The 72,089-nt window shown below is 39.1% G+C and overlaps 2 protein-coding genes across 4 annotated transcripts; both read right to left on the bottom strand.

Moving 5' to 3' along the window:
- Positions 1-39,933: 39,933 nt before the first annotated feature.
- On the bottom strand, positions 39,934-44,059 carry LOC140138387 (uncharacterized). The gene is made up of 2 exons (XM_072160290.1): positions 43,915-44,059; positions 39,934-41,913 (listed from the first exon to the last, which is right to left on the bottom strand). Exon 2 carries the CDS (start codon positions 41,567-41,569, stop codon positions 40,109-40,111), a length of 1,461 nt encoding a protein of 486 aa, XP_072016391.1. The 5' UTR covers positions 41,570-41,913; positions 43,915-44,059; the 3' UTR covers positions 39,934-40,108.
- A 2,643-nt stretch (positions 44,060-46,702) lies between these two features.
- LOC140137588 (uncharacterized) lies at positions 46,703-66,295 on the bottom strand. 3 transcript variants are annotated; one of them, XM_072159314.1, is made up of 2 exons: positions 66,237-66,295; positions 46,703-53,130 (listed from the first exon to the last, which is right to left on the bottom strand). In XM_072159314.1, exon 2 carries the CDS (start codon positions 52,933-52,935, stop codon positions 51,235-51,237), a length of 1,701 nt encoding a protein of 566 aa, XP_072015415.1. In that variant the 5' UTR covers positions 52,936-53,130; positions 66,237-66,295; the 3' UTR covers positions 46,703-51,234. The 3 variants fall into 3 exon arrangements, with proteins under 3 accessions (XP_072015415.1, XP_072015413.1, XP_072015414.1); XM_072159312.1 differs by lacking the exon at positions 66,237-66,295 and adding an exon at positions 60,700-60,765; XM_072159313.1 differs by lacking the exon at positions 66,237-66,295 and adding an exon at positions 55,675-55,892.
- Between the last annotated feature and the right edge of the window lie 5,794 nt (positions 66,296-72,089).

Here is a 72,089-nt window from a genome sequence, read left to right as displayed (position 1 = left end):
TTTTAATGATTTTTAAGTGTGCCCTAGGGGTTAAAAAAAAGCCTGACCAAAGTTACCCCGCATTTGGGGCAACTTTGGTCGGAGTACATTCCATAAAATAAAAATTGATCTTCGCTGTATATGGGCAAGTTGTTGTTTTTGTAACATTTGACCCCTTACAAAATTAATCAAGCACACATTCTCGGACACAAATATCGATTTTATTTTTCTGAAAATATTTTAGAAAATGCTAATTTTTGGTCAAAAATCGCAAATTTTTCGTCAATTTCGAGGAAATTGGACATAAGCGACTATTTATTTCTTCCAAATATATTTCTTAACTGACACCAAATATGACTAAAAACAATATTGCTGTACGAAAATATGACCATTTAAAAAATATATTTGACCGACCAAAGTTACCCCGCTGACCGAAGTTACCCCATTCTACAGTAACAATTGTAGCCCTAGGTCTACATAATTTGCGTGCAAAAAAAAGGGGGCGTCATAGGTCATGAAAAAAGCGGATCATTGGGGAAAAGGAGTCATTGGGTGGCTGATTTGCTGAAAAGGGGGTCTCTTGACCGGCACATGACACGTGCAAGTACAATACATGCAAGTCCCCCCCTCCGCTGGGCATTCAGTGAGAGCAAAACGGTGAAAAATACGGGGTCATTGAATGAGAGACGAACCTTTTAGATCTAAATTAGGGGAATTGAGTGAGAATATTATAATATATATATATTTTTTATTTTTTATTTATTTTTTGTATGTTAGGTTTTGTTTGTCGACTATGTACACAGTGATTTTCATCACTCCAGTGTGGAGAACTGTGGGTTCTGGAATTGGCAATTTTTGGCCATTAAACTTTGGCACTCGGCACCGAAATTTGCCTGTTTTTAGGCCTACATTGGTTGTTACAATCGCAAATTTCCAATTTGCGAGTGTTCTGTTTTTGGTCAGTTCTTCTTTCTTTATGTCAGGCGGATTTATCCGCCTGATATACTGTGAAGCTCCTAAATCTTCTTCTTTCTTTCTTCTTTAGTAGAACCAAAAATTGCTACTAGTGCCAGACGCTTGGACCAATGTTGACCAAACTTGGCCACAAGAAGCACTGACCCAAGCTTAATATAACTTCTACACAGATAGGGGTCAAAGGTCATGTAAGGGTTATTAGGGGTCATTTTGTGAAAATCTTAAAATGCTACTGCTCCTTTAAATGACATGCTATGACCACCAAACATGGTCAGCAAGAACCGCTGGCCCAAGCTTCAAATAAGTTGTACCACAGATTGGGGTCAAAGTTCATGTACCTAAGGCTTAATAGGGTCATTTTGTGAAAATATTTGCGTGAAATGTAATGAAGCAGCTATCATTAGAGGCAGCAACCTTGTGCAGGGAAACAGCTATTTGATAACAAGAGATAAGCATATAGTTTTGTTGCATGCTTGGGCATGTCTACTGGTGTGGTTTTAAGTTTCCAGGAAAATTAACAGTAAATATTGTGCTGCTATTTTGATAATAAGAGGTAAGAGTTGTTAGGTTTGGAAATTATGCTATCCCATGATGCATTTATGAAAATACACACTAAAGGTTTGGAAATGATGCTATCCCATGATGCATTTATGAAAATACACACTAAAGGTATGGGATAAATGCTATATAGGCCTAGTTGCTTGTGCGGTGGGGATGGTGGTCAAATTATATTCCTTCCCATGATGCATTTATGAAAATCAATACATACACACTAAGGCTATATGGTAAATGCTATATAGCAATAATGGTGAATACCAGTAGGGCCTACTCGGGTTTGTGGGGGGGGGGGGCAAATTTTGAAATTTGTCCGATTGGGCTAAAACTTATATATAATAATCATAAGGGGATCATGAATCTATGGTCATCCAAGGTCAAATCTTACAGCTGCTCCGATGGGGCAGTAACTCTGGGGAAATGATCCCTGACACTTGGGGAGTATGTAACCGCAAAGGTCATGTGAGGTCAAAGGTCAGGTCAAATTTAAAGTTGCTCTGATAGTGCTGTAACTTCGGGAAAATGATCCCTGACAATTGGGGAGTATGAAACCACAAAGGTCATGCGAGGTCAAAGGTCAGGTCAAATTTAAAGTTGCTCCGATCAGGCTGTAATTTGGAAAAAATGATCCCTGGCAATTGGGGAGTATGAAACCGCAAAGGTCATGTGAGGTCAAAGGTCAGGTCAAATTTAAAGTTGCTCTGATAGGGCTGTAACTGCTGCCGGAAATGATCCCTGACAATTGGGGAGTATGAAACCACAAAGGTCATGCGAGGTCAAAGGTCAGGTCAAATTTAAAGTTGCTCCGATCGGGCTGTAACTTGGAAAAAATGATCTCTGACAATTGGGGAGTATAAAACTGCAAAGGTCGTGTGAGGTCAAAGGTCAGGTCAAATTTTAAGTTGCTTCGATTGGGCTGTAACTCGGGGTAAATGATCCCTGACACTTGAGGAGTATAAAACCGCAAAGGTCAACTGAGGTCAAAGGTCAGGTCAAATTTAAAGTTGCTCCGATTGGCCTGTAACTCAGGGAAACCAATTTCTGACACTTCATGAGTATAAAACTAAAAAGTTCATGCAAGGTCAAAGGTCAGGTCAAATTTAAAGTTGCTCCGATTGGGCTGTAGTTAGGAAAATGATCCCCGACACTTGGGGAGTATGAAACCATAAAGGTCATCTGAGGTCAAAGGTCAGGTCAAAATAAATATTGCTCCGATCAGGCTGTAACAACTTGCGGAAATGATCCCTGACACTTGGGGAGTATAAAACCGTAAAGGTCATCCAAGGTTACAGGACAGGAAAGGTCAAATGAGGTCAAATGTTAAAATAGGCCCGATTGGGCTTAAATGTGATGCAAATTATCCTTGATTTGAGATAGCATGAGTAGTCAACTCACGTTTACCTGAGGTCAAAGGTCAAATGAGGTCAATCAGAAGTCATCGCCTGACATTCGTGGCTCATGAGCCACAGTAGCTCTAGTTCTTTCTTTCTTTCTTTCTTTCTTCTGTCAAACTTTTAACGAGCCATCGTAGCCATATGCTTTAGGCCAATGTGACCATATTTGGTCACAAGGACCATTGGGTGGGGGCACAAATGTTACATGACCAACTTGAGGTCAAAGGTCATCCAAAGGTCATTATGGCCAAAATGGGATTTTCACTAAAAATGCTTCTTCTTCCATAGATTACATAATACAATGTCGTCACTTGCATACCTGCATCGCCTTTAGCCAGTGTCTAAAAGTTGTACAAAGAATTGGGGTCAAAGGTCATTAAGGGGGTAAAATCTTACAATTGCATTATATCAACATCCGTAAGGGTATGGGGCTCAAACTCGGTGACAACAAATCTCATGATCAGGGGAACATTTTACAGGGGTCAGGTCAAAGGTCATGCAGAGGTCAAATTTAAGAAATGCATTTTCTGTACATCTGTAATTTGGTTTGTGTCTACTTATGTGCACAGTGATTTTCATCGCTTGTTCTAGTACACTGTCTTTTTCTTCTAATGCCTATTTTGTTCCCCCCCCTTCGTACTGTCTAGTCTGTATTTTACTTGTTCTCCCATGTCACGTTGGTGTACCTTGCTTTTTTTCTTTCCAGTTGAGAATATAACCTTTTTCAATTTGGGGTCTTTGGGTGAGAGCCAAAATAATTTTAAATGGGAATGCAGTCATACAGTATTGGTCTATTCCACAAAATAGATGCACACCCCACACCGACATCGCCCGGTTAATAATTACATTATACAGCCAGAGACATTGAAATGAATACCCGGGATCGATACACGTACATGTGCTATGCACGATTGATATTCAGACGATAAATCTTGGATACCGGGGTAGAAAATTATGAATATCTCCCGTAAATGATTTCGTATAAAGAAACCAGATCTGGTTCCTTGCACTTGAACATTTATGTTCAACGGATATGATAGTCGTTAGCTTGCGTCTTGAGAAAGAAGCGTGCGTCTTGAACTCATAAACTGACAAAATATTATGATTTTCTGATGTGAGCACCCCCTCACATGGCGTATACAAGCTCACTTACACACTAGAGAAGTCAATTACCGAGGTATTGAGTAGCCTAGTATAGTCGGGATGTCCCTCGGCTCCAATGCGTCTTAAAGGTCGGAACAAAATGGCCATGCGTGGCTGTGGATTCAACTTACCATGGCGATTTCTGCCATGAAGATATCGGGGCGATGACACTGTGCACCCCCTATAGAGTTCGGATTTCCAGACTTTCTGTCCAGTTCTGACTGTTGGAAATCCAGATTTTTTAAAAGTGTCTAAAAGCAAAAAATCCAACAGAAAAATACTTCAAAGTCAGAAATCCTCAATTTGAAACTTCATTTGGGACATTTCCGTGATTTTTCCTACATTTAATTGGATTTCCAGGATTTTTCAAGTAACCTTGGCAACTGGCTTTTAGAAAGCAGACTTGGAAATCCGGACATTTCTTTGATTGAAAAGTTACTGCTCAAAAGGGGTGTGCACTTATTTTCATGGGATAGCCTCTGGGATAGCCCATTACAATTTACAATGGTCTATGAATTTGGTCTCATTTGAAAGCTTGTTCCTTCAAAATATTACAGCAATAATATTCGAATTTGTCATCACTGTATGTCCGCAGCGCAGAGGTACTACCAGAAGTCATACCGAGTCATCATGGAATTTGCCCATTTTTTAATGGAACCTTTAGGGACCGTTCACAAACACTTGTTAGGGGGGCCTGATGCAAAAGGGGGCCCTGAAAAATTAAGTTTATATGCTTTTCTATGGGGTTGACCCATAATTTTCATGTCAAAAAGGTGGGGGGCCTGAACCTTTTGAGGTCTGTAAAGGGGGGCCCGAAAATTTTTCGCTATGAAATTGTTTTGCATCAGCCCACCCCCCTGCTATGAAATTGTTTTGCATCAGCCCCCCCCCCCTTACAAGTGTTTGTGAACGGTCCTTAGGTGCTTTAAATGGGTAAGAGCTGAAACGTAAACAGCGCCATCGCCACAGAAACCTGAAAAACCAAAAATCAATGAAAGTTGCTGATCAAATTGAACTTGCGTGTCTTTGGGTAACAGATCAAAGGCAGACACATGAACAGTGTGAAAACCCAGAGAAGATGAGAATCTATTCTCATCTTCTCTGAAAACCCAAATGAAATTTAACAATGTACATTATTCACCGGGATTATTCAACAGCAACGACTGGTCTATCGAGTTCAAGGATGGAATGAGCGTCCTTGAAGATCATCCAAGGTCCACTGAAACGTCGTCATGATATGGTAATGATAGCCCCTACATGCTGGAACAACGGCATTGATAATGAATAAAGAACCAAACAAAAAGATGAGAAAACCACAAAATATAACAACTCTGATAAAAGTGTTTTCAACATAAATCCATTAACATTTGGGTAGGTCTATTCCAGGGTGCCTTCTAGATGGAGTCCCAGAAACTATATGTAAAAAATTTATACTAGTTGACATATAATCAAGTTCACACCTCCTACAGTATACACACACTAAGAATGAGGACCGAGACAAGTTTTATCTATATTTGGCTGAAGGTAATCACTGGAATGATGAGTCTATGAAGCACATGGATCTCCAAGAAGATCATCACTCGGTCACCATCGCTTTTTCTGTGATTCAGTGAGAATCTGGATGACATATCATTTGCCAAAATGAAAGTACAATCATCTAGGCATCATACAGTTTTGATAGCAATTGAGGCAAACATTCAAGCCATTTCAACTTGTCAAGCTGCTATTCACGACAGAAGGGGTCAGACAATTAAAGCAACCATAATTGTGGTCCAGGTATGGCCTCCAGTCGAAACCTATTTTAGAATTTTAAATCCTACCTTCATAATATCAAGTTTGACGCCTTGCTGGTGATCAATGCCTTCACTGAAGAGTGCCTCATGGAGCAACAGGAATACTTCCATTTGGTTGACATGGATTTTTCAAGAAAATTTGGGAGGTGCCTTAAGGGCTGGGGTATGAACGTTTGGACAGTATTTATTTTGGGACATTAGAGCACATCAGACATATCGAATTGCATTCTGAATACGAAGAATGTCATTCTGATATCAAATAATTTTGATTTTTTGAAATTCGCAATTTAATACACATTTTATGGCAAATCATTAAAATTGATATTTTTGATATTTAACAGTACTTAAAGTAAACTTTACAAATCTGATGATTTATACTTAAAAGTGTATGTAGGTGGGATGAAAAGCCGACGATCAATTGAAAATTTTGACCTTTCGTATTGAAGATATGGATTTTTTCCCCAAAACACCAAAAAAAATTAGGTCTTTTGGGGAAAAAATCCATATCTTCAATATGAAAGGTGAAAATTTTCAATTGACCGTCGGCTTTTCCTCCCTGCTACATACACTTTAAGAATATGTCATTAGATTTATATAATTTACTTCGAGGACTGTTATATATCAAAATTTGAAAAATATCAAATTTTTATAATTTGTCATAAAATTTGTATTAGGCCTATATTGTGATTTTCAAAAAATGAAAAATATTTGATATCAGAAAGACATGCTTCGTATTCAGAATGCAATTCGATAGGTCTGAGGTGCTCTCATGTCCCACAAAAAATACTGTCGAAACGCAATAAACGCTCATTTTAGATCCCTTAAGGTATATGCAGTGACAATGTTCAAGGGCGAGATAGAATTTGGCTTTTACTTTCAAGTACCTTGTTCTACGAACTTATTGACCGCGCTTCGGAATATTGTCTTTAACTAATGAGGATTCAGATGACAAATGTTGACGAGGTCCCTGCTAAACGCGGTGCAGGGACCTCTATTACGATTTACGAGGGACAGTCAGTATGTTTTAAGAGTTGACTCGTGACGTCATTTGTGGATCGTTTTCATGGCATTTCTCAATTATTACATAAACACTGTACCTTTGTCTTTCAAACAACACAATGTAAAAATTCTATCACACACATGATTACGTAACAGCATTAGCATAACATCAATGGTCTAGAGTCACCTGGTGAAATTGAGGCGTTTTTGTTAAGGGAAATAAGAGGCTGAAATGAGGTATTGTAAGTTAATATTTTAACACATTAACAGTTTAACATGTTTAAAAAGTGTTGCTCAAATAGTGTTAATGTATTAACACTTGTTTTTGCAGTGTGAGAAGTATTTTACGATGAAATAATAGCACATACATTATTTCAATAATGTATCAAGTAGCTGGTAAAGCCAAAGATTTCCAAAGAATATTCTTTTTGACATTCATCATTTTATTTTCATAAAAATATATACATAAATCAAAATTAGATAATATTAAATTAACAAAATACATCAAAATCAGAAAAACAACTTAATTACAACAATTTAATAACAAGACACGTTATGGAGAAGAAGGCTGGAAGGGCAAGAGGCCTGAATATTACCATAATAAACCCTATAATTGACTTGCCATATCAAATCAAACTATGTCCTATTTTAATGACTTCAGATTATAAGTGTGACCAAATAGATTCCTGGTGATATTCCGTTCTGACAAAACCAGGAACAAGTCGCATTTGTAACATTGCATGATTTTGATAAAAATGTAAGCACTAGACAATAAAACTTTAAAATGATGTCAAAATTATATACACAACATCAATACTCTGTTTTGTAAATGATACCTTGATATTTTTGCCAAGTTACTATTCTGAGTAATGGGCTAATTAGTTTCCTGCCTTACACAGGATGAATACTCTGATCAACTTAAGACAAACATTTATTTCTAAAACTGACACTCATCATTCAGACGGGTTTACCGGGCTGGCTAGGCTAGCTCCATGGCTAGGCCTATAGCCTACCGAGAAGAAATTGACCGAAACTGCTATCTTGATCAGTGAATTTAGCGGGATACGTTTAGGCTAATTTAGGCTCCCGGAGGGCCACTTACATTACGTGATGGACACGCTCATGTATAGACTCTCGAAACACCAGACTTGTAGTATTGGGACCCGCCATGAGTACGGGTACGGGTAGGCCTACGGGTCCCGGACCATGAATACGGGTACGGGTCCGAGGCCATGGGTACGGGTACGGGTCCGAAGTCAAAGTAGGGCATGAGTACGGGTACGGGTACGGGTCCGAAGCCACGGGTACGAGTCGAGTACGGGTACGGGTACGGAAATTGGGACTCGCATACGGGTACGGGTACTAGTACAGGTATGGGTACTACAAGTCTGCGAAACACACCCTAAATGAGTATTACTCAGCGCGTGCAAAACATAATCCTATAAACAAGTATTTTACCATTTTTGTAACACTAAGAAAGTAAAAATTCATGTTCAGCTTCTTGTTTAATATAAGTAGTTTGATGTTTCTTAACGTTTTACCCTACGATTTGTTCTGATAGAAGCCAAACATAGCCTATTTCAGCCTTTTTTTAGTTTGCCATTAAACTTTTGGTACCCTAAGCAAGTATTTTGCTTGGAAAAGTATACCCTTTTTCCTGATATTTGGCGTTTTCGACACCCTGAACAGGTACAGCGCTGTACTTTCTTGCCCAATGCTGAAAAACAACCCTTTTACTTGTTTTTCTAAACGAGCATGGTGTCCACCTTGAAAATAAGTGCCCCTCCCTTTCCCGGGTTTAGGCTAAATTAGTGTAGGTTTGATTATTGCAAATTGGGCTGTAGGCCTTCACCAAAAACGTTCACCTTGATTTAGGACTAGACTAAAGATCTGAAATAAAAATCTAATAAAATATCTCGCGTTTCGCGCTCGTTCACAATATTCCTGTAAACCGAATCAAAAATGACCCATTGGAATTGCATTGTTTTCTCTTTGCCCACGGTGACTCGTGTGACACCACTATAATAAGCAGTTGCGTGTCCGGGGGTGATGGGGGACTTTGGGTGCTGAAGACCCCCCGCACTTTGTTAAAAATCATGTCAAATCAGCCGGGTTTTTTTGTTGTTGCGATTTTAGCCATTATCCACCCCCCCTGCATAACTTTGAATGGCCCTCTCAACCCCCGCAGAAAAAGATCCTGGACTCTCCGATGATAAGGTTTCATACCCGTGTATATAACGTGTTTGTTGTTTCAAGAACATTCTAAAATCAAATAATTCTCGTGTGCATCCACTGTGCACTGTCCATTAGGCCTATTTTATTTATCTTAGGAAAGCTGCGTCTTATACCGCGTCATCCCGACGCGACTCTTACTTGCCGCGGATGAAACGCGTAATTTGGTCGTGTCCATGGAGCTAACGCGTTTCGCGTATCACAAAGATACATGCGTCGTGTGCATGACGCAAGCGTAATTAGGCAGATTAACCAATCCGAGCCTTTGTATTGTATTTGCCTTAGAGATATTTTAGTCGCCGTAAGTTGCGCCGCAACTTCTACAAACAAACGTTGGGGTGTGTTCACCCCGGCCGGGTGTTCACAAGTGAATAGCGTTAGCCATCTCGCAAATTTCTTGTCAACATTTCAACAAAATGGGTTGCCATCAGAGTAAAGTCACTCCCGTCGAAGCATTCAAACCAGTTGGTGTCAAGCCAAAGTCTAAGGGCAAACGTCGTGTGGGGTTTCTGAAACGACTGTCAAGAATGCGCAATAATAAAGTCGTACCACTTCTTCCCACGGCACTGAAGATACCGAGACCAAAGACGTCGTCGTCTCCATACCCGATGACACTATGAGTATCACCAGCGTGACATCATCCGTCGATTCTACACCACCAATACCATCATACCAAGTAGTTGCCGGAAGCCGGTACGGTACTCTGAAAATCGTCCCATCCGATGCAGTATCACCAGCATTGTCTACCTCTACCTATGGGGATGAGGTCTTCGCAGAAGGGGACAAAGTCTACGCGGATGAAAGCACCAAGAAGGAGGAGAGTATTCTCGATTGGCGGCCGATGAATAGCGAGCAGGATACCACGATTCATGCTAAGAACGTCTCTGTCTGTGGTCCAATCAGTTGATTTGGAATTAGATAGACCACCAACACCAGATGACCTGACCATCACTGGTATGCAGATTCAACCAGTACTGAGTGAAGAGCTAGTTCAAGCAGTGCCATTTGATGAAGCAGTCTTCATGGAAGCATGCCCCGTCGAGCCAATCCCCAAGGAACCATCCAAGGAAGCAGTCAGGTAATGATGAAGAAATGTTTCAGTCTTGTTTTTAAAACTTTTTGTGTAACGGGCCTGATAGTAGGCTATGTCAAATTGATGATAGCCTGTATGATAGCCTGTATGATTAATAATACTCGTAATTAACGAGTCTTATTCATCGCTAGCATAACCACTAATCTCTCAGCAAATGTTATAATATGGCTTTAACTTCTAACAAATTAAAGGGGGCTCCTTTTGTAACAAAATCAAATAATTAAACTGTTGCCATTTAATATTAAGTTATTTTAATAAATAAGGGCCGTGCAAAAATTATGAGCCCTGGTGGGAAGGTAAAATTGGGGGTGGCAAGAAATTTTTGGCGAGCCGAAAGGGGGGATCAAGCCGCAATTATTGGCAAGCCGAGAGGGAGGGCAAGCGATTTTGGCACATACTCATGGGGCGCCTTAAATAAAATGCTCTAAAAAGGCGTTAGGAAAACAGTACGGAAACGCTCAAATAATGATATTCCTGCTCGCTGCGCTCGTGACATATCTAAACCATTTGAGGTTTTCAAATTAGGATCCCAAGAAATTGGGATGTGCAAGGGGGGGAGGGGGCAAGCAATTTTTGGCAGGCGGGGGGGGTAATTTTGGAACGTAATTTGGACATTTTATCCGGGCGGGGGGCTCATAATTTTGCACAGCCCCTTAGCCCAGGTTTTAACTTGTTTTGTGCATACGGACCTAGAGTGTTCATATACCACCATCCCCGTAAACATCATCAAAGTAAAGACTTATACGTGTTTGTTCATGGTTTCAGAGTGGACTGCCAACGAACCTTATTATCTTAATGGGGAGCTTCTGACTCTTGACAACCAAGTCGACAATCAGGTCGCGGTCGACACCCAGGTCGACAACCACCGCATCAAAGCGTGGGATTTATAATTATGGAACTGAAATAACTTTTGGCGTTTTGTTTTAATTTTTTCATCATTTTAAGGGATTTATGAGCTTTTGGCATTCACAGGAAACATTCTTTTTACATGCAGGTAAGACGTATTGGCCTATTCTGATTTAGAATCCACACTACCCCTAGTGGAACATTTTGAATTGTATTCCACAGGGGAGTATGAATTTCAAATGGAACACTTTAGGCAGCTCCAGTTGAATTTCATACACCCTCTGAGAAAGGTTCAACCTTGAGGAGGACGAGTTTCACTGGAGCTGCTAACATGTTCATTTCATTTGACATTCATACTCCCCTATGGCAGATATTTCCAAACTCTTCCACAGGGGAGTGTGGATTTTAATGGAATAACACATTAGATGTAAATGTTGAACACAGGTTCTGTTGAACTAACTGTGAACAGAGTCTTGATGCACTTCAATAGTTAACGATCACAGGAGATATCGTTGAGCGAGCTACCTCTGATCCCACAGTTCATCAGTTCATGTTGAATATCTCTGATCTCTGATCTGGGATTGGGACTTTTTTTAAATCTGATTACAGTTACTTTTAGAGTATAGCTCAAGTCTGATCATAGTTATACTGTCATAACTACCTCTGATCACAGTTACTGTTGAACTACCTCTGATCACAGTTACGGTTGAACTACCTCTGATCACAGTTAGGGCCTACTGTTGAACTACCTCTGATCACAGTTACTATTGAACTACCTCTGATCACAGTTACTGTTGAACTACCTCTGATCACAGTTACTGTTGAACTACCTATGATCACAGATACTGTTGCGCTACCTTTGATCACAGTTACTAATACTATTGAACTACCTCTGATCACATTTAGGGCCTACTGTTGAACTACCTCTTATCACAGTTACTGTTGAACTACCTCTGATCACAGATACTGTTGCACTACCTTTGATCACAGTTATACTATTGAACTACCTCTGATCACAGTTAGGGCCTACTGTTGAACTACCTCTGATCACAGTTACTGTTGAAATACCTCTGATCACAGTTACTATTGAACTATTTCTAACCACATAATGTTGAACTACCTCTGATCACATTTACTGTACTGTTGGCATGTTGCATTACCTCTGATCACATTTACTGTTGAGCTACCTCTGATCACAGTTACAATATTCTTGAACTACACTGCAAAAACAGCAGAGCAACACAATAATAAACACTTTAACACTTCATAAACACTTGTTTGTACAGTGAAGGTATAGGGGTGTTAATTTATAAACACCAAAACACGTTTAGAAATATGAAGATGTTTATGTTTTTTAACACAAGATAGTGTTTAAAATATGCATTGACACTATCTTGTGGATAAATAAGGCCTACCACTAATTAATTTTGGTTACTAGAAGTTGAATATCGATCTAAAAATGTTCTTTCAATTTATTTGGTGCTGAAATTTTGGCGCCCCCTAAGGGTAGCGCCTGGGGCATGTTGCCCCCTCTGCCCCCCCCCCCCGTAGTTACGCCACTGCTCTGAATATATGCACAGGTACTGTCTAACTACCTTTGATCACATTCTACACATGCAGGGATTTAGTACTCAGCAATCACAAAACGTTTTCGACATCATTCGCAAAAGGTTATAAAAATTGTCAGAAAACGTTTAATTGTTGGGTTATATAAAGGGTATATAAAACGTTTTCTTAACATCCTCCTTCTATCAGTTCCCGACCCAGCTTAGTGAAATCAAGTTCAAGATCTTTTAACGGTTAGCAGTTGTACAAGTGAGTATACCTTTATTCCTCATGTGTTTTATCAAACATTTTGTTTCCTTTTTTTTCTTTCAGATTACCACTTAGCCCTACTCTTACTTTTTTCACGTTCACACGGTTACAACGATAAACTGTTGATTTTTACGAGCAGCAGCCATTTAACAACATGGCAACTTCCGTCCCGAGCTCGGCGGTGCATACAACATCGCAACTTCCGTCCGAGCTCGGCGGGTGCATACAACATCGCAACTTCCGTCCCGAGCTCGGCGGTGCATACACCATCGCAACTTCCGTCCGAGCTCGGCGGTGCATACACCATCGCAACTTCCGTCCGAGCTCGGCGGTGCACACACATCGCAACTTCCGTCCGAGCTCGGCGGTGCATAATGGGAGAAAATCAGCCATTGACGTCTGCCTGCAGTATGGCTCATTGGCGAGAAGCGGAGTCGGAAAATCGCAGACTGATATGGCAAGCGCTTTCACCGTTAAACAATACTTTCACTCAAAGAAAGTTGATCGAGAACGAAGTAGGAGCAAGTAAATCTTGGGCTAACTGGACTCGCTGACGACACAACTGAGAGTACGAGATCCTGGTTCCGGTGGTTTTTAGGAAAGGTATCATAATGTTATGAAGCGACCATCTAGAAAGTGGTTCTCCTTTGTTGTTCCAGCGCATGTTTAAAAAAGAATCGTATTGCACCAGCACCAACTAAACCGTCAAAAAGCTCAATGTTATAATGCATGTCAACTATTTTATCCCAGATGTATAATAGGCCATGTACTTTGATTACCTTCAAAATGTGACCATAACCTTTTCAGTGCCAGTGGGAACGATCAAGACGACCACGAAGTGATTGAAGAATCGGACAGGGTAATGATAATTGAATCGAGCTCAGATTTGAATGTATACCGTCACTATGGCAAAAGATGCCAAAATGCTACCGACGAAGCGAGTGTGGAACTCATGCGACAAGTATGAAAAGAAAGGTCAAATCTCGAAAGGTCTTGTTGAAACGGCAGATCAAGATCAAAAAGTAAGGGTGATCAAAACATTGCTCAAATCTTTGGGATGGATATATGGATTAGGCCTGTTTTCATAATTAATTGCCCCTTGCTAAAAATCGTTTGTCCCCCTCATTTTCGACCTATCAAAAATGCTTCCCAAACCCAACCCGCTTTTGGCCGGCAAATTTTTTTGCCCCCTACAATAATCCACCCCGGGGTATTCGTAATTATTGCACCACCAATATCAAGTTTTGGAACCAAAGGGGTTTTGGGTGAGAGCATGCATCAAAATGGGTTGGGTCTTATCCGCCTTAAAACACGATCTACTGTAAGTATTGAGGTAATTCTTGGTTTTAATGAGGTATAATCTTGGTGGGGTTTTTTTCAGGTATTTCTTTCTTGGTTTACAAGATACAAGATTTTTGAATGATTAGTTGGGATTATGATTATGCGGGCCCAGGACATCTCGGCGTTCCAGTATCTTTCTATCTCTATGCGGGCCCAGGATCGGCGTTCCTGTCTTCCATTCTCTAGGCGGACCTATAGGCCATTTCATCTTTCTATTATTTAGGATAGTTCAGGTACATCTTTGAGTTTTCAGGTATTTCTTGGTTTACAAGATTATTTATTTAGTGATTTATAAGGTAGTTTACTGATGTATTTCTTGTGGTTGATTGAGGCACCAGAATCGTTTCCTTCTCTCTTTGGAATGATTTTGGGATTATATGCGGGCCCAGGACATCTCGGCATCCCTCATCGTAAGTTGAGGTATATCTTGGAGTTTTTCAGGTATTTCTTGGTTTATAAGATTATTCATTTAGTGATTTATGAGGTGGTTTACTGAGGTATTTCTTGGTGGTTGATTGAGGCATCAGAATCGTTTCCTTCTCTTTTTGAATGATTTTGGGATTATAATATGCGGGCCCAGGACATCTCGGCACATCCCTCATCGTACATTCGTACTATCTTTCTATCTCTATGCGGACCCAGGCCATCTCGGCGTCCCTGGTAGTACGATCTTTCTATCTCTATATGCGGAGGACCCAGGGTCCCATTGTGCTTTCTTTCTATCTCTATGCTCTCTGAGCTGTGCTCTTTTTCTCTCTATCTCTATCTCTCTTTCTATTATTTGGGATAGTTGCACTGTGACCTGTTTGTTGTTTTGTTATATTGCTTTTGCTTTTGTTGTCCTGTTAGTGTGTTTCTGTCAGTTTCTTTAAATATTTAGACTTTTGTTCGTTTACTTGTTTCGATACAATTATAATATCTTTTAAAGTTGCAGCAGTTCAGGGTAACGAGGCCACTCGAGTTTCACCACCCTGTTCTGCTGTTTCTTTAGAGATTTATATTTGTATCTTTGTTCATTGTTTTGTTTTATGTTGATACAATTATAATATCTTTTAAAGTTGCAGCAGTTCAGGGTAACGAGGCCACCTGTGTTTCACCCTGTTCTGCTGTTTCTTTAGAGATTTATATTTGCATCTTTGTTCATTGTTTTGTTTTATGTTGATACAATTATAATATCTTTTAAAGTTGCAGCAGTTCAGGGTAACGAGGCCACTTGAGTTTCACCACCCTGTTCTGCTGTTTCTTTAGAGATTTATATTTGCATCTTTGTTCATTGTTTTGTTTTATGTTGATACAATTATAATATCTTTTAAAGTTGCAGCAGTTCAGGGTAACGAGGCCACCTGAGTTTCACCACCCTGTTCTGCTGTTTCTTTAGAGATTTATATTTGCATCTTTGTTCATTGTTTTGTTTCATGTTGATACAATTATAATATCTTTTTGAAGTTGCAGCAGTTCAGGGTAACGAGGCCACCTGAGTTTCACCACCCTGTTCTGCTGTTTCTTTAGAGATTTATATTTGCATCTTTGTTCATTGTTTTGTTTTATGTTGATACAATTATAATATCTTTTAAAGTTGCAGCAGTTCAGGGTAACGAGGCCACCTGAGTTTCACCACCCTGTTCTGCTGTTTCTTTAGAGATTTATATTTGCATCTTTTTGTTCATTGTTTTTGTTTGCTTGTTTGTTTGTTTGTTTGTTTGTTTCTGCATTCTTTATGTTTATTGTTGCTGTTAATGTGAGTTCAAAATTGTCTGTTGTGCAACTATCTACAAAAGTAATTTCTCTCTATTATTTTCTCTCATTTCTCTCTGATCGTACTATCTTTCTATCTCTATGCGGACCCAGGCCATCTCGGCGTCCCAGGTCGTACGATCTTTCTATCTCTATGCGGACCCAGGCCATCTCGGCGTCCCAGGTCGTACGATCTTTCTATCTCTATGCGGACCCAGGCCATCTCGGCGTCCCTGGTCGTACGATCTTTCTATGTACCTCTCTCTATCTATCTTCCCATCTAGCTCATTTCACTCTACTACTTCCTCACTTAATTTCCCATTTCACTCTGTTTTCATACGCTGTCCTCTTACACATAACTATATCACATCCTATGATTTCTGAGGTAAGCAATCCATCTCATTACCTGCCTCTCACCTGGTGATATGTGCTCTTATGGTCCAGTCTGTAAGTTTACGATTCCATCGACTCAGTATCATCTTGTTGTCTCGCTAGGTGACCAGCCAATCTAAGGTAATCAATCCATCTAATTACCTGCCTCTCACCTGGTGATGTGTGATCTTATGGTCCAGTCTGTAAGTTTATGATTCCATCGACTCAGTATCATCTTGTTGTCTCGCTAGGTGACCAGCCAATCTAAGGTAATCAATCCATCTAATTACCTGCCTCTCACCTGGTGATGTGTGATCTTATGGTCCAGTCTGTAAGTTTACGATTCCATCGACTCAGTATCATCTTGTTGTCTCGCTAGGTGACCAGCCAATCTGAGCTAATCAATCCATCTCATTACCTGCCTCTCACCTGGTGATATGTGATCTTATGGTCCAGTCTGTAAGTGTACGATTCCATCGACTCAGTATCATCTTGTTGTCTCGCAAGGTGACCAGCCAATCTGAGGTAATCAATCCATCTCATTACCTGCCTCTCACCTGGTGATGTGTGATCTTATGGTCCAGTCTTTAAGTTAACGATTCTATCGACTCAGTATCATCTTGTTGTCTCGCTAGGTGACCAGCCAATCTGAGGTAATCAATCCATCTCATTACCTGCCTCTCACCTAGTGATGTGTGATCTTATGGTCCAGTCTTTAAGTTAACGATTCTATCGACTCAGTATCATCTTGTTGTCTCGCTATAGTGAGGGAGTGAGAGCCCTAGACAGGGTGTCTGCTGGAATTAATTCCTCAATCGACAATTTTTGTACTGGTAGACGTGGCTTCAATTATTCAATCACATATCCAAAATCGACCAATATCCACCCTGGGCAAAAATATCTACAGGCATTTGAAAATCACTATTTTACAGTAAAAATACACAAATCACGAACGTTTCCGACTATTAAGCCGCATTTACGCAAACATGGTTAACGCGTCCACGCTTACTGTTTTGTATTTGCGTTCGCGCAACAAGTGAGCGTGTTGGCGTTGCATACTGCGTAAACCAGAGCGTCACATCACACAACACACGAAGTCGGTGTCTAATTGATCGCCACCTTGTGCAATAATTTGTCGCTCGGATGACATAGTGGCGTATCAAAAAAATGGCCATTTTGAGATAATCACGTTTAAAGTTTTTGCAACTTTTACCCTTTTGTCATACCTGAATCAAAATGTCCCCATTCGTTGAATGGATACGAAAAATAAATATTTAAGTAATACATTTTATGTATAAAATACATCGATGTCATTCACCAATTAATTGTAATATAGGCCTGGTCATTAAGCCTATGCCTATACGTCATTATAGTATAGGCCTACTAAACGTCTAATCAATTTAGACCTTACATAGGTCTATAAATAAGCCCATAGCCATTAACACTAATACGGCCTAAATAAATACAAACTTATCAGAACGGTCGACAAGAATGTCAAAAAGTATAGGACTTTGTTATGAAAAAGTTATTATAGGTTTACAACTACACGGTAGAGGCCAGACTAGATCGGTAGGCCTATATCAGACATTACAAGAAGCCTACAACGGAAATTAATAGTTATCTAGACCTAAGTATCTCGTGGATTGGCTTTCTCTCATATCCCCTCTTTTTTTGCATTCTTTCCGTGCACCTTTATTCCGTTTTTAACCAGTTGGTTCGATAACCATTTAGCATGTTTAGTTTAATACCTAATAAGTCTAAAACGATTGGTCTAATAAATTATAACCCATTTCGTCTACAAACCACTTGGTCTACAAACCATTTGGTCCAACAAGCATTTAGTCTGCTAACAGTTTGGTCTAGGCCTAGGCCCTACGGTTAGTCTATAAGCCTATATGCAATTTGCTAATGCAGTAGATTTATCGTGTTTTTATTTTGCTAATGTATAATATAACTGACGGCCAAATAGTATAGGACTATAGGCCTACGTATTTACCTGCTGGCACACTACACGCTTATAGCCTACACATGTTATAGGCCTATCGCGTGTGTTTGATACTAATTAGGCCTATACCATAATCTATGATTATACAATAGGCCTAAATGTTGATCTGTTGATTAAAATAATTGTTGGCAATATTATCCGATATCAGTTTAATAGGTCCTATATGGTAATTTAATGTTATTTTGTTTTCGGGAAGAAATGTAAGGGACCGATCGTTATTTACGGCAGGGGGGGTAATGGGCATTTTGGAAAAATATCGACAAAAATTTCGCGTTCCCCCCTCAAGACCCCAACAAAAATTCGGATTCCCCCCTCAAAATGCCCATTACCCCCCCTGTCGTAAATAACGATCACTCCCTAAGCAAGAGTTATTAAACGTGAACACAGGGCCGTCGCTAGACCAATATGATTGGGGGTGTACAGCATGTTTTGCCGACGGAAATATATGTGAATTGTACACCCAATTTTTTTAGTGTGGGGGAGGGGTGTTAGCGGTCCAATTTGTTTCCGACATTTTTTTAATTAGTAGGCCTAACTACTATAACCATGATAACATTAACAATAGGCCTACGTTAACAACAGCACAATTTCGTAACACATTATACACATTAATCTTTTACATGACTCTGCCGACAAACACATAGCTTTGACTACATTTGCAGACAATCGCATGGTTTTGACAGCACAGTCCATTTTTGCCGACAAAAATTGTGTATTGGGAGGGGGATCACACCCGCCCATACCCCTTCTAGCGTCGCCCCTGCGTGAACGTAGCCTAGGCCCTATCATATTGATTTGATTGAAATGTTATCGCTCCATGAAATTGAGTCACTGACAATCGATGGCGGTTAAAACAACCTTGCATGCTCAAATATTATTTCTAAGCGAAAGTTGACGGAACTTAGTTTAACCTATAGCTTTAATAGATTTATTTGTAGGCCTACAAGGACAGATTTGTAGTAGGATTGAAGTAAAAACGATTAGATTTTTATGATTGACAAATCCAGTTTCTACTCTACTTCTTCTAGACTTTAACCATCTTGGCAGTTCATGCTTCACGAGGGAAAAAGTGGTCAACACGCTACCCTGATCCACTTAAAAGAACCAAACATCATGGAAGGTTTTGTGATCAGCCTAATTAGAGGGGCCCTACCCTCCCAGACAGAACAACAAAATAACTAAGCCCTTGTCTTTTTTTCAGACATAAATTATTGTAGGCCTATACGCTAAAACAGCCCTAAGTTTATTTGTATTTGCACCAATTTTGCGATCATTTATAAGAAATAAAAAGCAACTCTTCCTTTTTTTTTTGTTTTTAAAGACCCGGACTAGAGCCGAGGACGAGAGACATGTTTTTTTTTGTTTTTTTGTTTTTTTAATATTAGACCTAGTGGGCTATAGCAGGCAGCGTATAGGTGCATAATATAATATTATTTAGACTAATACTAAATACGACACCTTCGAAATATCTTTTAAGCTATTATGCTAAAATTCCCAATTAATAATCCGCAAATCTAAGCTAATCTATTGGCAAAACAAACGTAAACAGTCCGCCGTCAATGAATAGCAAAAATATGCAATCAATGCTGCGAACCGTGTGTCAGCGGAAGGATAATAAATAAAATGTGAGTCAGCGCGGTAAACGGTGTATGCGCACTATACGCAAAATTTGTCGCTCATGTGTCAGCGCGTAATGCCGTCGCGATAGCCGCGTGCGACCACGCTTCGCAATTGTATTTTGATTTACGTCTTCGGAATTAAACTTGCCCAAAGTTAGAATAAGTGCAACTTTCAAGGGGTTATAAAAAAATTTGCCCAAGGTAGATTTTAGCCGATTTTTGTTATACAATACTACAATATACTCTGCATCCATTGATACAAAAATCGTCGATTGAGGAATTAATTCTACCTAAACTGCCTTCACTCCCTGACTACTAGGTGACCAGCCAATCTGAGGTAATCAATCCATCTCATTACCTGCCTCTCACCTAGTGATATGTGATCTTATGGTCCAGTCTGTAAGTTTACGATTCCATCGACTCAATATCATCTTGTTGTCTCGCTAGGTGACCAGCCAATCTGAGGTAATCAATCCATCTCATTACCTGCCTCTCACCTAGTGATATGTGATCTTATGGTCCAGTCTGTAAGTTTATGATTCCATCGACTCAGTATCATCTTGTTGTCTCGCTAGGTGACCAGCCAATCTGAGGTAATCAATCCATCTCATTACCTGCCTCTCACCTAGTGATGTGTGATCTTATGGTCCAGTCTGTAAGTGTACGATTCCATCGACTCAGTATCATCTTGTTGTCTCGCTAGGTGACCAGCCAATCTGAGGTAATCAATCCATCTCATTACCTGCCTCTCACCTAGTGATGTGTGATCTTATGGTCCAGTCTGTAAGTGTACGATTCCATCGACTCAGTATCATCTTGTTGTCTCGCTAGGTGACCAGCCAATCTGAGGTAATCAATCCATCTCATTACCTGCCTCTCACCTAGTGATGTGTGATCTTATGGTCCAGTCTGTAAGTGTACGATTCCATCGACTCAGTATCATCTTGTTGTCTCGCTAGGTGACCAGCCAATCTGAGGTAATCAATCCATCTAATTACCTGCCTCTCACCTAGTGATGTGTGATCTTATGGTCCAGTCTGTAAGTGTACGATTCCATCGACTCAGTATCATCTTGTTGTCTCGCTAGGTGACCAGCCAATCTGAGGTAATCAATCCATCTAATTACCTGCCTCTCACCTAGTGATATGTGATCTTATGGTCCAGTCTGTAAGTGTACGATTCCATCGACTCAGTATCATCTTGTTGTCTCGCTAGGTGACCAGCCAATCTGAGGTAATCAATCCATCTCATTACCTGCCTCTCACCTGGTGATGTGTGATCTTATGGTCCAGTCTGTAAGTGTACGATTCCATCGACTCAGTATCATCTTGTTGTCTCGCTAGGTGACCAGCCAATCTGAGGTAATCAATCCATCTAATTACCTGCCTCTCACCTAGTGATGTGTGATCTTATGGTCCAGTCTGTAAGTTTATGATTCCATCGACTCAGTATCATCTTGTTGTCTCGCTAGGTGACCAGCCAATCTGAGGTAATCAATCCATCTCATTACCTGCCTCTCACCCGGTGATATGTGCTCTTATGGTCCAGTCTGTAAGTTTATGATTCCACCGACTCAGTATCATCTTGTTGTCTCGCTAGGTGACCAGCCAATCTGAGGTAATCAATCCATCTAATTACCTGCCTCTCACCTAGTGATATGTGATCTTATGGTCCAGTCTGTAAGTGTACGATTCCATCGAATCAGTATCATCTTGTTGTCTCGCTAGGTGACCAGCCAATCTGAGGTAATCAATCCATCTAATTACCTGCCTCTCACCTAGTGATGTGTGATCTTATGGTCCAGTCTGTAAGTGTACGATTCCATCGACTCAGTATCATCTTGTTGTCTCGCTAGGTGACCAGCCAATCTGAGGTTATCAATCCATCTCATTACCTGCCTCTCACCTGGTGATATGTGATCTTATGGTCCAGTCTGTAAGTGTACGAGTCCATCGACTCAGTATCATCTTGTTGTCTCGCTAGGTGACCAGCCAATCTGAGGTAATCAATCCATCTAATTACCTGCCTCTCACCTAGTGATGTGTGATCTTATGGTCCAGTCTGTAAGTGTACGATTCCATCGACTCAGTATCATCTTGTTGTCTCGCTAGGTGACCAGCCAATCTGAGGTAATCAATCCATCTCATTACCTGCCTCTCACCTGGCGATGTGTGATCTTATGGTCCAGTCTGTAAGTTTATGATTCCATCGACTCAGTATCATCTTGTTGTCTCGCTAGGTGACCAGCCAATCTGAGGTAATCAATCCATCTAATTACCTGCCTCTCACCTGGTGATATGTGATCTTATGGTCCAGTCTGTAAGTTTACGATTCCATCGACTCAGTATCATCTTGTTGTCTCGCTAGGTGACCAGCCAATCTGAGGTAATCAACCCATCTCATTACCTGCCTCTCACCTGGTGATGTGTGTTCTTATGGTCCAGTCTGTAAGTTTACGATTCCATCGACTCAGTATCATCTTGTTGTCTCGCTAGGTGACCAGCCAATCTAAGGTAATCAATCCATCTCATTACCTGCCTCTCACCTAGTGATGTGTGATCTTATGGTCCAGTCTGTAAGTGTACGAGTCCATCGACTCAGTATCATCTTGTTGTCTCGCTAGGTGACCAGCCAATCTGAGGTAATCAATCCATCTCATTACCTGCCTCTCACCTAGTGATGTGTGATCTTATGGTCCAGTCTGTAAGTGTACGATTCCATCGACTCAGTATCATCTTGTTGTCTCGCTAGGTGACCAGCCAATCTGAGGTAATCAATCCATCTCATTACCTGCCTCTCACCTAGTGATATGTGATCTTATGGTCCAGTCTGTAAGTTTATGATTCCACCGACTCAGTATCATCTTGTTGTCTCGCTAGGTGACCAGCCAATCTGAGGTAATCAATCCATCTAATTACCTGCCTCTCACCTAGTGATGTGTGATCTTATGGTCCAGTCTGTAAGTGTACGATTCCATCGACTCAGTATCATCTTGTTGTCTCGCTAGGTGACCAGCCAATCTAAGGTAATCAATCCATCTCATTACCTGCCTCTCACCTAGTGATGTGTGATCTTATGGTCCAGTCTGTAAGTGTACGATTCCATCGACTCAGTATCATCTTGTTGTCTCGCTAGGTGACCAGCCAATCTGAGATAATCAATCCATCTCATTACCTGCCTCTCACCTAGTGATATGTGATCTTATGGTCCAGTCTGTAAGTTTATGATTCCATCGACTCAGTATCATCTTGTTGTCTCGCTAGGTGACCAGCCAATCTGAGGTAATCAATCCATCTAATTACCTGCCTCTCACCTAGTGATATGTGATCTTATGGTCCAGTCTGTAAGTTTATGATTCCACCGACTCAGTATCATCTTGTTGTCTCGCTAGGTGACCAGCCAATCTGAGGTAATCAATCCATCTAATTACCTGCCTCTCACCTAGTGATATGTGATCTTATGGTCCAGTCTGTAAGTGTACGATTCCATCGAATCAGTATCATCTTGTTGTCTCGCTAGGTGACCAGCCAATCTGAGGTAATCAATCCATCTAATTACCTGCCTCTCACCTAGTGATGTGTGATCTTATGGTCCAGTCTGTAAGTGTACGATTCCATCGACTCAGTATCATCTTGTTGTCTCGCTAGGTGACCAGCCAATCTGAGATAATCAATCCATCTCATTACCTGCCTCTCACCTAGTGATATGTGATCTTATGGTCCAGTCTGTAAGTTTATGATTCCATCGACTCAGTATCATCTTGTTGTCTCGCTAGGTGACCAGCCAATCTGAGGTAATCAATCCATCTAATTACCTGCCTCTCACCTAGTGATATGTGATCTTATGGTCCAGTCTGTAAGTTTATGATTCCACCGACTCAGTATCATCTTGTTGTCTCGCTAGGTGACCAGCCAATCTGAGGTAATCAATCCATCTAATTACCTGCCTCTCACCTAGTGATATGTGATCTTATGGTCCAGTCTGTAAGTGTACGATTCCATCGAATCAGTATCATCTTGTTGTCTCGCTAGGTGACCAGCCAATCTGAGGTAATCAATCCATCTAATTACCTGCCTCTCACCTAGTGATGTGTGATCTTATGGTCCAGTCTGTAAGTGTACGATTCCATCGACTCAGTATCATCTTGTTGTCTCGCTAGGTGACCAGCCAATCTGAGGTTATCAATCCATCTCATTACCTGCCTCTCACCTGGTGATATGTGATCTTATGGTCCAGTCTGTAAGTGTACGAGTCCATCGACTCAGTATCATCTTGTTGTCTCGCTAGGTGACCAGCCAATCTGAGGTAATCAATCCATCTAATTACCTGCCTCTCACCTAGTGATGTGTGATCTTATGGTCCAGTCTGTAAGTGTACGATTCCATCGACTCAGTATCATCTTGTTGTTGCTCGCTAGGTGACCAGCCAATCTGAGGTTATCAATCCATCTCATTACCTGCCTCTCACCTGGCGATGTGTGATCTTATGGTCCAGTCTGTAAGTTTATGATTCCATCGACTCAGTATCATCTTGTTGTCTCGCTAGGTGACCAGCCAATCTGAGGTAATCAATCCATCTAATTACCTGCCTCTCACCTGGTGATATGTGATCTTATGGTCCAGTCTGTAAGTTTACGATTCCATCGACTCAGTATCATCTTGTTGTCTCGCTAGGTGACCAGCCAATCTGAGGTAATCAACCCATCTCATTACCTGCCTCTCACCTGGTGATGTGTGTTCTTATGGTCCAGTCTGTAAGTTTACGATTCCATCGACTCAGTATCATCTTGTTGTCTCGCTAGGTGACCAGCCAATCTAAGGTAATCAATCCATCTCATTACCTGCCTCTCACCTAGTGATGTGTGATCTTATGGTCCAGTCTGTAAGTGTACGAGTCCATCGACTCAGTATCATCTTGTTGTCTCGCTAGGTGACCAGCCAATCTGAGGTAATCAATCCATCTCATTACCTGCCTCTCACCTAGTGATGTGTGATCTTATGGTCCAGTCTGTAAGTGTACGATTCCATCGACTCAGTATCATCTTGTTGTCTCGCTAGGTGACCAGCCAATCTGAGGTAATCAATCCATCTCATTACCTGCCTCTCACCTAGTGATATGTGATCTTATGGTCCAGTCTGTAAGTTTATGATTCCACCGACTCAGTATCATCTTGTTGTCTCGCTAGGTGACCAGCCAATCTGAGGTAATCAATCCATCTAATTACCTGCCTCTCACCTAGTGATGTGTGATCTTATGGTCCAGTCTGTAAGTGTACGATTCCATCGACTCAGTATCATCTTGTTGTCTCGCTAGGTGACCAGCCAATCTAAGGTAATCAATCCATCTCATTACCTGCCTCTCACCTAGTGATGTGTGATCTTATGGTCCAGTCTGTAAGTGTACGATTCCATCGACTCAGTATCATCTTGTTGTCTCGCTAGGTGACCAGCCAATCTGAGATAATCAATCCATCTCATTACCTGCCTCTCACCTAGTGATATGTGATCTTATGGTCCAGTCTGTAAGTTTATGATTCCATCGACTCAGTATCATCTTGTTGTCTCGCTAGGTGACCAGCCAATCTGAGGTAATCAATCCATCTAATTACCTGCCTCTCACCTAGTGATATGTGATCTTATGGTCCAGTCTGTAAGTTTATGATTCCACCGACTCAGTATCATCTTGTTGTCTCGCTAGGTGACCAGCCAATCTGAGGTAATCAATCCATCTAATTACCTGCCTCTCACCTAGTGATGTGTGATCTTATGGTCCAGTCTGTAAGTGTACGATTCTATCGACTCAGTATCATCTTGTTGTCTCGCTAGGTGACCAGCCAATCTGAGGTAATCAATCCATCTAATTACCTGCCTCTCACCTAGTGATGTGTGATCTTATGGTCCAGTCTGTAAGTTTATGATTCCACCGACTCAGTATCATCTTGTTGTCTCGCTAGGTGACCAGCCAATCTGAGGTAATCAATCCATCTAATTACCTGCCTCTCACCTAGTGATATGTGATCTTATGGTCCAGTCTGTAAGTGTACGATTCCATCGACTCAGTATCATCTTGTTGTCTCGCTAGGTGACCAGCCAATCTGAGGTGATCAATCCATCTCATTACCTGCCTCTCACCTAGTGATATGTGATCTTATGGTCCAGTCTGTAAGTGTACGATTCCATCGACTCAGTATCATCTTGTTGTCTCGCTAGGTGACCAGCCAATCTGAGGTAATCAATCCATCTAATTACCTGCCTCTCACCTAGTGATGTGTGATCTTATGGTCCAGTCTGTAAGTTAACGATTCTATCGACTCAGTATCATCTTGTTGTCTCGCTAGGTGACCAGCCAATCTGAGGTAATCAATCCATCTCATTACCTGCCTCTCACCTGGTGATGTGTGATCTTATGGTCCAGTCTTTAAGTTTACGATTCCATCGACTCAGTATCATCTTGTTGTCTCGCTAGGTGACCAGCCAATCTGAGGTAATCAATCCATCTAATTACCTGCCTCTCACCTAGTGATATGTGATCTTATGGTCCAGTCTGTAAGTGTACGATTCCATCGACTCAGTATCATCTTGTTGTCTCGCTAGGTGACCAGCCAATCTGAGGTAATCAATCCATCTCATTACCTGCCTCTCACCTAGTGATATGTGCTCTTATGGTCCAGTCTGTAAGTTAACGATTCTATCGACTCAGTATCATCTTGTTGTCTCGCTAGGTGACCAGCCAATCTGAGGTAATCAATCCATCTAATTACCTGCCTCTCACCTGGTGATATGTGATCTTATGGTCCAGTCTGTAAGTGTACGATTCCATCGACTCAGTATCATCTTGTTGTCTCGCTAGGTGACCAGCCAATCTGAGGTAATCAATCCATCTCATTACCTGCCTCTCACCTAGTGATATGTGATCTTATGGTCCAGTCTGTAAGTTTATGATTCCATCGACTCATACAGTATCATCTTGTTGTCTCGCTAGGTGACCAGCCAATCTGAGGTAATCAATCCATCTAATTACCTGCCTCTCACCTAGTGATATGTGATCTTATGGTCCAGTCTGTAAGTTTATGATTCCACCGACTCAGTATCATCTTGTTGTCTCGCTAGGTGACCAGCCAATCTGAGGTAATCAATCCATCTAATTACCTGCCTCTCACCTAGTGATGTGTGATCTTATGGTCCAGTCTGTAAGTTTATGATTCCACCGACTCAGTATCATCTTGTTGTCTCGCTAGGTGACCAGCCAATCTGAGGTAATCAATCCATCTAATTACCTGCCTCTCACCTAGTGATATGTGATCTTATGGTCCAGTCTGTAAGTGTACGATTCCATCGACTCAGTATCATCTTGTTGTCTCGCTAGGTGACCAGCCAATCTGAGGTAATCAATCCATCTCATTACCTGCCTCTCACCTAGTGATATGTGATCTTATGGTCCAGTCTGTAAGTGTACGATTCCATCGACTCAGTATCATCTTGTTGTCTCGCTAGGTGACCAGCCAATCTGAGGTAATCAATCCATCTCATTACCTGCCTCTCACCTAGTGATATGTGATCTTATGGTCCAGTCTGTAAGTTTATGATTCCATCGACTCAGTATCATCTTGTTGTCTCGCTAGGTGACCAGCCAATCTGAGGTAATCAATCCATCTAATTACCTGCCTCTCACCTAGTGATATGTGATCTTATGGTCCAGTCTGTAAGTGTACGATTCCATCGACTCAGTATCATCTTGTTGTCTCGCTAGGTGACCAGCCAATCTGAGGTGATCAATCCATCTCATTACCTGCCTCTCACCTAGTGATATGTGATCTTATGGTCCAGTCTGTAAGTGTACGATTCCATCGACTCAGTATCATCTTGTTGTCTCGCAAGGTGACCAGCCAATCTGAGGTAATCAATCCATCTAATTACCTGCCTCTCACCTAGTGATGTGTGATCTTATGGTCCAGTCTGTAAGTTAACGATTCTATCGACTCAGTATCATCTTGTTGTCTCGCTAGGTGACCAGCCAATCTGAGGTAATCAATCCATCTAATTACCTGCCTCTCACCTGGTGATGTGTGATCTTATGGTCCAGTCTTTAAGTTTACGATTCCATCGACTCAGTATCATCTTGTTGTCTCGCTAGGTGACCAGCCAATCTGAGGTAATCAATCCATCTAATTACCTGCCTCTCACCTAGTGATATGTGATCTTATGGTCCAGTCTGTAAGTGTACGATTCCATCGACTCAGTATCATCTTGTTGTCTCGCTAGGTGACCAGCCAATCTGAGGTAATCAATCCATCTAATTACCTGCCTCTCACCCGGTGATATGTGCTCTTATGGTCCAGTCTGTAAGTTTATGATTCCATCGACTCAATATCATCTTGTTGTCTCGCTAGGTGACCAGCCAATCTGAGGTAATCAATCCATCTAATTACCTGCCTCTCACCTAGTGATATGTGATCTTATGGTCCAGTCTGTAAGTGTACGATTCCATCGACTCAGTATCATCTTGTTGTCTCGCTAGGTGACCAGCCAATCTGAGGTAATCAATCCATCTAATTACCTGCCTCTCACCCGGTGATATGTGCTCTTATGGTCCAGTCTGTAAGTTTATGATTCCATCGACTCAGTATCATCTTGTTGTCTCGCTAGGTGACCAGCCAATCTGAGGTAATCAATCCATCTAATTACCTGCCTCTCACCTAGTGATGTGTGATCTTATGGTCCAGTCTGTAAGTGTACGATTCCATCGACTCAATATCATCTTGTTGTCTCGCTAGGTGACCAGCCAATCTGAGGTAATCAATCCATCTCATTACCTGCCTCTCACCTGGTGATATGTGATCTTATGGTCCAGTCTGTAAGTGTACGAGTCCATCGACTCAGTATCATCTTGTTGTCTCGCAAGGTGACCAGCCAATCTGAGGTAATCAATCCATCTAATTACCTGCCTCTCACCTGGTGATGTGTGATCTTATGGTCCAGTCTGTAAGTGTACGATTCCATCGACTCAGTATCATCTTGTTGTCTCGCTAGGTGACCAGCCAATCTGAGGTAATCAATCCATCTAATTACCTGCCTCTCACCTAGTGATGTGTGATCTTATGGTCCAGTCTGTAAGTGTACGATTCCATCGACTCAGTATCATCTTGTTGTCTCGCTAGGTGACCAGCCAATCTGAGATAATCAATCCATCTAATTACCTGCCTCTCACCTAGTGATGTGTGCTCTTATGGTCCAGTCTGTAAGTTTACGATTCTATCGACTCAGTATCATCTTGTTGTCTCGCTAGGTGACCAGCCAATCTGAGGTAATCAATCCATCTCATTACCTGCCTCTCACCTAGTGATATGTGATCTTATGGTCCAGTCTGTAAGTGTACGATTCCATCGACTCAGTATCATCTTGTTGTCTCGCTAGGTGACCAGCCAATCTGAGGTAATCAATCCATCTCATTACCTGCCTCTCACCTAGTGATATGTGATCTTATGGTCCAGTCTGTAAGTTTACGATTCTATCGACTCAGTATCATCTTGTTGTCTCGCTAGGTGACCAGCCAATCTGAGGTAATCAATCCATCTCATTACCTGCCTCTCACCTAGTGATATGTGCTCTTATGGTCCAGTCTGTAAGTTTACGATTCCATCGACTCAGTATCATCTTGTTGTCTCGCTAGGTGACCAGCCAATCTGAGGTAATCAATCCATCTCATTACCTGCCTCTCACCCGGTGATATGTGCTCTTATGGTCCAGTCTGTAAGTTTATGATTCCATCGACTCAGTATCATCTTGTTGTCTCGCTAGGTGACCAGCCAATCTGAGGTAATCAATCCATCTAATTACCTGCCTCTCACCTAGTGATGTGTGATCTTATGGTCCAGTCTGTAAGTGTACGATTCTATCGACTCAGTATCATCTTGTTGTCTCGCTAGGTGACCAGCCAATCTGAGGTAATCAATCCATCTAATTACCTGCCTCTCACCTAGTGATGTGTGATCTTATGGTCCAGTCTTTAAGTTTACGATTCCATCGACTCAGTATCATCTTGTTGTCTCGCTAGGTGACCAGCCAATCTGAGGTAATCAATCCATCTCATTACCTGCCTCTCACCTAGTGATATGTGCTCTTATGGTCCAGTCTGTAAGTTTACGATTCCATCGACTCAGTATCATCTTGTTGTCTCGCTAGGTGACCAGCCAATCTGAGGTAATCAATCCATCTAATTACCTGCCTCTCACCTAGTGATGTGTGATCTTATGGTCCAGTCTGTAAGTTTATGATTCCATCGACTCAGTATCATCTTGTTGTCTCGCAAGGTGACCAGCCAATCTGAGGTAATCAATCCATCTAATTACCTGCCTCTCACCTAGTGATGTGTGCTCTTATGGTCCAGTCTGTAAGTGTACGATTCCATCGACTCAGTATCATCTTGTTGTCTCGCTAGGTGACCAGCCAATCTAAGGTAATCAATCCATCTCATTACCTGCCTCTCACCTAGTGATGTGTGATCTTATGGTCCAGTCTGTAAGTGTACGATTCCATCGACTCAGTATCATCTTGTTGTCTCGCTAGGTGACCAGCCAATCTGAGGTAATCAATCCATCTAATTACCTGCCTCTCACCTGGTGATAATTATGTGATCTTATTGGTTGTATTATAAGGGCCTTCAACTTGCTTAACGGGCTGGGATCAAAGTTCTTAATTTTTAAACATTTCGGTTACATGTAAGTCATATTTTTAAACATCAATATTGTGACTGTTTTAATGCTCATTGCAATTAAGTTGTATTCATCTAAGGGCTTATTGTCAGGGTACACTTACATTTAAGGCGGTAGATCCCACCCATTTCTTTACTTGCTGCTCTCACCCAAAGCTCCTCACATTTTATTCACATTTAAAATTTTCATTTAATGCGCGTCCTCAAGATCCCAAAACACCTCAACTTAAATAAAATGCACAGTAATTGCAGGAACCCTAAATTGTTCAATTTGTTGCACCTCCGGTCACGCCACAACATCAGATGCTATTCCGGGAAACATTACCGAACGCTCCTCCTTGTTTAAACAAAATCGGGCAATTATATCCTTTTCCGTCAAAATTCAAACTACCGTCGTTTTATCATTTCAGTTGAGTTTAGTGGTCGTACCCTGAGTTTCACAAAAAATCACTGAGTCTAAAAGCTTTTAATCTTGAGCTAAATGGCATCGGGCTATGGTCACTGTACAAATATATTTGTTATCATGTTTAATAAATTCGTATTTATCGTAAAATAAAATGTCGCCAAATGTATTATGTGTACATAGTTTGTTGATCACAAGAATAATATCTTCTTCGGGCTTGGCTACTAAGCATGTCGGGAAGGATATGGCCGTATGCTGACCTGGGTCAATATGTTTTGGCCAGATGAGGTCCGACAGATTGCTTACGTCACTGTGTGCGATCATGTGTGACAAGCAATTCCCCGATATCATAATAAATTCTCTGGGTCACTGTACAAATTGAATCACAGCAGCAATATATTATGTAATGCTTTGTTCGTTTGATGCCGATTAGAGATTGCGACAGGCTATTCATAAAAGTGGTACCATTGTTTCGAACAAAGGGGTTCCGCCATTAAATTGGTCACTGATCAGGCATCATATTAACGCTCTACACAGCAGGCGAGTATCAATAAGTGGCCACAATACAGTCATGTGTAAGGGCAGTCATGTGTAAAGTGGTACCATTGTTCTCGTGTATCCCAAATGTGTGCGTGTCTGGGTCTGAAGTCTACAAGGGAGGCTTTAGCTCTCGATGCAATTATTTTTACCACCCACCTGACTTTAGGCGCTTCATTTAAATAAATTGAATGCTTTTGCTGATCGATTACACATCAGAATTAAACAAGGCTGCCATGTCCATATATCTATATTACTCTATAATGGTAATCGCTATACGTATGCATGTAAGTATAAGTATAGGCCTATAAAGGTTGTTTTTAAGAAATTTCATTTCATTTTAACTCTCTTCACGCGGGTGTCGACTGCAGACGACAAGTTTTAAAAAAATTAAAAAGTCAAAAATTTCAGAAAGGTGAATTTCCATGACCATATTTGGAATCAGCATGAAAAATGCATTAAAATGAGTACAAACAAGCCTACTATTGGTTCAGTGGTTCTTAAGTTTGAGAAAATACCTGAAAACTTTGACTTTTTATGTTGAAGCCTATGGCTAGCATGCAGAGCATTAAGAAGGAGATTGGTATAAAAATAGTGGTGTACCCAAAGAGGGGAGGGGCGGGATGGGCTGGGGAGGGCAGATTCACCCCTGTGAGAAGTCTTGGGAGGGGGAGAGGGGAGGAAGGGGATATGGAGGGATTAGGGGTAGTCACAGTCGTTGTACTGATGAACCCTGCGCCATTTGTAGGCAGCAAACGTGATAACAGCGGAATAAATGTAAAGCGCTTTGAGGCTGTTTACGGCATAAAGCGCTATATAAATATCTACATTTTTTATATGGAGAATAAGAGAGGGCTGGAGGAAGGAGAAAGAGGAAGAAATGAAGAGATATAATATAGAAAGTAGGGTTTTAGCTAATAATATACATAATGGAGATAATTCCGCAGGTAATCCCGTCGCATCTATTCATATATACATAGTCCTTTTGTTCGCAAGTACATCAATGCATAGATACCGCGTGTAGTTAATCCGATTATTATGTTACTTCAACAGCGAATAGACCATGCTGTGTGTTTTGTCGAAGGGAACTGTATTGTGTTATTCTTTTGTCTGCCTGTGTTTTCGCGTAAGGTGTAAAACGGGTGATGGGATGCAGTTTAAAATTTCCGCCAAGGCCGAATCATTTCACATTTTGAGTGCATTGTAGCCGACGGCTACCCAGCTAAAGGCTGCTAGTCAGGTGTAGGAATGCGTGAATTTGGATTCCTCTATAGACGAATCTAAAGGGTACATAACACAAAATAGCGTTCCATAGACTTTACGTGCAAAATAGGGGTCACGTTTTAGCCATAAGTCGAGTTACCTCTAGTTTTGAAATATATATTTGATATCATCTTTAATAATCAGAACTTAATTCTGCATAACATATCTGAAAATGACACAACATTTTAGGTCTACTTTTGAGAAAATTAGCGCTATATAAAAAGTCCAATTTTCCCGTGTTTACGTCCGACTGCTAACCGCGTTTTGACCTCGTGTGTTCATGCGCTCATTATCGTAAACATCACTCAAATTTTTGCGTTTTCTTTTCAAATTAGTAGAGATAACATTCACAAGTTCTAGTAAAACACGATTTTCAACACTAAAATTGTTAATATTGCACCAATTTTGCACAATTTGTATGCAAAGTTGGGACTATAGTCGTGATAAACTTTTACCGGAAACCGCTTCACGGGCGGATTTAGTGGTATGAACCCTAAATTCACGCATTCCTACACCTGACTATCAGCCTTTAGTTGGGTAGCCGTCGGCTACAACCCTGGTTAAAAATAAGTACAAATAAAGTATACTTTATGTGTACTTTTAAATACTTTTATTGTACTTTTCGAGTTAAAAGTACAATTAAAGTATACTTTGAATGTACTTTTTCTCCCCTTTGTTAAAATGTTTTGTACTTTTAATATACTTTTCTATACTTTATTTGTACTTTTCTTTGACTCCAAAGATTTTGCCCATCAACAAGTACTTTATTTGTACTTTTCTGTACTTAATTTGTACTTTTCTTGGACTTAAACTTTTTTGGACCTCGTGAAATGTACTTAAAATGTACTTTTTCAGACTCAGACATTTTTTCAAAAGCACCATTGTACTTATTTTGTACTTTTCTGGGACTTAAACATTTAGGAGGTCACCAACTGTACTTTTAATATACTTTTTAGTGTACTTAATTTGTACTTTTCTTGGATTAGCATTTGACCTGATATGCAAATTGTCACATGACAATATTGTTGTGGATTTGAAAAATAACTGTCATTCAGTTTGGAGCTGTTTTTGACATGGCATATTAAGATGGGAGCTCTCATTTTGAGGATTTTACATGGATATAATTATGCTATGACTTGGATTTCTGATTGCATTCAATGGACACAAAAGAAGGTACCATGTATTTGTTATTGTTTAAAATATTTTGTACACCAAGAAATGCCATATAATGCTGATAATTGGGTAAGCTTACACGCTCATTCAGCTTCATTCATGAGTGCCCACGCTGTCAACATACAACACTGCTGAATTCTCCGTACCCATATGGTCAATGGTATAATGTGCTATGTTTGAGGAATTCAATAACCTCAACGATAGACATTGGCAACTCTGTTGCATGGCATCACAAGACTCAACTGCACAGACTATACAGATAACTCGAAACATTGTATTTATAAGTGCTACCAGTGGCATGCATGAACATATAGGTCTACATGTGAAACCACATTACACCTGTTTTTACATGATCTGCATTAGCTACTTTTGAACAAAGAAATTTGTTGTCCACAAGACTTCGTATATATCAGGTCCAGAACTGTATCACCAGCTTGTAATATCCGTTCTGCTACACAAAGACTTCTTCAAGAAACAGCTACGGTACATGTAGTTGCCAGAAACCAGTGGGGCAACAGATCATTTCATGTTTCAGCTGCACAAATTTCGAACAACCTGCGATTTTCAGTTCGCTCCACCAAGAACATAATTGTGTAATTTCAAAGCAAATAACTTGTAAACACATTTGTTCCAAAATGCCTATACCCGGGCTTGATGCATGAACTATTCAACATTGATCTGATTTTGTATTGATTTATATTATAATATTGTTTGTATTATTGTATTTTGTTGTTGATGTGTTGCAATAATGTGCCCCGGAGGGAGGGACAAGGCATTTGAACTTGACATATGTGGTGTTACCTGGACAAGAAAGCAACCATGGTAGTTAAAATATTCTTTTCTAATTTCTTACAACAAGAAAATTTTCAAATTTAATCATATGTTAAGTATAATTTATTAAGCCATATGTAGAGCATGGTATACTTTATTTGGCCATGTGAAAAGTATACTTTATTTGGCCATTTGAAAGTATACTTTATTTGGCCATGTGAAAAGTATACTTTTTACAAGACCAAAAAGTATACTTTTCACATACCAAATAAAGTATACTTTTCCTATCGCTAAATAAAGTATACTGTACTTTTTTGTACTTTTAAAAATGTACTTTTTTGGAACGCGAAATAAGTACATTTAAAGTATTCAAAAGTATACTTTTCACACTGCCAAATAAAGTATACTTTTCCTATGTCTAAAAAGTATACTTTTTATGTACTTTTGGTCTGTTTATACTTTTAGTGTACTTTTCTTTTCTTATACTTTTTTTATACTTTAAATGTACTTATTTCGCGTTCCTAAAAAAAAAAGGTACAGTACTTTTTTGTACTTGTTTTAACCAGGAATGCACTCACAATGTGAAATGATTCGGCCTTGGCGGAAATTTTAAACTGCATTCCATCACCCGTTTTACACCTTAATACATAATAATCGGATTAAACTACACGCGGTATCTATGCACTGATGTACTTGCGAACAAAAGGACTATGTATGAATAGATGCGATGGGATTACCTGCGGAATTAACTCTATTATCATGATTATATATATTATTCTATTAACCCTCCTCGTCCTTGCATCTTCTCTAGGTGTCAGGCAGCTTTTATTTGCACAATTAGACGCTCAAAACACCAGGTTGGTGCTAGCGGCTACCCAAAGATGTCCGACCAAATCCTGACCATGACTTCCGGGCGCGTTGGATTCGTCTATAGACGGCTACCCAACTAAAGGCTGCTAGTCAGGTGTAGGAATGCGTGGATTTGGATTCGTCTATAGGCTCAACCAATAATTATCAGATTAGCTTGCCATTGTTACGATTTAACGATTTAATAGAATAATTATCTTTGCTCCAATGCAATTCTTTTGTATTGCATTTCAATATAAAACATGATTACCAAATCGCCACTTGTACGCGCCTCATTGGAAGATATTTGGCTATTTCAGACGCTCGTTTCATCGCCAATATGAAAGACCTTTGCTTATAACTTGGCAACATGGTTAGTATACATTTCAATGCAAGACTATTTTTACGAGCTACTTCCGCCTAGGCGTAAGTGCATATGCACCAAACACAAGTCAATTGAAGCCGTACAATTTACCGCGAATTTAGGACCGTAAAATTTAGACTCTTCTTTTGTCTAGATTAGCACCCAACCTCTCATCTCAAGGTTTTATGTCAAAAATTAACATAACTTACCAAAACGAAAACTGAAATTCACGAGCTTCAAATTAAAAGTAACTAACAAAAGGCTAGAATAAAAGATTGGTCACACCTGGGAGGCTACCACTTCAGAATAGCAATGACTTACAAAAACAGAAACAGAAACTGAAAAGATAAAACGACGGTATTCACACGTGACCCATGGGCACGACATAGTCAAGACCAGCAAGCGTGACCAATTCCTCGTGGATTTGACCACTATATAGGAAAGGATAGATGTAGATAAATACCATCAAATTTAAGTATTAAATGAATAGCAAAATTATTACACATAGGAGATTCGAATTTGTAATATCATATTATCAAAAACAATATTTTGAAAGTACTTGACGACGGAAACGTTTACAATATAATCACAAAGTTGAACAAAATAGACAATTTTGCTGCACAGTAGTCTCATGTTGTTCCACCTTTGCATTCAAATGTATAGGTTGACCCGCTATCTAGAAGGCCACTTCGAGACTTACTGTCTACAAGCTGTTATGGCCGCGCAGAGGTGGTCGCGTGCGTATTTATAAAAACGTATTTATTAATATACCGTTTCACGCTGTTCAGTGTGATTAAAACTAAGACGCCACTTTTTTGAAAATTCAGCTGCAATATTAAGCATACGTTGTAAGCCAGTTTTATCCTTAGCAAACAACATCGCTGCCCAAAAAAGACATTTTATTTTAACACCCATACTATGAATTACAACATCATGTTTGTCAATCGATAACTCATTTATGTAAATACATAAACGAATTGGAGATTAAACACAGCCTTGTTTAACACCTTCTTCCACATCGAAATAATTTCTGACTATGTCCCCAAATTTAACATTTTTATACAGACTCTCTAAAATATTGAACATTTTTATACAGACCTCTCTAAAATATTCCAAACCCGTCCCTAGGCCCGTATGCACAAAAGAGTTAGACCGGGTCTAAAGTTAGAGCTGGTCTAAGTGGAATTTTGACCCAGGAGAAAGATCATTTTCCTTTACATTTGCTCAAATTATTTTGTATTATTTTTGAACTTTGCATTTAAATCTTTAGAATTTTCTAGCAATATAGGAAGGAAATAAGAGTAAAGGATCATTCCTGATGGAACTAAATTCCACTTAGAACAGGTCTAACTTTAGACCCGGTCTAACTCTTTTGTGCAGACGGACCTAAATGCCAACATTCCAAGCAACTGACAAGAGACCCTTTATCCACACTGTATCAAATGCTTTTTCGGAAATCCAGGAAGGCCATTATGTGTTGATTTATTCTCATCAAATCTTACAGCTGCAATACCTCTTAAAGTCAGAATATGATCTTTCCTAGATCCTCCCTGCACTTCCAAAAGAATGTTATAATACTATCTTCAATGATAAAGGAAATTCTATTTGAAATGCTAATTATTTAAGTCCTTCTTACTATCCTTTTTATATACTACCTTTTTTGAGATTCGCGAACTTTGTGGTAAATTTTTAAAAATTGACATTTTGACATTTAGAAGTCCTCGAAATAAACTTTATCAGTATGTATTGAAGACATAACATATAAATGAAGTGGTAAATTTCATATAAAAGGTCAAAATTTTCATATGGTGGTCGGCTTTTCATCCCAGCTACATACATTCTAAGTACCTAGCATAATGTTAACCTGGTTTACTTCGAGGACTGTTACATGTCAAAATAAATAAATAAACGATTATTTGATATTAGAAGGACATTCCTCGTATTCAGAATGCAATTTGGTGTATCTGATGTGCTCAAATGTCCCACAAAAAAAAATGTGCAAAGGTGGGTGACCGAACCCTTAACTCTCTTCACGCGGGTGTCGACTGCAGACGACATGTTTCAATTTTTTTTAATTCAAAATTTCAGAAATGTAAATTTTCATGACGATATTTGGAATCAGCATGAAAAATGCATTAAAATGAGTACAAACAAGCCTGGTGTTGGTTCAGTAGTTCTTAAGATAGCTCTTGATATTTTGAGAAATATTTCAAAACTTCAACTTTTTCCGTTGAAGCGCATGGCTAGCACGCAGAGCATTAAAGATTGCCAATAAAAAAACATTATACATTATACAAATAATTATGTTTGTTTGATCCTTGTGATTTAATAATATCAGTTTGGTAGTATTTGCAATCTAGTCTTTTGTCATCAATTTCATGAATCCGAAAAGCGCATAAAATGCGTAGATCACATGGTTAATTATACATGTCGACTGCTTAGTGCCAGAAGTGGGTAAGTGCAATAGCTGCCATGTGTAGATTAGTACAATATACTAGTAATTATATAAAGTGTCAAATGTTCACAGGGCAGCTATTGCACTTACCCACTTCTGGCACTGAGCAGTCGATGCATGGTTAATTAAAATCGTGGTAGGTTTCTCATCAGTAAATATCACAAACGCAAAGAGACGCGGATTATCTGCGTATAGGTCTTGAATGATCCAGGTCAATGCGAAGATAGCGATAGTAAAGAGCAAGATCTTTGACATGCGATCCAGTGTTCGCTTGTGGAAGTTTTGCGGACGGCTTCTCGCTAATATGTTGTTATGTTCTTGTGGATGTTCATAAGATGATTGCAACCGACCAGATTTTGTTGCGCCATAGTTTGCAGAAGATTGTTGATGTTGAGGAGATGATTGGTTTTCATTTCTGATGCCGATTTAGTTATCTATGAGACGACGACAACCTTAAGTTTGCCGAAGGACGGGTTGCTGATGTATCTGAACGTACTTGCAGAAGCACAAACAAATTGCAAAAAGCACTCTGATTTGTTAACGCTCTGCTGATCGGTCAGCAATTAGGCATGGCAATTGCTTTATCTATCTATCTTGCGGACGCATCCGAGAAAGAGTTTACAATTCTTTTCCAGGAATCTCTATCAGCCATCAGATTTGGGAGGTCATTAATTTCTTGATTGACGTCCTTGCCACACAGTCGATGTAGTTGAATGGTCTTCTTCCTCTACATGTTCGTGGAAGCCTCATACAGATGACATCTGAAATTATTTGGTCTTTTGCACGGTAGCAGTGGCCTGCAAATCTGGCTCGCCGTTGAGCAACGATGGAGGACACCTGTGGAACACCATCATAGATCTCTGCTTTGGTTTTATGTTCACGCCAGGATTAAAATCGTGGTAGTTTTCATCAGAAAACATCACAAACGCGGATTATCTGCGTATAGGTCTTGATATTTCGAACCCTCATCAACAGCCGGGTGTAGGTACCATCAAGACGGTCCTGAAGATCTTTCTTCATTGTCCAGGTCTCACTTCCATATAAGAGGATACTCTCTATGCAGGCTCTAAAGAAGGCAAGCTTGGTATTTCTTGATATGTTGGACTGCCAGATGGTGTGCAGTTTGTTGCAAGCTTTCCATGCTTGAGCTTTGCGAGTCAGAAAGTCTTTCTTGCTGTCGGCAACAAATGAACCAAGATATTTGCTTTATGATCAGGGTCGTAATATCAGGAATTTTTGATAAAGGGGGCGCCTTTTGGTCGACGACGAAAACAATGTGTTAAAGGGGGTTACCCGCTCGAAAAGCTTCGAAAACTCAACGGTTTTGGCCCATTGTTTGCTATTCATGGCCGAATTGGTTCTTTTTTTAAAATTTTTTACAATTTTTGTATTTTTAAGTTACCGGCGCCCCTTGCTAGTCAAAAATAGAGTGGGCGCGCGCCGGCTGCGCCCCCCCCCTAAATCCGCCCCTGATGATGATATATTTCATTGGAGCAGTTATAATAGATATCCCCGTTTTCTGGTAAGATTCTCCTGTTGCTCAAACACACTGATCGTTTGTATAATCATTATCTCTGGTAGATCCACAACACCTTTAAGTGTTCATATCTTCAAGATTGTTACGAGCAATACACAACCATGTATATTTGACTCTTGTGATTTGATATCATTTTGTTCAAAGTATCTACAATCTAGTCTCTTCTTATCAATTTCATGAATTCCTTCCGAAACTTCGAGCTCATAAATGCGTAAATCACTGGGTTAATTATGTGGTTAAATCGTGGTAGGTCTCTCATAAATATGACGAATGCAATGAGACGCGGGTTGACTTCAGAGCGGTCTTGAATGACACTTTGAGGTATCATTAAGATGACGAAAACTGGTATCCAGGTCAATGCGAAGATAGCGATAGTAAAGAGCAAGATCTTTGACATGCGGTCCAGTGTTCGCTTGTGGAAGTTTTGTGGAAGGTTTCTCGCTAATTTGTTGTCATTTTCTTGTGAATGTTCAACAGTAAAATGCAATGGACCAGATTTTGTTGCGTCGTAATTTGCCGAAGATGGTAGAGGAGATGATTGGATTTTGCTATCGACATGATCGATGCCGTTATTTCCTATGAGACGAAGAGGCGGAACCATTGTTGAGGGACGAGCTGTATCTGCAGACACACGACCATGACGACGTGCATGAACAGATAGCGAATGTTGGCCATGTGGTTGGAGATTTGTTGCCCGGTCAGCAGATGCGCCACGAAGGGATACAGTGGAACAGTAGCAGATAGGTTCTTTTCCATGGTAAGATGCTCCTGTTGCTCTTCCAAACTGCAACTGGCAGTTTCCATCTTCGTGTCTGTTGTAAAATACTCTGGACGAATCTGCAATGCATACCGATATATCGTCATGATGCTGGGGAGTAGTTGAAGATGGTTGTCCCCATGGGCAAGAAGCTGATATGGATTGTGTGTACTTATCGGAACTAACCATGGAATCTTCCTTCTGCTGCCGTTGGACACCATGCATCTCAAAAACGGCATTTTGTTGTTTGCGGACACTCAACACCATCAAGATACCGGAGCAGATTATAAGCAAGAGCACGGTTAGGACGGACACCAACCATAGAATCTTGAATCCGAGCATCCGATGAAGTATCGCACAAGGGTCCGTTGTGCTTTCGTTGGTAAACGTACTCACAAATGTAATTGAAATACCAATGCAGAGACTTAGGGCGAAAATTGCCACAGCTAGTCCTAGTGTTACCCGCCTTGACATTCGACGCGCAGGCGGTCTGGAAACCGCGATGTATCGATTAATAGCGATAAGACCATGGAGTATTACCGTGAAATACTGGGTAGAAAACAAAGTCCCTAATGATGATTTACATAACAAATTGTTAAACGGAGGTACAGGTAATGATGAATCATTGGTGAAGTTTAGATTTGTTGAGTAGATAATAGTTGCTGCGTCGAGCGGGCTGGCAAATACACAAGCTAAAACATCACCTAAAGCGAGGACTAAAACCAAGATGACAGCGGGAGGTTTGGGTACTGACTTTCTGCCGAACGTGAGTATGACGATAGTGTTACCTACTACTCCGAATGTAAATAGCAAAGAATCGTAGACAAGAAACACGGTTTCGTGAGGATTAAGGTGCATTTTGCATTAGGTTACAAAGTTATATACTAATCGATGGCAATAACTCATTTAGTCAAACAGTGCCTAAAGCGTATCCCACGTAATGCAGGCTGTCAACATTTGACAACCAATTTGGCCACGTCCTAGGAACTATATTGCTGCACAATGGTTATTATGTAACCTATCTGGATCATACACTGAAGATAACACTGACGCTCAGCTCTGCTCAGCTTCGTGCTCTGCTCGTCCCCATATCCAACTGGATATAACGGGATATGACTGTTCTGCTCAGCACAACGTTAATTGATACATGAACGTCGTACCCGGGACGTCTTAAAACTCTCGAGATCCTGGAATTCATTCATCTGCAACAATAAAAGTAGAACATCCAAGAATAGTAGTAATTGTATTCATCAATTTCTTCAGGGAGGTAAATCGAAATTCGTCTTTTATTATTAAAAGTGTGAAACGAATTTTTACGTTCAATTTTGTTTAGTGGATATCCATCTTGATCTTTGTACTTTTCATATTTTCAACAAAATCCTGGAATTCATCTGCAACAACCAAATAATATTATTTATAGAATGATAGCATTTATTCATCAATTTCTTCAGGGAGGTAACTTGTAATTCATCTTTTATCATGATAGGTATTTTGAAACGAATTTGACTCGAGAGTCGTTACAACGAACGACTCTAAGGGCAAATTCGTGTAGGGACCGTTCACAAACACTTGTTAGGGGGGCCTGATGCAAAAAGGGGGCCCTTAAAATGTTGACCCTCCTAAGGGGGGGCTGAAAAAATGACCACAAGTTTTCCTGGGAAAATTGAGTTTATATGCTTTTCTATGAGGTTGACCCGTAATTTTCATGTCAAAAAGGGGGGAGGGTGCTGAAATTTTTGAGATCTTGAAAGGGGGGCCCGAAAAATTTTCGCGATGCAATTTTTTGGCATCAACACCCCCGCCCCCCCACAAGTGTTTGTGAACAGTCCATTACGTTCAATTTTGTTTGGTGAACATCTATCTTGATCTTTGTACTTTTCATATTGTCGATGTCAACAAAATTTGCAAAATGTGTCTTTAGAGTATTCCACTCACAGTTTAATGATTACGGATTACGTGTTCGGGATTGTTTATATTATTTCCATCTTATCAATCATGTCAATTGGGTTTTTAGTCGATTTGTACAATACTTTACCATTCTTTTTTTTCTAGATTTAATGAAATATTTGCATAATTTTTGCTTTCTCCTGTTCATTTTGTTTGCACTTTATGATAATAAGACATTTCTAATAGTGATCATATTTATAAGTTAAATTAAAATGTTCGAGTCGTACACTTTCAAAAAAAATCACCAATAAAACTATAAAAAATCAGATCAATAATTCTCTTTTCCAATTCCTACAAATTAATCACCTGCACTTCCCTTTCCGCAAAATCAATGGAAAGCTGACTTGTTCTATTTTTGAGGCCATAGAGTTGTAAATCTGAATTTCAATATATATTTTTCAGTAGCTATTTTGAAATTTGTGTGTATTTCTTTTTGTCCCCACGTGGCATTCTTGGTATTCCATTACTATATTATTCTTTCATTGTCACATCTCGGGTTTGCTATATCTCAGGTATCTTATTACCTGGGTAACATCACAAAATAGATCAAAATGTTTCCCTGTTACCCAGGTAACAAAACACCTGAGATATGGCAAAGTATTCTTTGGTTAAAATTTGTTGCAAGCAGAACAATTTGAGACCACTTTGAGCAAATTCGGAGCAAATCATGGAGACCAAAATAGGGATGTTTATAAAATTTGACAAAATCTCACGGGTATAGGGCCTCACATTTTTGACTTGTGTGGCATTTTGAGGCCCTCTGTTTATACCTTTAGTCCGATAAAGAAACGAATAAAACCCGTCATACGGATCAAAAAAGTATAAGTTACAGAAAGCAAAACGGTTTTTTAACGATCTATATATTATATCTGGTGAATTCAGTAAAAAATACTAAATGTATGAATTTCCTTTTGTATTATAAACCCGCCGTAATATCTTCAGTAGATAACAAAAGCAGAAATCATACCAAAAGAGTTTATTCACAGCTTCTGCTGAAGGTATTATTTTTTTCTTCGTTAGACCCTAAATGCTATCTTCCGAAGATAGCAAAGCAAAAAACATGGAAAATAAAATGGTCAAAAAAAAACATAGCCTAACATGCGTTCAGAAAAAAATAGTCAATAGGCCGAATAAAGAAACGATGCAACGTCGAAGCTGATAAAAACATTAAATACGGACGTATTTAGTAGAGAAGATCAAGAACGCGATGGGAATAAAATAAAGAAACAGAAATGCTGATAAGCTTAAAAAGTTACCTTTTCAGAGTCTGAATAGAGCAGCGACGTAGCTTGCGACGCCATCACGGCGTCTTCATTCAGCGTAGTGATTACTCTCCTCCAATCACCTGCTGATATAATAAAAAGAGATTATTCGCAATGCAATTCGGGGCTGTAATAATTAGCCCATCAAAATGATAAATGTATGAATTACCTTTTTTCCTAAACCCACCTTAATTGCTATCTTCAGTAGATAGCAAAAAATATATATATCAAATGTAAAAATGTAACAAAATAGTTTCTTAACAGCTTCTGCTGAATGTATTAATTATATTTTTCGTTGGCCTTAAATGCGATCATCTGGAGATTACAAAAAAGCAAAACACATGATGAGAAATGAAAATATTCCAAAAAAAAGAAAAAGAAAACCTGGCTAACACGCGTTCAGACAAAAATAGTCAATAGGCCGAATGCAAAGCTATAAGAAATGCTACAACGACGAAGCTGATAAAAAATAAATACGGGATAATATAGATAGGAATAAAACAAAGAAACAAAGGTGCAAAACGTGACTGATGTATTAAAAAGAGATGATGATTCGGAACACTTCGGGCTATAATAATTGGTCAATCAAAATGCTAAATGTTAAATTTTCTTTTGTATTAAAACCAAATGCGTCTTTATAATTGCTATCTTAGATAGAAAATACATATCAAACATAAAAATGTAATAAAATAGTTTTTAGCAGCTTCATTAGGCCTAATTATTTTCTTCGGAGGCCCTAAATGCTATCTTCAGAAGATAGAAAAGCAATAGGCCTACACATGGAAAATGAAATAATCCAAAACACATTGGCTAACACACATTCTAGCTGGAAGACGCGAGTTCCGAAAGAAATAGCGAAGAGTCCAAATGCAAAGCAATGGAGAAATGCCGAAACTTAAAAAAAACCGGACTTATATTGCACAGAAGATCAGGAACGTTATGGGAATAAAATAAAGAAACCAAAATGCGAAATATGACTGATGATATATCATCTTTTGTATTATGCCTATATATAAACCCGCCGTAATTCCTATCTTCAGTAGATAGCAAAAACAATCCTCAAACATAAAAAACATACCAAAAGTGTTTCTTAACAACTTTTGCTGAAGGTATTTATTATTTCTCGTATACCCTAAATGCCATCTTCAAAAGATAGGAAATCCAAAAAAACGTGATAATAAAAATATTCCAAAAACATTGCCTTACACGCGTTCTATCTGGGCGCGCGTTCAGAAAAAAGCAAAAAAGGCGAGAATGAAACATTGACACTTTTCTTTCACTAAATCATATACCTTTACAAAAATTCAATGAACATTTAAATTCAATCAACGATATATACTTTAACTTACAGTTCAGACGAACCCGGTAGACGAATAGAAGAAAGCTAGATCGTTCGTCAAATGCAAACGTTGGTTTAATTATTCTTATTGGCCTACGCATAAATACATGCATATTCTCGATCTTGCACATGTCATGTGCACAAAGACTGCGAACATGCGCAAATTGTAAAGCTATGCTTTTTTTTTTAAAGATCTTTTATATCTGGTGAATTCAATAAGAAAATGATAATTTCAAATGCTGTTTTATACAATAAACTTATGTCTTATACAAGAAATTTCTGTCTTATACAAGAAATTTCTGTCTTATACAAGAAATTTCTGTCTTATTCATGAAATTTCTGACTTATACAAGAAATTTCTGTCTTATACAAGAAATTTCTGTCTTATACAAGAAATTTCTGTCTTATACAAGAAATTTCTGTCTTATTCAAGAAATTTCTGTCTTATTCAAGAAATTTCTGTCTTACACAAGAAATTTCTGTCTTATTCAAGAAATTTCTGACTTATACAAGAAATTTTTGTCTTATTCAAGAAATTTCTGTCTTATACAAGAAATTTCTGTCTTATACAAGAAATTTCTGTCTTATTCAAGAAATTTGTCTTATTCAAGAAATTTCTGTCTTATACAAGAAATTTCTGTCTTATTCAAGAAATTTCTGTCTTATTCAAGAAATTTCTGTCTTATACAAGAAATTTCTGTCTTATACAAGAAATTTCTGTCTTATACAAGAAATTTCTGTCTTATACAAGAAATTTCTGTCTTATACAAGAAATTTCTGTCTTATTCAAGAAATGTCTGTCTTATTCAAGAAATTTCTGTCTTATTCAAGAAATTCGAAACTAAATCCCCAGAGTCTCAGCTCATCAAGTGCCGATGTCATTTGCATTATACGGCGGCGTCGCTCATTTTCAAAAAGGGTTATTTTTCAGAAGGCATCACATTTGGGGTTGCATTGAACAGCCAAACGTGGAGATGTATATTGTGATAGACCATTCCTATGACTGTAACCTTCCTGCCGATGACGGTGAACATCATCAATATCATATCGATATCATCAATACTATAGTCTATCATGGAAGTAAGAGGCGATGCAATAATTATGTGTATACCATTGGGTTAGTGGATTAGGGAGGGGGCAAAGATTTTTGGCAGGCCAAAGGGGGGGGGCAAGCCTTTTTTGGCAGGTAGAAGGGGGGCAAGCGATGTTTGGCAAAATGTCCTGCTTGTTGTGCTTGCATTATAATAAGACAATTTAAGGTTTTAAATTTGGGTTAACCAAAATCTTGAATCTTGCATTTTTGGCACGTCAAACATGTCAAAAGGGGGAAGCAAATGTGTTTTGCCACGTCAAAATAAAGGGGGCAAAGATTTTTTTGGCACAGCCAAAAGGTGGGGGGAAGCGATGACACCTCTGGTTAAATACCAGTGCCACCCCCCCCCCCCCCCCCTCCCCGACAGCCCTGGGGTCGATCACCACACAGCTCGTATAGACGAATCCAATTTCACGCATTCCTACACCTCAATGGCAGCCATAGCTCAGGTCCCCGTTGGATCCATCCCACCTGAAATGTGAAATGTTGCAACCTTGTTGGTAATTGCAACCTTGTCGGCATTCCATCACCCGTGTTACATGTAGACAAAAGAATGATGAAAGTTTACAACACAATACAATATAACATCGCTTTTTAAGTGGCTTTAATTCACCCAATTATTGGGCAGTCACAACACCAGTTTGATGCGGAGGGACCCAGTAATGACCGAATGAATTCTGACCACCACTTGGCATTCTGACCACCACTTGGCTCGGTGGATTAGTCTATATGTGTTTTCAAGCTGTTTTGCAAAAGACAGGATTTTTTTTTTATATAATACAAACTAGATTTATTATATAAGCCCGAAATTTATTTATTACGCAAAATGTAAAAAATATGGGGTCATTGGGTGAGAGCATGATTTTTGGCATTCGGTGAGAGCAAAATGTAAAAAATATGGGGTCATTGGGTGAGAACATGACCTTCTCTTAAATGGAATCTTTGGGCGAGAGCCGAAACAGCGCCACAGAAACCTCGAAAATTGGATTTCTAGTTCTAAATAGCTTCAAATTTCTTTGATTTTTCAAAATAAGTAACAAAATCAGTGATAAATGAAAGTTGCTGTTCATTAGGGTGGGCCAAAAAACACTGTTTTTCTCGGATCGACTTGGAACTCTCGGAGAATTTTACTAGGGTACATACTACTATTGTGCTAAAATATCAGTAAGATCGGAGCATGTTTCGCCCAGGCAGTAGATTTTCACAAAATCCCTACTTATTTGCCATTTCTTACTGTATAACTCTATATAGAGAAATCAGTAGAAACAACCTGGCAAAAGTAGGCTTTGAGATGACATCATAGCCAATATTAAACAATTTGGGTAGTTTGTTTAGACCCTCCAGAACATCACCAAATAGCAAGCAGTCTCCAATTGGTTAGCATTATTTTTTGCTAGAGACCTGTATTTAGTTAAATATTGATGATATTTGAGTTGCTAAATTAAGGGGTAGGGGTAGCATTATGGAGCATTTCCCCAGTTCTACTGAGTCAAATTTCACAATCTTGGTCTTGTTGGGTAGATATGAAGTGCAAAAGTACAAACAATACATGAGATATGAATTTAGAGCAGCTCTGACATGACCAGAGGTTAAAGGGTCATGTGACGCCTGATTTGTAGTGATTTTCAAGACCAGTGTGACCTTTTGACCTCTGGTCAAAACATGGATAACCGAAAATCATATAGCATATCAAAATCAAGTAATAATTACAAAACTCGCCGTAAACTATCACCTCTGTGGGTGTTTCGGATATAACCGGCACGAATATTTTCTCAAGTGCGGCATGTGAGAAAGTAGGTCAATAGTCCGAGAATACAGGGCGGGTGCGGCACGCCTCACCCGCCCAAAAAGGGACTTTTGAGCGCCGCACATACTCGTACCACCTTAACATGTGAGTCCCACCCCAGGGTCCTTTTGTTTGGGAGAGGGCGTCAAAACGTCCAATTACGCTCGTACGTTTGTAAGTTACTTGGATGCAAGTGACCATGCATATAGGCCTACACCAAAGTCACTTGCATATTATGGAGGGTAGAATCAACCGTGTATTTGTTACCGAAATGAGTAACTTGAATTATGGGTCTGACTTTAAGCCTTTGATATAATAAAATTCTCCAAAATGTGCCACAGAAACAGAAAAGGGAATACATTTATTTTTTAATGGGGAAAGCAAGTTTTCGGCAGAAAATTGACCTGAGTACACAATGTTTTTGCGCAACATCTTGAAGATGTTTACAGATTCGGTGTGGGCAATAGAACAGAACGCTCAAATACAAACAGAAAAGGGAAATACATTTATTTTTTAATGGGGAAAGCAAGTTTTCGGCAGAAAATTGACCTGAGTACACAATGTTTTTGTGCAACATCTTGAAGATGTTTACAGATTCGGTGTGGGCAATAGAACGGAACGCTCGACTACAAAATAAAATGGAAGTGAAATGTATCTTGCAATGGATGCACAATACATATACATGCTGAGATTTGATTTTTGAGATCTTCTAAATATCGAGTTTAGATCTTTGTTTGAGAAGGACCTTTATCAATGTTCGGAGTTCGGAATGTAGATGAATTTTGAGATCTTCCTTTGTGAAACATTTAGCAGTGGCCACATAACTCGGGGAGCTAGGACTACTTTCTGTGCACCCCCACAGGACCAAACCAAACCAACTTTTTTAGGTTCCTGAGATGACCCCAAAACATAATCAGAATGTTCCCAAAAATATGAACTGGCCCCAAGGGGGGTAAAAGGTCATCGAACTTTACATAGGGTCAAAATTTCAAACTTGCTCAGATTGTGTTGAAAACCATTCCAATGTATTCCCCTAGTCACAAGGATTCAAAAAATGTATAGTTTGACATATCTAGGATGTACCGTTCTTGAGTTATAACCAAAAAGGTCATTTAGTTGTTTTCGACCCCTACCGGTATAGAGGCAAAAATGTGACCTTTGACCTTTTTGGTTATAACTCAAGAATGGTACATCCTAGATAGGTCAAACTATACATTTTCTGAATCCTTGTGACTAGGGGAACACATTGGAATGGTTTGCAACACAATTTGAAATTTTGACCCTATGCAAAGTTCGATGACCTTTTACCCCCCTTGGGGCCAGTTTATATTTTTGGGAACATCCTGATTATGTTTTGGGGTCATCTCAGGAACCTAACAAAGTTGGTTTGGTTTGGTCCTATGGGGGTGCACAGAAAGTGGTTTATCTTGCAATACACACATATGCATGTAGTACATGCAGATGATGCTCAGACAGTTTACATAATACATGCTCAGACTTCTGATTAAAGCGATTCATAACTCATGTTAAATTTTCAGATGATTTTCAGATTTGCGATGAAGTTCAAGCGCTTCCTTCTTATATGTGACCATCCACCACAACTGAGCCGGATGTCTCCAGTGCCACTATTGAGATATGCTCCATTGAACTTAACAATAAACAATAGGAAACAAAGGATTTATTGACTGTTTTATTGATTTTTCACTACTTAAATGTCAAGTACTATAGACATGATATGCATCATTCTAAAGCTAATTTCAAGCAGAATATTTTGGTTGAATATCTCAAAATGATGATTGGCGACTTCAGGGCTCAGTTGTGCTGGATGGTCACATTTATGTGATTTGCATATTATATGCTCAGACCTCAAGATGGAGTTTTAAAACTTCAAAATATTTCTTGCAATACTGACATGAATGCTTAGACTTTGTCTGTGAAGGACATCTGGCATTGAGTACATAAATACTTATAGATCTCAAATGACGTTTGAGATCTTCCTTTGTGAAGAACAGTTAATAAATTCACACAATTGCTCGGGACTTGAGATGAAGTTTGATATCATCCTTTCCAAATATATGCTGCGTATGCATTATGTTCAGATTTTCGATGAAGGTTGAGACTCCAAGAGTTTTTCTTGATAAATATTGCGCCTTGCAATACACGTGTATGATAATATGCTCAGACTCAAGATGGAGTTACAGATCATATGAAATACTTCCCGCAATACTCACATACCAAATGTTCGGACTGTAGGTGAATTTTGAGAGCTTCCTGTGTGAAATATTTCTGGCAGCGTCACACCATGTTAATGCACAGACTTTTGATGACGTCTAATACCTGCTTTTGTGAAATATTTCTTGCAATCTTCACATAGTACATGCTTGGACTTCATATGCATTTTCAGACCTTTATTAGTTCTGAAAATAAACTGAAATACTAAGTATTTCGGGAAACAGTCACATAAATGCTCAGAATTGAAATGAAGTTTGAGATCCGATTCCTTTTGAAAAGCTTCTGGCAATACTCGCATAAATAATGTTCAGATTTGCGATGAACTTCAAGCGCTTCCCTTGTTATATACTGCGATTTGCACACCATTTATATGCTCAGACTCAAGATGGAGTTTTAGAACTTCAAAAGATTTCTTGCAATATTGACATAAATGCTCCGACGTGAGATGACGTTTCATATCATTGTCTGTGAAAAGCTTTTTGCAAAACTCACATGAATGTGCATGTACAGATTTAAGATGAAGTTTCAGGTATTTTTTCTTTGTGAAGGACTTCTGGCAATACGCGCATATATGCTCAGACTTCAGATGCAAGGTGGGGTCTTCCTTTCTGAAAGGCTCCTTACAATACACGCATTGAAAACATGAATGCTCAGATTTGAGATGGAGTTTAAGATCTTCCTTTGCAAAAATCTTCTTGCAAAAAAACACATAAATGCTCGGATGAAGTTTGAGATCTTCGTTTGTGAAAAGCTTCTGGCAATAATCACATAAATGTTCAGACTTGAAATGAAGGTCGAGCGCTTCCCTTGTTAAATAATGTGATTTGCACACCATACATATATGCTCAGACTTAAGATGGAATTTTAGAACTTCAAAATATTTCTTGCAATACACACAAAATGCTCCGTCGTGAGATGACGTTTCAGATCTCTGTCTGCGATGGACTTCTGGCAATAGGAACATATATGTTCAGACTTTAGATGAAGTTTGAGATCTTCCTTTGTGAAAAGCTTCTTACAATACACACATATACATATATGTTCAGATTTAAGATGAAGCTTGAGATCTTCCTTTGTGAAAGACTTCTTGCAATGTGCACATAAATGCTCAGACTTGAGGTGAAATTTGAGATTTTCCTTTGTAAAGAGCTGCTTGCAATAAGTACACAAATGCTCAGACTTCTGATGCAAGGTGAGGTCTTCCTTTGTGAAGCGCTTCTTGCAATACATACATGTTGTAATAGATAAATGCTCAGACTTGAGATGAAGTTTGAGATCTTCCTTTGCGAAGAGCTGCTTGCAATAAGTACACAAATGCTCAGACTTCAGATGCATGGCGAGGTCTTCCTTTGTAAAAAGCTGCTTGCAATATAAACATGTAATACATAAATGCTCAGATTTGAGATGGAGTTTGAGATCTTCCTTTGCAAAATTCTTTTTGCAAAAAGCACACAAATGTTCTGATTCTTGATGAAGTTTGAGATCTTTTGTGAAGAACTCTTTGCAATAAATACATAAATGCTCACACTTCAGATGCCCGGCGAGGTCTTCCTCTGTGAAAGGCTTCTTGCAATACAAACATGTAATGGATGAATGCTCAGATTTGAGATGGAGTTTGAGGTCTTCCTTTGTGAAAATCTTCTCGCAAAAAGCACACAAATGTTCCGATTCTTGATGGAGTTTGAGATCTTCCTTTGTGAAGAACTCCTTACAATAAATACATAAATGCTCACACTTCAGATGCATGGCGAGGTCTTCCTTTGTGAAGAACTCCTTACAATACACACATATATATAAATGTATAGATTTAAGATGCACTTTGAGATCTTCCGTTGTGAAGAGTTTCTTGCAAGAAATACAGAAATGCTCACACTCAAAATGAATTTTGAGATCACTCTTTGAAAAATACTTTCCGCAATACGCACAGTAGTGCTCATGATTAAGATGACTCTGCATATCTTTGAACTGATACCCAGGACCACAGTATGTACAGGTATGTGCAGTTTGTAGGTGTTCATTTAACTTATCTTCTGGTATGAGGAGGCAGCAAATATCACACTTAAGATGATGTTGTTGATTTGGAGGCGATGTGTTCAGCTCAACCTCCAATGTTGAGTACTGACTATTTTCATTTATTTCAATTCCCTGCATTGATTGTGGCAAGTTTTCTTGCATTCTTCGGTTGCATTTCTTCTTAAACACACGCCTACTAGAGTAGCACGATCTGTTAGATACGGTGGAGTACGTCTTGCCATTGTAGCTTCTTTGATGTCGTTTTATATGTATCTTGAAATACTCAAAAGAAGATAAATGTCTTGTGCAATAAGTACACTTGAAACTTGCGAAGTATCCCTGCATTGGCTGTGGCAAGTTTACTGGCATTCTACTGCTATATTTCTTCTTAAACACAGACCTACTGCTGAAGTAACTTTTAGTTACTGTGGAAGTTATCTTGCCATGGTACTGGTTGCGTCTTTGATGTCGTTTTTTATGTCTGTTAAAATACTCAAAAGAAGAGAAATGTTTCGTGCAAGAAGTGCACTTGAAACTTGCAAAATACCTCATTTTGGTTTTATAATTAAATTCTTTTCACTCACAGTCAAGTCATTAACCGTTTTAATATTCATCAATTGATGATAAAATGTACCATATATTGATATGTCTCCTTAGTTGAAGTTGTTTCACCATAATACATGTATTGAATTCGACAGTTTTGTTTTCATTAACTCTGGAACGGGTGCCCGTGGTTGTTTTCCATATCTGTATAAAAAATAAAAAGGACACACACAAAATAATTAGAAACGCCAAGTTAAGGTTACGGAAAGAAACGTATAAACGACGTATAAAGTTGTTCTCTAAAACCGATTTTTCTCAGCAATTAAATATTGCTGTAAGAGAAATGTTGGTGCGTTGGATGAAGATTTACATTATTTTTGTGTGTTTATACAATTTTTTAGAATCCGTCAACTGAGGAGAGCTAAAAATCACTCTCCTATATCGTCTCAAGTTCGTCTATTTGCAGACGATTGTGTCATCTATAAAGAAATCATGAATGATATAGATGCACAAGTGTTGCAACAGGATTTGGATTCTTTATCAAAATGGGAGAAAACCTGGCAGATGAGATTCCATCCAGATAAATGTCAGGTTCTCAAAATTACACATGCTACAAAGCACATTTTCACTCACAAATACAAGCTTGGTGATTCACCACTGCAAGAAACAAGTTCGCATGCATACTTGGGAGTTGAAATAACAAAAGATCTCAAATGGAAAAACCACATAAACCAAATATCAGCTAAGGGTAATAGGGCACTCGGTTCATCAAGAGAAATCTCAGATCATGTAATGAAGAAACCAAACTCACAGCTTTCAATACGCTGGTCAGACCTACCATTGAATACTGCTCCGCTGTTTCGGATCCTCATAATCAAGATCTCACTTACCAAATTGAAGCGATCCAGCGTCGAGCAGTCCCTTTCATAAAAAAATGATTACAGTAGAAAAACGAGTGTCACCGAACTTATGAAGGACTTATACATGAGCAGTCTACATGATAGAAGGAAAATCGACCGTTTGACAATACTTCACAAAGCCAGAGAGGGTGCCGGCCCTGGCCCTTCCAGTGCAAAAGATACTTCGCCCACCCCATCGCCTCACCAAACGAAGTCATATAAATAGCTACCAAGAGCTACAAGTCAATAAAGACGTCTATAAATACTCATATTATCCCAGAACAATTAAGGACTGAATTCTCCCAGCTCCTCTTACGCAACAACAAGACTCCAAGTTATTCAAAGAAAGCATAAAAGACCACTTCTGTGGCATGTAAAGCAGTCCTCGTAGCGCACAACCATATTCCTTGTCGTTTGACCCCACCTGGGGCGTTGATGAGTATCTTCGTAAGAGTAAGAGAATATTGAAGTAGAGCAGTAGAGAGTGATTGCTCTCACTCTCCTCAGAAGGCAGTCCCTCAGTGCATAACAAGATGTCAGATGACCGGTGATGTCTTAAGTGTGCAGTAAAGCTTACACATCATGTAGTAGGCCTAATGTCATGAATGTGTCTGTTGCCAGAACACGATCATATTAGAAATTACTAATTTGTTCTGGGACTGATTATTCGGACTATATGTCAGTATAAATAAAAAGCATGAAACATGTACATGTAGCTTGCTCGAGAACTCTAGCCAACTTAAGCCAAGAATCGAATGCGTCGTGTGTAAATTCGAAGCGAGAGTTCTCGAGTAACATTACATGTAGCCATAATAATAATAAGAAGAAGAAATTTATTAAAAGCGTACTTATTGCACACAATTCATGATGTCAGTATACATGATGATCTCATGTAGCAATACCTTGCATCAGACATAGACCGTAAGGTACTAATTTCGAGGAGCACACCAAATTGGTGTCATAACAAACACCAAATTGGTGTCTTGTGTTGTGTGGTCTTTCAATTTGTGCCGAGTGTCCTTGGCAGACTTGACTATGCTCAGTGGTCATGAAAGGATTCAATAGATAACCTCTGCCCCACTAATCCCCAGCTATTGTCTGAAATTGCTCCTCGGAAAATACTAGTCACGATTATCGCACTTTCAGTTTCCCACGCGTTTGAACGGGAATTGGATTGCGTACTTTTTCGATGTCTAGTGAGCAAATTTTTTCAATATTTTGAGAAAATGATGTCAATTTTTCTATTCTGTATTGTTTGGTAATAATGTCTTTTGCCAATAGTATGTTTAAAGTTGTAATTTTGTGTTTTTGATCGCAAAGATCGGATATTTTCGTTCCCGATTCGAATTCTGAACCCTTCGCAAGGGTGCCGATTTTGGCAGAACTTTGACGATAATTTTGCCTTTTTGGACACTAAAATGCTTTCGATCCTTAATTTTGTTTCAACCGAGTCTTAAATTAGCAAGCACAATACGGTTGGTACCACTTTTATATACATTGATGAAATTTTAAAGATTTTTTTTTCAAGTTTCTAACCGGCGCAAATCGTTAAGTGTGTATTTCCCATTGACATCCAAAATGGGAAATACGAGTCTGATGGACATAGGAACGGCGTCCATGAGACTCAGCGAGTCTAGAAAATACCGGTATATTATAAATGATAGTCATAATTATAACGACCAAAAGATAAATGACTGACTATCATTAAGGACTGAGTTCCGCAGTCTAACCTTGCATGTGTATGTCAGTATGTGTAATTTCATGAGTCTTACTGTAGGCTATGTATAAACTAAATTATATTGTTGTTTTGACATTTATATATATATAATCACTAGGATCAATTCCTTACCACAAAACAACCACCTCAACCACCGGAGAGAGCTGGAGAGCGAGCGGGTGACTTCATGGTGTCTTGCAACTCGTACCACAGAGAACCTATTCTTGAGAGGGCACTCTATTCACGTGGTTTCTTTTCCAACGCTAAAAGATCACGAATTTTGGTGGTTTGCAAATGAAAAGTGTCCGCACTATCGATTGATTACGTAACTGTTATGAATAATTTATTAGGTTTTTCAATGCAATCGCCTCGACTCATTAATATATATTATCTGTATTATCAAAGTACTTGGAATAGCAATCCGGTGAGTTCACTGAACTACGCCCTAATACTGATGGAGTTTTAATGGCGTTAATCCTCTCCATACACAGATGAACAAATACAATAGATGAAGGTCAACACGTATGACCTCCTATGTGACATGTTATATGCGATGTACAAGAACCTGAATATCATAAAGATCAGTATTCGTTTGTGCATATGAACTGCACATTTACGTTGCTAAATATTACTCATTATATATTATGACAAATATTGGTATTATGACAATACGGTATATACATTGTATATGAAACGACTAATAGATCCTGCTATCATGGCGTCAGGTCAATGTTCATCATATCCCGTATGTTTCTTAAAATTCACTCATATTTGAGACAAATTGCTGTGCCCATTTTATAGGTGCACAGGTAGACCCGTGTTGTTTTTTATTTTTATTTCTTTTTAATGAAAGAATTAAGGTTTTCCACTGCACGGGGGCCACAAGGGTGATACTAATTTTAATGCTATATTTTCAAAACGAATACGTGTTCCCGGTTGGCTCTATAGCGATTTAACAGAAAAGGTATTTCTAGTACAGTGCAGCGTCGGACTCTAGCTGAGAGCGTAGCCTAAGTCATTATAGACTCCAATAATGGCTCTCCATACACAAATGAACAAATACAAAGGAGGGTAGTCTCCTCCGTGACCAGCTTGATTTCGATGGAGCGAAACCAAATTGGCTGCGGAGGAGACGGGTAATTTTGCCATGCAAATGAGCTGAGTGTCGTAGCCCTGCTCGTACTATTCCATGCTCGTACTTCCGGGTCGCTTCGTAAACATTCAACTCTGACATGTGACCGGACGACCAAAATATAAGGGCGCACACCACCAAATTCGGACATGTAGAGCCATCTGAGAGGAATTCAAATATGGAACTTTTAAATATGTGGGGTGAAGCTAACTTTTTTTTTAATTTGTCAAATTTTACATTTTTTCCCTAAAATATTTGGTATTTTCAGTTTCATAACTCCTTAGTGTTACACCCTATGTCATTTTAAAGTGCATTTTTGGATTCCTTGGTCATTTGCAGCCACAAAATGTATACTTTTATATATGTTGGGTATAATATGTGAAAGATATTGATATCTAAACGAAAAACATGCAATTTTCATCTCGCGAAAACATGTAACGCATTACCGGCCCAAATCAAAACGCATGGCCATATCGTCTCAAGTTCGTCTATTTGCAGACGATTGTGTCATCTATAAAGAAATCATGAATGATATAGATGCACAAGTGTTGCAACAGGATTTGGATTCTTTATCAAAATGGGAGAAAACCTGGCAGATGAGATTCCATCCAGATAAATGTCAGGTTCTCAAAATTACACATTCTACAAAGCACATTTTCACGCACAAATACAAGCTTGGTGATTCACCACTGCAAGAAACAAGTTCGCATACATACTTGGGAGTTGAAATAACAAAAGATCTCAAATGGAAAAACCACATAAACCAAATATCAGCTAAGGGTAATAGGGCACTCGGGTTCATCAAGAGAAATCTCAGATCATGTAATGAAGAAACCAAACTCACAGCTTTCAATACGCTGGTCAGACCTACCATTGAATACTGCTCCGCTGTTTCGGATCCTCATAATCAAGATCTCACTTACCAAATTGAAGCGATCCAGCGTCGAGCAGTCCCTTTCATAAAAAATGATTACAGTAGAAAAACGAGTGTCACCGAACTTATGAAGGACTTATACATGAGCAGTCTACAGGATAGAAGGAAAATCGACCGTTTGACAATACTTCACAAAGCCAGAGAGGGTCCCTGGCCCTTCCAGTGCAAAAGATACTTCGCCCACCCCATCGCCTCACCACACGAAGTCATATAAATAGCTACCAAGAGCTACAAGTCAATAAAGACGTCTATAAAATATCCCAGAACAATTAAGGACTGGAATTCTTTCCCAGCTCCTCTTACGCAACAACAAGACTCCAAGTTATTCAAAGAAAGCATAAAAGACCACTTCTGTGGCATGTAAAGCAGTCCTCGTAGCGCACAGCCATATGCCTTGTCGTTTGACCCCACCTGGGGCGTTGATGAGTATCTTCGTAAGAGTAAGAGAATATTGAAGTAGAGCAGTAGAGAGTGATTGCTCTCACTCTCCTCAGAAGGCAGTCCCTCAGTGCATAACAAGATGTCAGATGACCGGTGATGTCTTAAGTGTGCAGTAAAGCTTACACATCATGTAGTAGGCCTAATGTCATGAATGTGTCTGTTGCCAGAACACGATCATATTAGAAATTAATAATTTGTTCTGGGACTGATTATTCGGACTATATGTCAGTATAAACAAAAAGCATGAAACATGTACATGTAGCTTGCTCGAGAACTCTAGCCAACTTAAGCCAAGAATCGAATGCGTCGTGTGTAAATTCGAAGCTAGAGTTCTCGAGTAACATGTAGCCATAATAATAATAATAAGAAGAAATTTATTAAGGGATCCAGAATGAGCGTTTATTGCATTTCGACAGTATTGTTTGAGGGACATGAGAGCACCTCAGACCTATCGAATTGCATTCTGAATACGAAGCATGTCTTTCTGATATCAAATAATTTTCTTTTTTATGAAAATCACAATATAATACAAATTTTATGACAAATTATAAAAATTTAATATTTTTCAAATTTTTGGAAAGCTTTTTACTCCAGGAATCTAAATATGCAGTTAAAATAAATGTAGGATACACTCTAAAGAAAATATTTTCAAAAATGTAATCAACATTTGGTGCATGAAGTTACGTATATTTTTGCACCCTGTATCACCACTTTGGTCAATCATAACATAGCAAAAGTATACATTTTATTAAAGCTCATAGTGTGGCCTGTCACAAAGTTAGATTTCATTTGAGGTATTCCATATCAGTAGCAAATGCAATAAATTATCAATTTACTAGTAAAATTAAAAAATTTCATGATGTCACCCTATATATTTTCTTACACACCCTGTATACCATTTTCAATTTTGCATAGTTGGATTCCTTGGAACATAGGCTTTCCAAAAATGTATAGTTTTGCTGGTGTGAGATGTATAGTTTTAGATATGTATCAATTTTAATTGAAAAGGAAGACAAATGATCAAAATCAGTGCTTGTAACGCAAATGTGCCCCACCATATGACACACGACCAATTGTTGGCATTATTTAAGTCAGAAAATGGCATGGCAAGTAGAAGTAGTTGAAAGTTATTTTAAAGGAGAAAATTAGAAAAATAAAATAATTATTTTGAGATTTTCAATTTTCGACGCGGGCGATAAACAGGAAACTAATAATCAAGTGCGAAGGGCCTAATTAGAAACAGTTCCCAAAATATCTGTGCCAAAAATTGCTTGCCCCCCTTCCAAAAATCCCCCCCCGGTTTGGACCTGCCAAAATGCTTGCCCCCCCCTTTTGGCATGCCAAAAATGCCCCCCCTTTCGGCCTGCCAAAAATCTTTGCCCCCCATCAGGGGTGGTGCAATAATTATGTGTACCCCCGGGGTGAATTCTCAAAATGGTCTGCCAAAAATCGCTTGGCCCCCCCCCTTTGGCCGTGCCAAAAACCTTTGCCCCCCCTTTCGACGTGCCAAAAACCTTTGCCCCCTTTGACGTGCCAAAAATCTTTGCCCCCCCTTACACATGCAAGATTTTGGGGAACCCGAATTTAAAACCTTAAATTGTCTTAACATATAATGCGAGCGCAGCGAGCAGGAAATTTTGCATATTTGAATGTGTTCAGAACGCTTTTCCTCGCCTTTTTAGGGCGTAATATAGAAACGGTGCCCAAAATATCTGTGCCAAAAATTGCTTGCCCCCCCCCTTTCGACCTGCCAAAAATCGCTTGATTTCGACCTGCCAAAAAATGCTTGCCCCCCCTTTTGGCCTGCCAAAAAATCTTTGCCCCCCTATAATTCACCCCGGGGTACACATAATTATTGCACCACCCCTCATGGGTATGATAATTCACCATAATAATTGCACCACCCCTGAAGGATGGACAAAGTAGGGTAGGCCTACTTTGTAGTCCGAATTTTGAGCCATATACAATATGTCAGATGATGTCCTGCAAAATGTGTCCAGTAAGTAGGTATGCCAGGCAAACACATTTGCTAGTCAGCCAAATTCGCCGACAACGTCGATGTATTTTTACATAGAAATTTAGAACAACTGGCCGAAGAAGGAAACCTACATACCGTATGTTTTCTATAGTACTACTTCACTTGACCCAAATATATGATTTTTTACGGTGATAAGACACTCGCTCGTGGAATTTTAGAGGGATTTTGATAGCAGTTCCATTAAAAAAAGCTGCTATCATAATGAATGAGACAAAAGATCTAGAAACACCCCCGAAATGCCGTTTTGGGGAATTTTGCTAGCTGAATCTTTTTGACATTCATGCATTGTTTGATGAAAGTCAATCTTTGACAAGATGTAACTTTGCTACGGAAAGTGCTATGAAAAAAGGTTTTCAGTTTTGGTTGTTTACTCAAGGGCTTTAATTTGATATATAAAATGATGCAGTTTGCTGGCAAATTTGAATTCACCTAGCATACCTACAGTAAGCTTAAAACTGCAGTTATGTTATCATGTATGTAGGCTACATAATGTAAATGGTTATGAACTAAGCACTAGCATAGCATGAAACACGAATGACTAATTACTGTAGGCTATGAATAAACCATAAATTGTTGTTTTGACGTTTATATAATAATTACTACTATCCTTACCACATAAAACAACCACCTCAACCATCAGAGATGATCGGAGAGAGAGAGCTAGCAGAGAGTTCCTTGCTGTTGACAATTGCAATTTATACTTCCGGGTCGTTTCGTAAACATTCAACTCTGACAGGGCGCACACCACCAAATTTGGGCAACATGCAGGGCAGACAGGCAGACTTCCTTTTTTTTCACCATGCAAGTCGCAGTGCAATTCTCGCTATTCGCAATAAGGGCGCCGCCAACGGTTTGCGATGTAATCGTGATGTATCATGGGAAAATCGTGATGTATCATGGGAAAAGGTCGACATCAAGTCCGCGCAATACGAATATTACCATGCTATTACATAGGAACACGTGACAATATTTTTAGTTTGTCAATGTAACGGTATTACACGCAAATCGATAGAGAAAAAATTAATTGTGCACATTTCAAATCACATTATTAAGTATTATTCAGTATCGATTCGCGTGTAACACCTTTATTTTGACAAACTAAAAAAATATTGTCACGTGTTCCTATGTAATAGCATGGTAATATTCGTATTGCGCGGACTTGGATGTCCGCTGGCGGCGCGCCCTTATTGTGAATAGCGAGAATTGCCCCTAGTACGAGGAACCCATACCGTACTTATAGCTCAGCACCAATACGAAAATGTCATACCGATAGATGACATGTCTGTTTTGCCCGGTTTTTTAAGTTTGCGTTGCGAACTAAATTGCCCCCCCCCCCACACACGCACACCCACCCGCCCGTATACCGTAGCGCCGCAACTGATTGTTGACCCATTTTTTTCGCCGAGGCCCGTCGTGTACCGTTGTCCTATGATGTACCGGTTCACCAAGTCCATCGGAGGACACCTCCCCCTGAGGACTGGGGGTCATTCACTAGTGGCGGCTGGCTCCAAGAAAATGGGGGTCATTTAATATGTGAGAAAAGGTTTCGAAGTGGGTGTTAAAAATAACTTTCTGGGCAAAACAAAAATGTAAAAATTTTTGTTTTAGTGTAGTTTCTAAAAAAAAAAGGGGGGGGGGCATTTGGTGGCTGATTTGCTGGGAAAAAATGGTGAATATGCCAATACATGCGAGTGCTCCCCCGGCACTTTAACAGTTAGGGGCATTCGGTAAGAGCAAAATATTAAAAAGATTGGGTCATTAACTTGGAGGCTACCGGCTACTTGGGCGAGAACATGATTTTTGGCATTCGGCTGAGAACAAAATGTACATTTATAGGGTCATGGGTGAGAGACGAATCGTTTAGATCTAAATTAGGGGGGAATTGGGTGAGAATATGACCTTTTTCAAAAGGGATCTTTGGATGAAAGCCAAAAAATAAATGGAAATGTAGGCATGCAGTCGGGCATGCAGTATTACAATTTACGAGGGTCGGTCAAAAAGTTCGTAGAACAAGTCCAGCGGCGTTTGTCGCACGGTAATGACAAGTCCAAACTCGCATATTAAAATTCATTCTGTACAATTAGTTTTGTTTCATGTTTGCTAAGAAAAGCCTTTTAATAAACGGTATACATACGATACGGTACTCGGGTTCCAACACAAGATGACTATACAAAACTAGAACCATCAACATAAATGAACACTGAAACACGATGACTTGGTTGTACTCCCGGGTTTATACTACATGGTGCAGTTTTTAGCTCACAGGATTTTAGAGAGAAGGGACAGATCACTAGGCCTATTTATCCAGGGGGAACTGAGGATTTTAGGGGGAACGCAAATATTTTTAATTGACTTGAGGGGAACATGAAATTTTGACCTTGATGTTGGAGGGGGACATGAAATTATATGAATGGAAGATTTGGGGCGGTGGCATGACATTTTCCTTCAATATGAAGGGGATGTTTTTGTGCAAAAATAATTATATGAAAATCCTGTCCCTACCCCCCCCCGGCGTAAATAGTGATCGCTCTATAAATGACAGTCCTGATGTAAGGGGCTGCGCAATAATTATGAGAGGGGGTAAAATTTCCAAATGGCGTGCCAAAAATGCTCCACCCTCCACCTGCTAAAAATTGCTTGCCCCCTCCCAAAATCTTTTCCCACTCCCGCTCTTTTGCACAAGCCCGATTTTTAGGATTCCAATCCAATTTGCGAACCTTAAATGCTGATGCTGTAGTATATTTTGAGCACAACGAGCAGTAAAATTTGTATATTTGTTTTGTGACTTTTAGAGCGTTTTATTTAAAAGGCGCCCTGTGAATGTGTACCAAAAATCGCTTGACAAAATTGCTTGCTCCCCTTGTGGCTGCCAAACAAAATGTTACCATCGCCTCCCCCAGCGTTCATAATTATTGCACAGCCCCTAAAATAGGAAAGGAAAATTATTACAGAATACAACACAGACTGAATACATTTCGATGATTTGGCCAGGGTGGTCTGTTCGGGGTCTGAAAATCAATATTTTAATCAACATTAATTATTTTATACCTGATTCTGTTAAAGTTGGTGTTGATTTGCATGTAATTGATTTGCATGTAATTGATGTCAAAAATGAAATCGTTATGGAGCACAGTAACATTCAAGTGTTGTTCACTTACATAAGAGGTACGGTATAATAAACTGAGCTCAAAAAGAAACTTATAATTTTTTACAACTTGTGAATCACAAGGTCATATCTTAAAATACTGTCAATCAAAATGAACCAAAATTACACACAAGATAACCTTAATACTCTACTCAAAACACATGTCAGTAACCAAGCAGTTGTCCAACTGACACAACAGCAAAATGCACTGTCATGGGACAGCTTCCTGGACCTTCTTCACTTTCACAGCCCAGCATTTGGCACCAAGGACAAAAAATCTGTGAGAATGTACACAAGATCCTTGCACAGATTATAAAACGGTGCTGCTTTCTGCTTTTCATACACTTTTTTCATGAAACAGGGCTGGGCTGTGAATGTGGTCCAGGAAGCTGTCCCATGTCAGTGCATTTTGCTATTGTGTCAGTTGGATAATTGCTTGGTTACTGGCATGTGTTAAGAGTAGAGTATTGAAGTAAATCTGTGTGTAATTTTGGTTCAATTTGATGGACAGGATTTCAAGATATGACCTTGTGAAAAATTATAAGTTTCTTTTTGAGCTCAGTTTATGTTATACTTGATTCATTTTACCATGACAGTCGCGGGGGTCCTTTCGAACGTTCCAATGAGTCAAATAGGGCCCAAACTTACGCTAGAGTGAACACGATAATGCGATTGATTTTCTTACACGTAAAAATACGGCTAATTCAGAGAGAAAATCTTGTTTCTCGTATAGGGCCTACTATAGACAATTGAATACATGAATACAAAACCCACCCAAGTCCATGGGAAGTGATTTTGAGAGAAAAACCTGGGTATCATTTTAATTCCTTCAGTTAGATTTACCCGGTCAATATGGTAAGTTTTACGTGCAAATGAGTGGATTAACCTGTATTAGGTATGACGATTAGCATTTCAGGGACCTCGTGGGGTTCATTTTAAATGCTGGACTTGGGTGGATATAGGAAACATATACAAAGACAACAATGTTGGAATGAGATTACCACTAGTAAGATAATACAAAATAAAGCACACAGGTATGTATAATTAGAGACTGACCGATCTGATCGGTAGCTTCCGAATCGGGCCGATTATTAGCTTATCGGTAGTGATCGGTCAATTTCATTTTGTTGGCCGGCCGCTGAGCTACATCTTTTCACTAATTATATATACATTGTACTTCATAATGTGTTCCCATGTTGAAAGTTGACAAGCTATTTCTACTTGCTTTAAAGAGAGCACAATTGAATGAAGACGATTTATTTGTGCTAGGATTTCATTTAATATAACTATTTTATATTTTAATACCCCATACCTAACCAAGAACATGGGTCATCCTGTCTATGAACGATGTTATTATTTTAGCAAGAATGTGGAGTGGACTCTTGATCTAGTTACATACATAATCATGATAATATGGAACACTAACTTGCACACACAAAATCAGCCATTTCTGACGCTCAGGAGTTTGGGCTTTCAAACTCATTAGATGCCAGGAGGAGCCAAAATCTGCTGCTTAAGCAATGTTAGCTGCTAATGTTAGTGACACACTGAACAGCCGTTAATATGCAAATACAAATACATTGGTCCTGATTAGCATTAGAAAATAAAAGAAAACCTCCTGTGTCCTATAAACAAAAGTCCTTTTGTTTGGGAGAGGGCGTCAAAAAGTCCAATTACGCTCGTACGTTTGTAAGTTAGAAGCAATATGGGCCTACACCAAAGTCACTTGCATATTATGGAGGTTAAAATTAACCGTGTATTTGTTACCGAAATGAGTAACTTGAATTGTGGACATAAAAAAAGCCGTTGATATGATAATGGTCTCCAAAATGTGCCACAGAAACAGAAAAGGGAATACATTTATTTTTTAATGGGGAAAGTAAGTTTTCGGCAGAAAATTGACCTGAGTACACAATGTTTTTGTGCAACATCTTGAAGAGGTTTACAGATTCGGTGTGGGCAATAGAACGGAACGCTCGACTACAACATAAAATGGAAATGAAATGTATCTTGCAATGGATGCACAATACATATACATGCTGAGATTTGATTTTTGAGATCTTCTAAATATCGAGTTTAGATCTTTGTTTGAGAAGGACCTTTATCAATGTTCGGAGTTCGGAATGTAGATGAATTTTGAGATCTTCCTTTGTGAACCATTTCTAGCAGTGGTCACGTAAATGCTCATATTTGAGATAAGGTGCGAGTACACTTTCTTCGAAATTTATCTTGCAATACACACATGCATGTAGTACATGCAGATGATGCTCAGACTTCTGATTAGGCAAAAAAAATAATGGTTTGTCTCAAAGCTCACGAGTGGTTTGAAAACAAATGCGAAATGCGATTTTTTTTTTTCAATTCCCGACGTTTTGCATGGTATTTGGAGAAAAATCTGATTTTCGCCGAATTTTTCTGGAAAAACTATAAAAAAATGTTTTTGAAATAAAAAAAAAATCCGCATTTCTTTTTTTCCAAATCTTACGATTTTAAAAATGCGCGCGCGAGCTTTGAGACAAACTTTTTTTTGGCCTTATCTATCAATTTCCGTTGTTTCTTGCAATGTTTACATAATACATGCTCAGACTTCTGATGAAAGTGATAACTCATGTTAAATTTTCAGATGAATTTCAGATTTACGATGAAGTTCAAGCGCTTCCCTTCTTATATGTGACCATCCACCACAACTGAGCCGGATGTCTCCAGTGCCACTATTGAGATATGCTCCATTGAACTTAACAATAAACAATAGGCAACAAAGGATTTATTGACTGTTTTATTGATTTTTCACTACTTAAATGTCAAGTACTATAGACATGATATACATCATTTTAAAGCTAATTTCAAGCAGAATATTTTGGTTGAATATCTCAAAAATGATGACTGGCGACTTCAGGGCTCAGTTGTGCTGGATGGTCACATATGTGATTTGCATATTATAATATAATGCTCAGACCTCAAGATGGGAGTTTTAAAACTTCAAAATATTTCTTGCAATACATACATGAATGCTTAAACTTTGTCTGTGAAGGACATCTGGCATTGAGTACATAAATACTTAGAGACGTTTGATATCTTCCTTTGTGGAGAACAGTTAATAAATTCACACAATTACTCGGACTTGAGATGAAGTTTGATATCTTCCTTTCCAAAAATATGCTGCATAATGCATTATATTCAGATTTTCGATAAAGGTTGAGACTCGAAGAGTAAAATTCTTGATAAATATTGCGCCTTGCAATACATGTGAATGATATTTGCTCAGACTCAAGATGAAGTTACAGATCTTCTTGTATGAAATAATTCCCGCAATATTCACACACGATGTTCAGATTGAAGATGAAGTTTGAGATCTTCCTGTGGGAAATATTTCTGGCAGCGTCACATCATGTTAATGCACAGACTTTTGATGACGTCTAATACCTGCTTTTGTGAAATATTTCTTGCAATCTTCACATAGTACATGCTTGGACTTCATATGCATTTTCAGACCATTATTAGTGCTGAAATATTGCGGGCAACAGTCACATTTATGCTCAGATTTGAGATGAAGTTTGAGAGTCCATTCCTGTTTGAAAAGCTTTTGGCAATACTCGCATATATAATGTTTGACAGATTTGCGATGAACTTCAAGCGCTTCCCTTGTTATATACTGCGATTTGCACACCATACATATATGCTCAGACTCAAGATGGAGTTTTAGAACTTCAAAAGATTTCTTGCAATACTGACATAAATGCTCCGACGTGAGATGAAGTTTCATATCATTTTCTGTGAAAAGCTTTTGGCAAAACTCACATGAATGTGAATGTACAGATTTTTGATGAAGTTCCCTGTCTTCTTTCTTTGTGAAGGACTTTTGGCAATACTCGCATAAATGCTCAGATTTCAGATGCAAGGTGAGGTCTTCCTTTCTGAAAGGCTTCTTGCAATACACGCATTGAATAGATGGATGCCTAGATTTGAGATGCAGTTTGAGATCTTCCTTTGCGAAAAATGTCTTGCAATACATACATAAATGCTCGGATTGGAGATGAAGTTTAAGATCTTCTTTTCTGAAAGATATCATGCAATACACACATAAATGTTCAGATTTGAGATGGCGTTTGAAATCTCTCTTTGTGAAAGGCTTCTCGCAATAAACACATAAATGTTCAGATTTGAGATGAAGTTTGAGATCTTCCTTCGTGACCATCTTCTTGCAATACTCACATAAATGTTCATGTTTGAGATGAAATTTGAGATCTTCCTTTGTGAAATACGTCTTGCAATACTCACATAAATGCTCAGACTTGAGATGCAGTTTGAGGTCTTCCTTTGCGAAGAGCTGCTTGCAATAAATACATAAATGCTCAGACTTCTGATGCAAGGTGATACCTTCCAATGTGAAGTTCTTCTTGCAATACATACATATAATAGATGAATGCTTAGATTTGCGATGGAGTTTGAGATCTTCCTTTGTGAAAATCTTCTCGCAATAAACACATAAATGTTCAGATTTGCGATGAAGTTCGAGCGCGTCCCTTGTTATATAATGCGATTTGCACACCATACATATATGCTCAGACTCAAGATGGAGTTTTCGAACTTCAACATATTTCTTGCAATACACACATAAATGCTCCGACGTGAGATGACGTTTCAGATCTGTGAAGGACTCCTTGCAATAAATACATAAATGAGCAGACTTCAGATGCGAGGTGATGTCTTCCTTTGTGAAAGGCTTCTTGCAATACTCACATAATATAATACATGTAGATGAATGCTCAGATTTGAGATGCAGTTTGAGATCTTCCTTTGCGAAATTCTTCTTGCAAAAAGCACACATGTTTTGATTCCTGATGAAGTTTGAGATCTTCCGCTGTGAAATGCAGTGTGCAATAAATACACAAATGCTCTGACTTCATATGCACAGCGAGGTCTTCCGTTGTGAAGTGCTTCTTGCAATACAAACATGTACTAGATAAATGCTCAGAATCAGATTTGAGATGAAGTTTGAGATCTTCCTTTGCGAAAATCTTCTTGCAAAAAGCACACAAATGTTCTGATTTCTGATGAAGTTTGAGATCTTCCTTTGTGAAGAACTCCTTGCAATAAATACATAAATGCTCAGATTCCAGATGCATGACTATGTCTTCCTTTGTGAAGAACTCCTTGCAATGCACACATAGACATAAATGTTTAGATTTGAGATGCATTTTGAGATCTTCCGTTGTGAAGAGTTTTTTGCAATAAATACAGAAATGCTCACACTCGAAATGAATTTTGAGATCACTCTTTGAAAAATACTTTCCGCAATACGCACAGTAGTGCTCATGATTAAGATGACTCTGCATATCTTTGAACTGATACCCAGGACCACAGTATGTACAGGTATGTGCAGTTTGTAGGTGTTCATTTAACTTATCTTCTGGTATGAGGAGGCAGCAAATATCACACTTAAGATGATGTTGTTGATTTGGAGGCGATGTGTTCAGCTCAACCTCCAACGTTGAGTACTGACTATTTTCATTTATTTCAATTCCCTGCATTGATTGTGGCAAGTTTTCTTGCATTCTTCGGTTGCATTTCTTCTTAAACACACGCCTACTAGAGTAGCACGATCTGTTAGATACTGTGGAGTACGTCTTGCCATTGTAGCTTCTTTGATGTCGTTTTATATGTATCTTGAAATACTCAAAAGAAGATAAATGTCTTGTGCAATAAGTACACTTGAAACTTGCGAAGTATCCCTGCATTGGCTGTGGCAAGTTTACTGGCATTCTACTGCTATATTTCTTCTTAAACACAGACCTACTGCTGAAGTAACTTTTAGTTACTGTGGAAGTTATCTTGCCATGGTACTGGTTGCGTCTTTGATGTCGTTTTTTATGTCTGTTAAAATACTCAAAAGAAGAGAAATGTTTCGTCCAAGAAGTGCACTTGAAACTTGCAAAATACCTCATTTTGGTTTTATCATTAAATTCTTTTCACTCACAGTCAAGTCATTAACCGTTTTAATATTCATCAATTGATGATAAAATGTACCATATATTGATATGTCTCCTTAGTTGAAGTTGTTTCACCATAATACATGTATTGAATTCGACAGTTTTGTTTTCATTAACTCTGGAACGGGTGCCCGTGGTTGTTTTCCATATCTGTATAAAAAATAAAAAGGACACACACAAAATAATTAGAAACGCCAAGTTAAGGTTACGGAAAGAAACGTATAAACGACGTATAAAGTTGTTCTCTAAAACCTATTTTTCTCAGCAATTAAATATTGCTGTAAGAGAAATGTTGGTGCGTTGGATGAAGATTTACATTATTTTTGTGTGTTTATCAGGGCCGCAGCAAGGTTGAAAAATGTGGGGCGGCCATCACAAATGTGGGGCGGTCAAAATACAAATATACGCCAATATTGAAATAAAGATATAAAGAAAAACATAACAAATTTCTCAAATAGTGGGGCGGCCATGGCATCCCCAGCCGCCCTGCTTGCTACGGCCCTGGTGTTTATACAATTTTTTAGAATCCGTCAACTGAGGAGAGCTAAAAATCACTCTCCTATATCGTCTCAAGTTCGTCTATTTGCAGACGATTGTGTCATCTATAAAGAAATCATGAATGATATAGATGCACAAGTGTTGCAACAGGATTTGGATTCTTTATCAAAATGGGAGAAAACCTGGCAGATGAGATTCCATCCAGATAAATGTCAGGTTCTCAAAATTACACATGCTACAAAGCACATTTTCACTCACAAATACAAGCTTGGTGATTCACCACTGCAAGAAACAAGTTCGCATGCATACTTGGGAGTTGAAATAACAAAAGATCTCAAATGGAAAAACCACATAAACCAAATATCAGCTAAGGGTAATAGGGCACTCGGGTTCATCAAGAGAAATCTCAGATCATGTAATGAAGAAACCAAACTCACAGCTTTCAATACGCTGGTCAGACCTACCATTGAATACTGCTCCGCTGTTTCGGATCCTCATAATTAAGATCTCACTTACCAAATTGAAGCGATCCAGCGGCGAGCAGTCCCTTTCATAAAAAATGATTACAGTAGAAAAACGAGTGTCACCGAACTTATGAAGGACTTATACATGAGCAGTCTACATGATAGAAGGAAAATCGACCGTTTGACAATACTTCACAAAGCCAGAGAGGGTCCCTGGCCCTTCCAGTGCAAAAGATACTTCGCCCACCCCATCGCCTCACCAAACGAAGTCATATAAATAGCTACCAAGAGCTACAAGTCAATAAAGACGTCTATAAATACTCATATTATCCCAGAACAATTAAGGACTGGAATTCTCTCCCAGCTCCTCTTACGCAACAACAAGACTCCAAGTTATTCAAAGAAAGCATAAAAGCCCACTTCTGTGGCATGTAAAGCAGTCCTCGTAGCGCACAACCATATTCCTTGTCGTTTGACCCCACCTGGGGCGTTGATGAGTATCTTCGTAAGAGTAAGAGAATATTGAAGTAGAGCAGTAGAGAGTGATTGCTCTCACTCTCCTCAGAAGGCAGTCCCTCAGTGCATAACAAGATGTCAGATGACCGGTGATGTCTTAAGTGTGCAGTAAAGCTTACACATCATGTAGTAGACCTAATGTCATGAATGTGTCTGTTGCCAGAACACGATCATATTAGAAATTAATAATTTGTTCTGGGACTGATTATTCGGACTATATGTCAGTATAAATAAAAAGCATGAAACATGTACATGTAGCTTGCTCGAGAATTCTAGCCAACTTAAGCCAAGAATCGAATGCGTCGTGTGTAAATTCGAAGCTAGAGTTCTCGAGTAACATTACATGTAGCCATAATAATAATAATAAGAAGAAATTTATTAAAAGCGTACTTATTGCACACAATTCATGATGTCAGTATACCTGATCTCATGTAGCAATACCTTGCATCAGACATAGACCGTAAGGTACTAATTTCGAGGAGCACACCAAATTGGTGTCATAACAAACACCAAATTGGTGTCTTGTGTCGTGTGGTCTTTCAATTTGTGCCGAGTGTCCTTGGCAGACTTGACTATGCTCAGTGGTCATGAAAGGATTCAATAGATAACCTCTGCCCCACTAATCCCCAGCTATTGTCTGAAATTGCTCCTCGGAAAATACCGGTATATTATAACAGCTCAGTCCTCAAATGATAGTCATATAACGACCAAAAGATAAATGACTGACTATCATTGAGGACTGAGTTCCGCAGTCTAGGACTATATGTCAGTATAAACAAAGAGCATGAAACATGTGCATGTAGCTCATCGAATGTGTCGTGTGTAAATTCGAAGCTAGAGTTCTCGAGTAACATGTAGCCATAATAATAATAAGAAGAAGAAATTTATTAAAAGCGCACTATTGCACCGCACACAATCCATGATGTCAGTACCGTACGTGAACTGAAAGCATAACTTGAAAGTCGAACGAGCTGAGCTATTATTAAATACATGATATAATTAAAATTTCATGACCATGATGCGTCTTACTGTAGGTAGGCTATGTATAAACTATATTGTTGTTTTGACATTTATATATATATAAACTTTTTGAGCAATTTGTTATGTTTTTCTTTATATCTTTATTTCAATTTGGGCATATATTTGTAATTTGGCCGCCCCACATTTGTGATGGCCGCCCCACATTTGTCAACCTTGCTACGGCCCTGATATATAATCACTAGGATCAATTCCTTACCACAAAACAACCACCTCAAAGCTCTCAACCACCGGAGAGCGAGCGGGTGTCTTCAAGGAGCTTCATGGTGTCTTGCAACTCGTACCTATTCCATGCTCGTACTTCCGGGTCGCTTCGTAAACATTCAACTCTGACATGTGACCGGACGACCA

Source organism: Amphiura filiformis, chromosome 17, assembly GCF_039555335.1.
Source record: "Amphiura filiformis chromosome 17, Afil_fr2py, whole genome shotgun sequence".
Taxonomy (NCBI): Eukaryota; Metazoa; Echinodermata; class Ophiuroidea; order Amphilepidida; family Amphiuridae; genus Amphiura; species Amphiura filiformis.
The sequence above is the reverse complement of the archived record's forward strand: the minus strand, read 5'-3'. Positions and strand labels throughout refer to the sequence as shown.

What these genes read in the sequence shown, in the direction of transcription:
- LOC140138387 (XM_072160290.1), bottom strand. Translation starts at nt 41,569, where the DNA reads ATGCACCTTAATCCTCACGAAACCGTGTTTCTTGTCTACGATTCTTTG.
- LOC140137588 (XM_072159314.1), bottom strand. Translation starts at nt 52,935, where the DNA reads ATGAGGTATTTTGCAAGTTTCAAGTGCACTTCTTGCACGAAACATTTC.